This window comes from Neoarius graeffei, chromosome 11, assembly GCF_027579695.1.
Source record: "Neoarius graeffei isolate fNeoGra1 chromosome 11, fNeoGra1.pri, whole genome shotgun sequence".
Taxonomy (NCBI): domain Eukaryota; kingdom Metazoa; phylum Chordata; class Actinopteri; order Siluriformes; family Ariidae; genus Neoarius; species Neoarius graeffei.
In genome coordinates this window covers 72,338,115-72,410,203 of record NC_083579.1, presented here as the reverse complement: position 1 = coordinate 72,410,203, position 72,089 = coordinate 72,338,115, and the positions used below count along the sequence as shown (strand labels likewise).

General features: G+C 40.5%; 8 gene segments (V, D, J or C); all 8 read left to right on the top strand.

Moving 5' to 3' along the window:
* The first annotated feature begins 1,569 nt into the window (after positions 1 to 1,569).
* On the top strand, positions 1,570 to 2,059 carry LOC132893712 (T cell receptor alpha variable 10-like). The segment is given in 2 exon segments: positions 1,570 to 1,627; positions 1,752 to 2,059. Coding segments are annotated over 2 exon segments (357 nt in total).
* Positions 2,060 to 12,652: 10,593 nt separating this feature from the next.
* Positions 12,653 to 13,189, top strand: LOC132893711 (immunoglobulin kappa variable 4-1-like). The segment is given in 2 exon segments: positions 12,653 to 12,767; positions 12,882 to 13,189. Coding segments are annotated over 2 exon segments (351 nt in total).
* Positions 13,190 to 31,860: 18,671 nt separating this feature from the next.
* LOC132893992 (Ig kappa chain V region S211-like) lies at positions 31,861 to 32,551 on the top strand. The segment is given in 2 exon segments: positions 31,861 to 32,014; positions 32,152 to 32,551. Coding segments are annotated over 2 exon segments (438 nt in total).
* Positions 32,552 to 35,273: 2,722 nt separating this feature from the next.
* LOC132893710 (T cell receptor alpha variable 10-like) lies at positions 35,274 to 35,759 on the top strand. The segment is given in 2 exon segments: positions 35,274 to 35,342; positions 35,452 to 35,759. Coding segments are annotated over 2 exon segments (351 nt in total).
* Positions 35,760 to 37,088: 1,329 nt separating this feature from the next.
* On the top strand, positions 37,089 to 37,685 carry LOC132893709 (T cell receptor beta variable 24-1-like). The segment is given in 2 exon segments: positions 37,089 to 37,159; positions 37,318 to 37,685. Coding segments are annotated over 2 exon segments (414 nt in total).
* A 6,329-nt stretch (positions 37,686 to 44,014) lies between these two features.
* On the top strand, positions 44,015 to 44,487 carry LOC132893708 (immunoglobulin kappa variable 4-1-like). The segment is given in 2 exon segments: positions 44,015 to 44,070; positions 44,180 to 44,487. Coding segments are annotated over 2 exon segments (351 nt in total).
* A 4,208-nt stretch (positions 44,488 to 48,695) lies between these two features.
* Positions 48,696 to 49,265, top strand: LOC132893707 (T cell receptor alpha variable 1-2-like). The segment is given in 2 exon segments: positions 48,696 to 48,760; positions 48,898 to 49,265. Coding segments are annotated over 2 exon segments (414 nt in total).
* Positions 49,266 to 49,745: 480 nt separating this feature from the next.
* On the top strand, positions 49,746 to 50,241 carry LOC132893706 (T cell receptor beta variable 18-like). The segment is given in 2 exon segments: positions 49,746 to 49,822; positions 49,934 to 50,241. Coding segments are annotated over 2 exon segments (351 nt in total).
* The last annotated feature ends 21,848 nt before the right edge of the window (positions 50,242 to 72,089 follow it).

The following is a 72,089-nucleotide window of genomic DNA, read 5'->3' as shown; positions in this document are numbered from 1 at the left end:
CTACTACGTCAGTGCCTTGAACACGCCTCTACCCAGGGCCGTTGGAGATGCTCAAAGTTGATTGGCTCCCGATTTTTCGGGAGCTTGGAAGAGCTGTAGATAGCTTGCCTGGCCAGATTAAGCTCGCAACAGGCCCTCGTGTTGCATCATGCTTAGGATGGGCGGGCCCAGGCTAGCAAAATGGCTAGCGGTAAGCGAAAACCTGGCAGAGAGTGCAGAGTTTTTAAAGAACAGTGGACCACCGATTATTTTTTCGTTCAGTGTAAGGACCGTGCAGTTTGTCTTGTATGTAAAGAAAGTGTGTCGGTTTTCAAAGAATATAATCTGCGTCGTCACTACGAAACCCGCCACAAAGAGTATGCTAGTTTGCGAGGGCAAACAAGAGAAGACAGGATTTGGAGGATGAAATGCGGACTGGCTGCACAACAGAATGTATTCCTTCGCCAAAGCCAGATCAACCAGGCTGCTGTCCGAGCTAGCTATAAGGTCGCTCACCTACTAGCTACCCATGGAAAGCCGTTTACTGATGGGGACTTTGTTAAAGTATGCATGCTTGCTGTGGCCGAGGAGGTGTGTCCCGACAAGAAGGATGCGCTCAATGCGGTGAGTCTCTCCGCACCTACTACGACCAGGCGAACCGAAGATTTGGGGGACAACGTGTATGACCAGTTGAATGAGAAAGCGTCAGAATTCGAGTTTTTTGCTTTGGCCATGGATGAGAGCAATGACGTGCAGGACACAGCACAACTGCTGTGATCTATTGATCTATTGCTCATATTATAATTTCATTGTTTTTTTATGTATTTATTTTATAGGCCTATTTATTTGACCTTTATTAAGTGCTGCACACAATTATTATTATTATTATTATTATTATTATTATTATTATTATTATTATTATTATTATTATTAATATCAACAGGCCTACCTACAATTTATAATCTTCCACTCACCTTTGCCAGTGTCAATCACCTCAACTAGGCAGATGTTTCTTACCTTGACAGCTTTGATGTTATTTTTATTAGAAAATAAATAAATGGAATATCTGTGGTATTTCAAATTAAAACAGTGTGAAGACTCGATTACTACTTTTGCAAACCACTAGTAAAGATAAACAAATATGTGCCAGGAATCAAGTGTGGATATAGTAGTGGGGATATAGTAGTGGGGATACAGTAGTGGGGATATAGTAGTGGGGATACAGTAGTGGGGATGGCTGTGCCAGGCTAGTAATCTCTACTACACAATGAGGCCTGCTGGTGGTCATATTTGTCAGGGTCATACAATTCTATGTTATATAGCTGACCCGACCCCGGCCCCCCATCACAGTCAGGAACCTCAGAGAAAATGCGGCCCTCAGAGAAAAAAGTTTGGTGACCCCTGTTCTAGACTCTTAGTTTGTAAGTCTGAATCACTAAGTTCTCAAACACAAAAGTTTAAAGCATCTACTAGAGGGAGCCGTTTCATTAGAAATGGTAATGTAAGAAATAGATAACGGAGTACAGCGTCATGCCCGAGTCAAGAAGAAGAGAATGGATTGGATGACACGCTTCCACTCCCACAGCAGACAGACTCAACATGTATACTGTTCTCATCACTTTTACTGCGACACTATTATGCCTCCCAGGTAAATATCATGTAAAATATCATATTTTAATATAATATTTAATAGGAACTAACAATATAATTTAATATAATATTTTAATATATTCATTTCATACAACTGGATTTCTCTCTTTTTCTCTCCACAGGTTCTGGTGTTTGTTCTGTCATCCAGAATCCTCCTGATCTCATAAAAAAACAAGACGAGGTTGCTGAGATTGAATGTTCACACAGTGTAAAGAACTATGACCGCATTCTGTGGTACAAACACAGCCAGGACACAGGATTTACACTCATGGGGTACCTTTATGCTGCTTCTCCAAACCCGGAGGCAGAATTTGAAACGAAGATCAAACTGAGTGGTGATGGGAACAACAATGGCTCTTTGACCATAAACAGTCTTTCAGTGAGCGACAGTGCTGTGTATTTCTGTGCAGCTTATTACACAGTGCTGTAGATCAGCTCACTTAATGACAAAAACCTTCATCTGATCCACGTTACCCCCAAACCAGAACACCTGCAGCTGTGGGCTGGATTTTGTTTCGTACCAATAAACCACATAAACATGCAAAGTGTTCACATGACTCATTTCTAACATCATATTAGCAGTATTTTGTTTTGTATTTCATTTTATTAAAAGTGTAAATATAGTGCCTTATCACTATATTTACATATTTCTTTTTCAGAAAAGGTGCTCCAACAGGTGGCATGGTGGTGTAGTGGTTAGCACTGTCGCCTCACAGAAAGAAGGTTCTGGGTTTGAGCCCAGTGGTCGACGCAGGCCTGTCTGTCTCCTCCAGGTGCTCCAGTTTCCCCCACAGTCTAAAGACATGCAGGTTAGGTTAATTGGTGGCTCTAACTTGACCGAGAGTGTGAATTATTGTATGTGTCAGCCCTGTGATGATCTGGTGACTTGTCCAGGGTGTACCCCACCTCTCACCCATAGTCATCTGGGATAGGTTCCATTATGGATGGATGGATGGATGTGCTCCAACAAGCTGTTCAGGTTTGCCTCTTCTTTCTCTGTCACAAGTGGAGCTCATTCAAATTATTCCACCCCCACATCTGAGTATCTCCACTCATGGCTTGAGAATTCCATTATGAATGAATATTCACGAGGAAAGTGCTACATGATTGGCTGACAGAAGAGGTGGGGTGTAGTGAACAGGGGGTCATTATTATTTAAAAGAACAGGCACGCAAATCAGCCATTTTGAAGAGAGCTGTTTAGGCAGGGTGAGAAGGGAGCTGTGGGGTTTTATCCTTGTGGTATTTTGAGCAAAACATATCACAGACATTTCATTAAGACCTCAGTGAACTGTGTTAACGTGAGGAAAAGGGGTATAATATGTCACCTTTAAATCAAAGCAGAACAAGGGGTTGTGTAGTGGTTAGCACTGTCGCCTCACAGCAAGAAGGTTCTAGGTTCAAGCCCAGCAGCCGACGAGGGCCTTTCTGTGTGGAGTTTGCATGTTCTCCCCGTGTCTGCATGGGTTTCCTCTGGGTGCTCCGGTTTCCCCCACAGTCCAAAGACATGCAGGTTAGGCTAATTGGTGTCTCTAAATTGACCATAGGAGTGTATGTTTGGTTCCCAAGCCCATAAATGGGAGTGTTGCGGCAGGAAGGGCATCCGGCATAAAATTATCCTCCAAAAATATGACATTTCAAGGTTCACATGGCAGTGCCTATGAATGGTGTATTTTTACACCGTTTCTGAGGGTGGAGTTATGATGTCACTTCATACATCACTGACTAGAATCTGAATAATCTTCTACAGTCTTAGTTCAGTCTGTAGTCTCATTATCAAGAACCACAATGATCAGCATTTTAGTCTTTTTTCAGTCACTCTATTGGATTCAAGGTAATTAAAAATATCTGGGGAAAAATAATGATGATCTGTAATGATATAACTGCTACACATGTCTGTCAATCAAAATAGGGCAATAAACACCTGATACGTATTTGTGAAACGGAAACTTTTTTTGAAATAAACGTATTGTTTATTTACAGGAGTTGCAGGGATGAATGATGTCTTTCAGCCCAGTATACACTGGGCTAAACTGGGCCAATCAGCCACAATAAACTGCTCACACACCAAAGATGCATTTCATAATCAGATGTCCTGGTATCGTCAGTATCGAGGAGAGAGCATGGAGCTCATCGTCTTCACTACCAGCTATAAAGAGCCAGACTTTGGAACATTCAACCAAAGTAAATTTTCAGTCAATAAAACAGTTCCTGAGGAAGGATTCTTCACAGTGAAGGATGTGGATTATAATGACAGCGCTGTGTATTTCTGTGCTGTGAGTAAACACAGTGTTATAACCACAGGGCAGAGCTGTACAAAAACACACAGTGTGTCAGTCAGGAAGAAACAGAGACACCTAATGAGGGCTGAATAACATAAAAGCCATTGAGATAACAATGTCATGACATATAGAGCGGCGGCTACAATTATCGACAGTCCATAATTATCGACGCCTTTTCAGAGTTACCAATAAAAAACTATTTTACAAAGCTGAATTTCAGTTACAACAGTTATTATTGGTTAATTAATCAACTGGAAGACCCTCCTCACCATTTGATCTTTTCATCTGATGACGCAGCTCGTTACCTGAGATGGAATTTTTTTAGCACGATCAGCAATTTGAGGAAAACCCGGACGTTATCATCGCAGGTAAGCATGGTGGAAAGATCATGGACATGTTTTTAATGATCAAATTCACCAATATTTCATGATCTCCTTGACGAAACCTACTTTATTTCTTACTCTTTCATTTGACAGCCGCCATTTTGTATCTAAACACGCGTTTGAGAAGTCACGTGAGGTGTCGATTATAGTGATCACTTTCACCGTTGTCCACCATTATCGCCACCCTGTGGAATTAAGGGACATTTACAACTGTTATGGATCGATCTTTGTGTAACATTGTTGAAGTAGATGAAGTACTTTAAAAAAATAAAAGTGTTGTGATTTATAATATGTTTTTTTTTCTGATTCATAACAGAATGGAATGTTTATAGAGTATTTGGAATCCAATTGCAATAAATAGAATTAGACCAGAATTAAATTCCGAGCATATAAAAAAATTACATGCTTGAAATATTCAGATTTTTCTATTTTTTCAGAAAAAATATATATATACATATATGTTGCAGTTGGTTATATTACAATATCAGTAGACATTTTATATTTTGGTTCGAGGAATGACATGTGACCTTTGACCTGGGTTTCCATGTGGTTATAATGTCGATTCCCTGTTGATATTTATTGTTAAACTACAACACTAGAAATTAATACAAACAACAACGAATGATTAACAAAACATGATCTACGAAAAGACTTAGAAAGTGGGTAGAAAGTGGAACAAAAATATTTTCTGCCACAGGTTAAACATTATCAGTTCATTTCTTTAGAAACATTAGAATTACTTCCTCATTTACGTAAACACCAACATCCATATATTTATATAAAAGATATTTTGTACTAAATATAAGTCTATGTAAACAAATTTTAAATGAAAACTATGTTTTGTTAACTTAATACCATGTGCCAATTATTTTTTATAAATAATCATCTGGATGTCGATAATTGTGGAACAGTGTCGATAACTGTGGACAAAGGTGTCGATAATTATGGAATGGTGTCACGTGATCTGATACGCTAAGTAATCGGCAATCAACTCTTTTTTTTTTCCAGTGGAAGTTTGAGTAATTATTCATGCACAATTTACATATTGAAAGTCTTTTCTACTTTTGCAACGGAAAAAAGATTAAGGTGTCGATAATTGTAGCCGCTGCTCTATTATTATGACACATATCATGATCAAGACTAGCAATACTGTTTTATTACTCCATATGCATTTTTATGATAACTTGTGAACGTTTGACATCATTCATGACACGCTTATGATACAGTTATGTTTTTGTCATAACAGGTTTAAAGGAAAAAGATTATACATTTTTAGCATGTGAACTTTCTCATCTCATCTCATTATCTCTAGCCGCTTTATCCTTCTACAGGGTCGCAGGCAAGCTGGAGCCTATCCCAGCTGACTACGGGCGAAAGGCGGGGTACACCCTGGACAAGTCGCCAGGTCATCACAGGGCTGACACACAGACACAGACAACCATTCACACTCACATTCACACCTACGCTCAATTTAGAGTCACCAGTTAACCTAACCTGCATGTCTTTGGACTGTGGGGGAAACCGGAGCACCCGGAGAAAACCCACGCGGACACGGGGAGAACATGCAAACTCCACACAGAAAGGCCCTCGCCGGCCACGGGGCTCGAACCCAGACCTTCTTGCTGTGAAGCGACAGCACTAACCACTACACCACCATGCTGCCTCTATTCAATGTTTCTTGTAAATTACTTTATTTTACAAGCTCACGACCCATCATAATGCACACAATAGTTTAGTTGTTGTTGTTGTTGTTATTTTCAGCTAAACTATTTCATTGACATTTGTAAATACACATTCCGTTCTGTCCCTGATGATGGACCGTAGGTCCAAAAGCTCAGAATAAAACTTCATAAATTTATGTGGAAGATATGTTTTGATTGATTAAATCTGATTCTGTCATAGAAACAAACTTTGGATAAAGTAAAAATTGTTAACATATGCCATGTGAATTCTGATATCTCATCTCATCTCATTATCTCAAGCCGCTTTATCCTTCTACAGGGTCGCAGGCAAGCTGGAGCCTATCCCAGCTGACTACGGGCGAAAGGCGGGGTACACCCTGGACAAGTCGCCAGGTCATCACAGGGCTGACACATAGACACAGACAACCATTCACACTCACACCTACGGTCAATTTAGAGTCACCAGTTAACCTAACCTGCATGTCTTTGGACTGTGGGGGAAACCGGAGCACCCGGAGGAAACCCACGCAGACACGGGGAGAACATGCAAACTCCACACAGAAAGGCCCTCGCCGGCCCCGGGGCTCGAACCCAGGACCTTCTTGCTGTGAGGCGACAGCGCTAACCACTACACCACCGTGCCGCCCGAATTCTGATATAAAAATGATTAATAAATAATTTCTCCTGTTATTTAATCTGCTCAGAATATTACATTTGATAAAAATCTTATTCACACGAGTAACATTAAAATAACACTATATACTATACTATCTATTTACAGTCGTGTTATTTATCAACCATCACTCATAGCCCATGAACACATACCTCAGTGTTATTGCAAAAACAATATTTCTGGTTTAATTTTGCTTTTCTTTTTTTTTCTCCTTTTTTTTCAGGAAGTATCAGTAAAGGCCAGCTGTCAAAATTATTATAGATTTCACTTATTCTACTTTTACTCTCCGTCATGCAATCCACTAGAGGACACACTTTCATTAGAAATGGCAATGTATCAAATAGATAAGAGTACTGGCACACCCTATACAGGAAGTAGAGGATGGATGACATGCTTCTACTCTCTTTTATTTTAATTTAGATTACACACGCAACCCAGAGCATCAACATTTGTACTGTTCTCATCATACAGTGGTGCTTGAAAGTTTGTGAACCCTTTAGAATATTTCTGCATAAATATGACCCAAAACATCATCAGATTTTCACACAAGTCCTAAAAGTACTGTAGATAAAGAGAACCCAGTTAAACAAATGAGACAAAAATATTATACTTGGTCATTTATTTATTGAGGAAAATGATCCAATATCACATATTTGTGAGTGGCAAAAGTATGTGAACCTCTAGGATTAGCAGTTAATTTGAAGGTGGAATTAGAGTCAGGTGTTTTCAATCAATGGGATGACAATCAGGTGTGAGTGGGCACCCTGTTTTATTTAAAGAACAGGGATCTATCAAAGTCTGATCTTCACAACACATGTTTGTGGAAGTGTATCATGGCACGAACAAAGGAGATTTCTGAGGACCTCAGAAAAAGCGTTGTTGATGCTCATCAGGCTGGAAAAGGTTACAAAACCATCTCTAAAGAGTTTGGACTCCACCAATCCACAGTCAGACATATTGTGTACAAATGGAGGAAATTCAAGACCATTGTTACCCTCCCCAGGAGTGGTCAACCAACAAAGATCACTCCAAGAGCAAAGCATGTAACAGTCGGCGAGGTCACAAAGGACCCCAGGTTAACTTCTAAGCAACTGAAGGCCTCTCTCACATTGGTTAATGCTAATGTTCATGAGTCCACCATCAGGAGAATATTTTTGTCTCATTTGTTTAACTGGGTTCTCTTTATCTATTTTTAGGACTTGTGTAAAAATCTGATGATATTTAAGGTCATATCTATGCAGAAATATAAAAAATTCTAAAGGGTTCACAAACTATCAAGCACCACTGTAGGTGTGAATTCACACTCACATTCACACCTACGGTCAATTTAGAGTCACCAGTTAACCTAACCTGCATGTCTTTGGACTGTGGGGGAAACCGGAGGACCCGGAGGAAACCCAGACAGACACGGTGAGAACATACAAACTCCACAGAGAAAGGCCCCTGTCAACCACTGGTCTCGAACCCAGAACCTTCTTGCTGTGAGATGACAGTGCCACCCAATGGAGAATGAAATGGAGACGCCTTAATGGGGCACAATGACACAGAAATCACTCTTTTCAGGAGTCATGAACATTTACATTTCTAGAATCTAGACTCTTTGTTTGTAAGTCTGAATCACTAAGTTCTCAAACACTAAAGTTTAAAGCATCTGCTAGAGGGAGCCGTTTCATTAGAAATGGTAATGTAAGAAATAGATAACGGAGTGGAGCGTCATGCCCGAGTCAAGAAGAAGAGAATGGATTGGATGACACGCTTCCACTCCCACAGCAGACAGACTCAACATGTATACTGTTCTCATCACTTTTACTGCCACACTATTGTACCTCCCAGGTAAATATCATGTAAAATATCATACTTTAATATAATATTGTTTAATATGAAATAACAATATAATTTAATATAATATTTTAATATATTCATTTCATACAACTGGATTGCTCTCTTTTTCTCTCCACAGGTTCTGGTGTTTGTTCTGTCATCCAGAATCCTCCTGATCTCATAAAAAAACAGAATGAGGTTGCTGAGATCAAATGTTCACACAGTGTAAAGAACTATGACCGCATTCTGTGGTACAAACACAGCCAGGACACAGGATTTACACTCATGGGATACATTTTAAATACTTATCCAAACCTGGAAGCAGAATTTGAAACGAAGATGAAACTGAGTGGTGATGGGAACAACAACGGCTCTTTGACCTTCAGTGAGCGACAGTGCTGTGTATTTCTGTGCAGCTTATTACACAGTGCTGTAGATCAGCTCACTTAATGACAAAAACCTTCATCTGATCCACGTTACCCCCAAACCAGAACACCTGCAGCTGTGGGCTGGATTTGGTTTCGTACCAATAAACCATATTTATCATTTCGGTGAACATTTTTATTTATAGTTTACACACAGTGATGTCATTAAAAAAATTGCACTGGTGAGGCCATATGGATGAATTTTATTCGACTTCTTTCATATAAAATTATCAGAAAAAGTCCAACTCCTAATCTCAGGCCTAAACCTCACTGCTTTCCATATAAATTAGGAAATGAAATGTGATACAAACATCTGATCGTACAGTGATTACCCCATCCTCACACGATCATATATTCACTACTCTACAAGAAGGAGAGACGCCTAAAGAGAGCAGTATAACACAACAAATCTGCAACTTCTCGGTACAAAATCAAGCACATTTGAATATGGATACATTTATTTTTCAGTTCACATTTAATGTGTCTTTTTTTTTAATTAGTGGATTTATTAGCACTGAGAATCAGGACCCGACAGACAAGTACAGAAATACAGAATACCTTCAGCTAACTGATTATGAACAGTGGTGAAGCGTTATTATTAGAGTTGGGACTTGAGCTCAGCCAAAACTTAGCCAGACACCAAAAAAGCAACAGGTCAAAGGATTTTGTAAGGGATTAGCGGCAGGCTGCCAGGTCGCTCCGTTGTGTGTAGCTATCGATGTTGATTTTAAAAGTGACTCAGGAAATTACATCAGGAAATGAATACTTAAGTCTGAGTGAAAAATACTGTAGTGAGTGTGCCGTGTGGAAGAAGAGTCTGGAGACAGAAATCTTAGTTTCTCAGTTGTTAGCCTGTGCTACTTGCTCTCGACAGCACTGGCTTGACTGCTTTATTAGCATTCACGAACACTACTGATGAATGACTCACGGTTAAGCTAGTGTTGGCCTTCCAGAAGGCTGAGGGTGATACATTTTCGGTCCCTCCCACAATAAATCAAAATTTGATTGGTTAATTCATCTGTCACTTCCTACATAAACATACACTGCCATGGCCTTCTGTCACGGCAATGAAGTCCGAACCAATGAGTGAGCCAGCTCTAAACTTTTCTCAGCCTGGAGACAACAAACAAAACAATCTCATTGGATAACTCAATTTTAATGTTTTCAGGACAGTCACTCTTTAATTTCTGAAGCAAATTTGTTAGAATATGAGGCCAAATTAAAATTAGAAGAGAATAATCCATTCAAAGACATGCAGTTAGGTTAACGTAGGGCGGCCTTGGGCTGAAGTGCCCTTGAGCAAGGTACCTAACCCCTGACTGCTCCCCGGGCGCTCTGGTGTGGCTGCCCACTGCTCTGGGTGTGTGTGCGTGTGTTCACTGCTTCAGATGGGTTAAATGCAGAGGATGAATTTCACTGTGCTTGAAGTGTGCATGTGACAAATAAAGGTTTCTTCTTCTTCTTCTTTTAACCACTTATCCTGTGCAGGGTCATGGGCAAGCTGGAGCCTATCTCAACTGACTATGGGCGAGAGGCGGAGTACACCTCACCAAGTCACCAGATAATTACAGGGCTGATACATAGAGACCAGTGGCGGCTGGTAGTCTTTCAAACAGGGGAGGCTGGTCAGTTATGATATTTCAAGATTTTAAAAGAAAAAAGAAAAAACACATCAATTTTGCCCATACTCTTGCCTCTGATCTGGCTGATTGTTGGCAGGGTCACAAACTGTGAAATAACAGGTTCTCTTGGCCCTTTAGCCTACTGTCCAATATACATGATGGTGGTGTTGGGGGGGGGGGGGGTATATTTTAACATTTTATATTTTAAAATTGTGGCATGTTGTTTAAAAATTGATCATTATTGAAAGCAGCTCTTTGTCAGGACCCTCAGCAGTCACAGCAGAGTGTTCTGGAATAGGCACAAGCACTGACCTTGGGGAGCCAAACATAGAGCTGGGTGCCACACATTTCATTCAATGACACTTTCCCTATATTTTACTTATTTTGACTGAGAAATGTTTTATTGACAATTTTGATAACCCTTCACTTTTAATCCAGGTCTGTAGTGTGAAATGTTCTCGGCTGTGTTTTTGTTTAAAAATGTTTTCTAAATTGTAGCTGTGTTTAATTCATATCCAGAGAAATATATATTCCAGTATAATATACTCAGCATAAACATTTTAAATAGATTCTATATTTTTGGTCCATCCATGACATATTACTAAAGTAGCCTATTTACTGTTGTTGATGTGGGTCACTTGCTGTTAGCCAATTCACTTTCTCGTACCAGGAGAGCTGAAAGGAACAAGTATTATTCCCTACCTTTTTCACCAAGTCAATTTGAGGCGTTGGTCTACCCTGTTCTTTAATTTTTATTTTTTCCTCGAAAGGAAGACTGGCAAATGGCTTTGCCAAAATTAAATCAGCAATGCTTGGCATCCGTGCGCAGCTTTCTTGCTAGCTGACTAGCCCCCTCAAGTTCAAGTTCAGTCACTCAAATAAGCGAAATTTCTGGAACTAAGATAGCAAACTTGACAACACTATATTTACACTTTATTTACAGTGAAAATATATACAAACTAAAAAAGCTGGGAGAAACCGTATGTAATGAATGAAATCGAAATGTAAGCTGATCTCTTACAATACACCACAGCACTTGCGAATCCGCATGGGACTGAACTGAAATTCACCGCTGCCTGTCTATAGTTGAAACGAGCTGTCAATCAAAGAAAATATCCGGCCGCTTTCACCAATCACCAGTCTCCTCCCGGAAACTGCCATGTCCCTCCCGTGAAGCTGGCAGTCCGTGGGGCGGGCATTTTTGCACTATTTGTCCAATAACTGTCTTGCATTTTGAGATTGACAAGCGCATAGCTCCCAAATGCCATCGAAGTCCACTGAGGCTGGGAGTCCGTGGGGCGGACATTTTCACAGTATTTGTCCAATAATCGTCTTGCATTTTGATATTGAAAAGCGCATAGCTCCCAAATGCCATTGAAGTCCACTGAGGCTGGGCTGCATCGCGCTGTCACGAGGGGGAAAAACTCACACACACATTAGGCGAACTGTGGAAAGTTATAACGGAATGATTTCGCACTGTAGTTGGGTTGAGCACATATATTTCTGATTCTGGATCTGAAATAACAATGATATAAGGTCGGCTATAACATAAGCCTAGCGCAATTCATCCTACACGATGTTCGTCATTTTTAGAGGAGGCTGAGCCTCCCTCATTGGCTTAGAGCAATCACCCGTGATAGAGACAAACAACCATTCACACTCACATTCACACCTACGGTCAATTTAGAGCCACCAGTTAGCCTAACCTGCATGTCTTTGGACCGTGTGGGAAACCGGAGCACCCAGAGGAAACCCACACAGACACGGGGAGAACATGCAAACTCCACACAGAAAGGCCTTCGTCAGTCGCTGGGCTCCAACCCAGAACCTTCTTGCTGTGAGGCGACAGTGCTAACCACTACACCACCGTGCCGCCCAGTACAGGAGTGATGCTTGCACTCTCGCACTTATTTTATTTCACACAACACAGAGATAAAACATGTGATCTGTTCTCATCTTTTTTTCTGCCACACTATTGTGTCTCCAAAGAAAGTGGATATATATACATATAATATTTTATAAAATCCATATGCAAAATTGAATGGACTGACTTATTATTTATCCGCCATTTCACAGGAAGAAGAATGCTGTGACAGACTTGAGTTTTATCTTAGTTTCATTCAGAGCACACACACACACACACACACACACACACACACACACACACACACACACACACACACACAAAGCACAGTACAGAGAGGCGACATGGTTACTGCACTCGTTATCGCCATACTATTTTATTTCACAGGTGAATTTAACCGACATATAATATTTTACATAAACAATGATGTCTCTTGGTAGGTTACTTGTTTTTATTTCCTTTTTTTTATTTGTCTTGATTCCTCTCTTTTTCTCTCCACAGGTTCTGGTGTTTGTTCTGTCGTCCAGAATCCTCCTGATCTCATAAAAAAACCAGACGAGGTTGCTGAGATCAAATGTGCACACACTGTAAACGGCTATAATCGCATTCTGTGGTACAAACACAGCCAGGACACAGGATTTACACTCATGGGGTACCTTTCTGTTACTTCTCCAAACCTGGAGGCAGAATTTGAAACGAAGATCAAACTGAGTGGTGATGGGACCAAAGACGGCTCTTTGACCATAAACAGTCTTTCAGTGAGCGACAGTGCTGTGTATTTCTGTGCAGCTTATTACACAGTGCTGTAGATCAGCTCACTTAATGACAAAAACCTTCATCTGATCCACGTTACCCCCAAACCAGAACACCTGCAGCTGTGGGCTGGATTTGGTTTCGTACCAATAAACCATATTTATCATTTCGGTGAACATTTTTGTTTATAGTTTACACACAGTGATGTCATTAAAAAATTGCATAGGTGAGGGCATGTGGATGAATTTTACTTGACTTCTTTCATATAAAATTATCAGAAAAAAGTCCAACTCCTAATCTCAGGCCTAAACCTCACTGCTTTCCATATAAATTGGGAAATATAATGTCATACAAACATCTGATCGTACACTGATTACCCCATCCTCACACGATCATATATTCACTACTCTACAAGAAGGAGAGACGCCTAAAGAGGGCAGTATAACACAACAAATCTGCAGCCTCTCAGTACAAAATCAAGCACATTTGAATATGGATACATTTTTAGGTTCACATCTAATGTGTTGTTTTTTTTTTAAACTCCCTCAGACGACCTGAGGAAGAAACCTTGAGAGGAACCAGACTCAAAAGGGAACCCATCCTCATTTGGCAACAACAGACAACATGACTATAACATTAACAGTCCTGACATAAAGTCAGCTTCATCGATGCTATAAACCCCCCCACCGATGGAAACCTGAGCGCAAAACCTTTCACTACAACCGTAGTCCCAAAGTCAGCAAGTCAACTGCAGTCCTAAAGTCAGCAAGTCAACTGCAGTCCCCAGCCAAAAAAGCACCACTGCAAGAATCCAGAGCGTCCTCCAGGCGCAACCCCCAACTGTCCACATGGGGCTGCCCTCCACAGGAGCGATGCGATGAAACTCCAACCAGACACAGGGCACTAGGATGGATCAGGCAGGTCCGAGGAGCAGAAGAGGTCAGCATCTTGATCCCAGGACCGACATGTAACTCATAGGGAAAGATTTTTTTTTTTTTTGGGGGGGGGAAGAGAGAGAAAACACAGGTTGTTAGGTATGCCCAATGTCACCTGAATAAGTAGGAACAGTATACATATTGCACTGAGTACAAGCAGGGACTCCGGCAACTAACTATGACAGCATAACTAAAAGGGGAGAGCCAGAAGGTAACACAGGCATGAGGGAGCCCCGGGACATAAAGCAGGAGCCACTACACCGTCAACAATCTCGAGTGAGTGAGCGAGTGGGGACTGACAGCATCCATGCATCCTGTTTGGACTTTCTCACAAACAGACCCCAGGCTGTCAGAGTCGGTACCAGAATATCCAGTACCAAGACAGTGAGCACAGGGACCCGCCAAGGCTGCGTGCTCAGTCCACTCCTGTACACCCTCTTCACCTACGACTGCACCCCCACCCAGAACAACACTTCCATCATCAAGTTCGCTGACGACACCACTGTCATTGGGCTGATCACCGGCGGAGATGAGAGCGCCTACAGGGAGGAGGTGGCTCAGCTGGTCTCTTGGTGCCAGGAAAATAACCTCTCCTTGAATGCTGAGAAGACCAAGGAGATGATTATTGACCCGAGGAAGAGGAGGAGAGACCAGCACGCCTCGCTGCACATCAATGGGACACAGGTGGAGAGGGTGAAAACATTTAAATTCCTCGGAACTCACATCAGTGAGGATCTCACCTGGACACATGACACACAGCAGACCATCAAGAAGGCTCAACAGAGACTCTTCTTCCTGAGGAAGCTGAGGAAATTTGGACTGTCCACCAAACTCCTCAGCAACTTCTACAGGTGCACAGTGGAGAGCGTCCTGACAAATTCCATCACTGTGTGGTACGGGAACTGCACAACTCAGGACAGAAAGGCTCTCCAGCGTGTCATTAAAATGGCACAGTTCATCTGTGGAGCTGTCCTCCCCCCACTACAGGACATTTACAACACCCGGGTCACAAAAAGGGCACAGAGCATCATCAGGGACCAAACACACCCACAACACAGACTATTCACACTCCTACCATCTGGCAGACACTACGGGAGTGTGAAAGCAAGGACTACTAGACTGACAAACAGTTTTTACCCTCAGGCCATCAGGCTTTTGAATCATGGATTATAATCACCATCTACCTCTATATTTCCATCAGGCTTTGAACCACGGATTATAATCACCATCTACCTCTATATTTCCATCAGGCTTCGAACCATGGATTATATTAACAATTTTTGCACAAGACATTGCACAGTATATCTACCTCTATGTTTGCACATTGTTTGTTTGCCTCTCCTTTTTTTTTTAAAAGACATTGCACAGTATATCTACCTCTATATTTGCACACTGTTTTGTTTGCCTCTTTTTTTAATGTTATCTTCTTTTTTCACTCTACCTTTATATTTTGCATTGCATATGCACTTTATATTTCATATTTTATATATATATATATATATATATATATATATATATATATATATATATATATATATATATATATTTTTTTTTTTTTTATATTGGTAAGCATAGTTTGGTGGGCAGTTGCAAAATAAGAATTTCATTACCCAATAATAAACCGCTGTGTCTGTTATTGTGTATATGACAAATAAAAAATCTTGAATCTTGAATCTCAGTTTACCTCCAGAGCTACACCTTTACCTCATAAACACCATTAACACAAGGCTTGACTAAACAGATATGTTTTCAGCCTCGACTTAAGACCTTGATCTCACTTAGATCACTCAGCCTAGACTTAAGACCTTGATCTCTTCCGACCTAGACTTAAGAACGTTGAACTCATCAATGACAGAGTCAGCGGGGTGAGGTATTGGAATCAGTGTGGTTTGTTTGTTTGTCTGTCTGTCTGTTAACAATCTAGCGTCTAGACGGTTGCACCGATTGATTTCAAATTTCCAGCATAGGTGGGCAACGGTCTGTAGATTAGCTCATTAAATTGTGGAGGTAATCAGGTCACGGTCAATGTCAAGGTCACCGGAAAGGTCAAAATCATTTTTTAAATTTTTTTTGCGATAACTTTCTTCAAATTCATCATTTTGACTTCAAGCCAAAACCAAAATGAGCATCTTTCAGTTCTGCTTCCAAACATATGCTGCATGATGGGGTAGCTTGTACAGTCTCTGTAGCGGTTGGGGGTTAAAGGTCAGGTGTGTCAAGGTCATCGTTCAAAATAACATATTTTCCATTATAACTCAAAAATGGTTGCTGATAGACAGATGTTTACTGTTATAAGCATATTGGAGCTCCCATATGGGCTTTCACTTGGCACCATGATCTATGACCTTGAGTGACCCTGAAAGGTCAAACTCAAGGTCATATATATTCAGAGGGCTGTAACTTAAAAATGGTTGATGGTAGACAGATATTTACCATTATCAACTTATAGGAAGTGCCATATGGGCTTTCATTTGGCACCATGATCTTTGACCTTGAGTGACCCTGAAATGTCAAACTCAAGGTCATGGGTTTTCAAAGGGCTATAACTTTAAAACGGTTCATGATAGCCAGGTGTTTACCATTATCAACATATAAGAACTCCCATATGGGCTTTCAGTTGCCGCCATGACGTTTGACCTTGAATGACTTTGAAATGTCAAACTTAAGGTCACAGATTCACCTTGTAATTTGACTAGGCCAGACTTGTAAAATTGAGCCAGTATCAAAAGCACTAAATTCAGTGCTGCCGGGTGAGGTTTGTTTTGCCTGGCAACATTGCTACTCAGGAAAACACAACAGTAGATTTATTTGTAATTTGCTTTAAATTATTATATTGTATAAAATGTCGATATCTGTCCCCTGGTAATGTATGTTCCCATCAGGTGACATCATATCTAGTGTCATCACATGTCACAAAATTTTCTGAAGCATTTTCCTGCAATCCTTTAGAGGGAGCCATTTCATTAGAAAAGGTAATGTAACAAATAGATTAGAGTTCCATCATGCTTTAGACAGGAAGTAGTGGGTGGATGAGACTTTTCCACTCTCTTTTATTCTAATTATGAGCACAGAGAGAGAGAGAGAGAGAGAGAGAGAGACTCAAAATGTGTTCTGTTCTCATCATATTTTCTGCCATCCTATTGTGCCTTCCAGGTAAATACAATATTTTATAAAATGTGCTCCCAAATTTGAACAGACTACTTCATTTTGTTCACCTTGATGGTTCTCTTTTTCTCTCCACAGGTTCTGGTGTTTGTTCTGTAGCCCAGAATCCTCCTGATCTCATAAAAAAACAGAATGAGGTTGCTGAGATCAAATGTTCACATACTGTACAGGACTATAATCGCATTCTGTGGTACAAACACAGCCAGGACACAGGATTTACACTCATGGGGTTCATTTTAATTACTTCTCCAAACCTGGAGGCAGAATTTGAAACGAAGATCAAACTGAGTGGTGATGGGACCAAAGACGGCTCTTTGACCATAAACAGTCTTTCAGTGAGCGACAGTGCTGTGTATTTCTGTGCAGCTTATTACACAGTGCTGTAGATCAGCTCACTTAATGACAAAAACCTTCATCTGATCCACGTTACCCCAAAACCAGAACACCTGCAGCTGTGGGCTGGATTTGGTTTCGTACCAATGAACCATATTTATCATTTCGGTGAACATTTTTATTTATAGTTTACACACAGTGATGTCATTAAAAAAATTGCACAGGCGAGGGCATGTGGATGAATTTTATTTGACTTATTTCATATAAAATTATCAGAAAAAGTCCAACTCCTAATCTCAGGCCTAAACCTCACTGCTTTCCATATAAATTGGGAAATGTAATGTGATACAAACATCTGATCGTACAGTGATTACCCCATCCTCACACGATCATAATATATTCACTACTCTACAAGAAGGAGAGACGCCTAAAGAGGGCAGTATAAGACAACAAATCTGTAGCCTCTCGGTACAAAATCAAGCACATTTGAATATGGATACATTTATTTTTCAGTTCACATTTAACGTGTTGTTTTTTTTATTAGAAGATTTATTAGCACTGAGAATCAGGACGCTACAGATGAGTACAGAAATACAGAATACCTTCAGCTAACTGATTATGAACAGTGGTGAAGCGTTATTATTAGAGTTTGGACTTGAGCTCAGCCAAAACTTAGCCAGACACCAAAAAAGCAACAGGTCAAAGGATTTTGTAAGGGATTAGCGGCAGGCTGCCGGGTCACTCCGTTGTGTGTAGCTATCGATGTTGATTTTAAAAGTAACTCAGTAAATTATATCAGGAAATGAATACTTAAGTCTGAGTGAAAAATACTGTAGTGAGTGTGCCGTGTGGAAGAAGAGTCTGGAGACAGAAATCTTAATTTCTCAGTCGTTAGCCTGTGCTACTTGCTCTCGATAGCACTGGCTTTACCGCTTTATGAGCATTCGCAAACACTACTGATGAACGACACATGGTTTAGCTCGCGTTGGCCTTCCAGAAGGCCGAGGGTGAGAAATTTCTGGTCCCTCTCACTAGAACTCAATATCTGATTGGTTAATTCATCTGTCACTTCCTACATAAACATACACTGCCATGGCCTTCTGTCCCGGCAATGAAGTCCGAACCAAAGAGTGAGCAGCTCTTAACTCTTCTGAGCGTGGAGACAGCAAACAAAAAAGTCTCATTGGATAACTTGATTTTAATGTTTTCAGGACGGTAACTCTTTCACTCCTTAAGCAAATTTGATAGAAAATGAGGCCAAATTAAAATTAGAAGAGAATAATCCATCCATAACCGCTTATCCTGTGCAGGGTCGCGGGCTAGCTGGAGCCTGTCCCAAATGACTATGGGCAAGAGGCACGGTACACCCTGGACAAGTCGCCAGATCATCGCCGGGCTGATACATAGAGACAAACTAGGTGTGAATTCACACTCACATTCACACCTACAGTCAATTTAAAGCCACCAATTCACCTAACCGGCATGTCTGTGGATTGTGTGGGAAACTGGAGCACCCGGAGGAGACACGGGGAGAACATGCAAACTCTACACATAATGGCCCTCGTCGGCCACCGGGCTCGAACCCAGAACAGTCAGTGTTGTAGAAATATTAACAGTGTGCTTAAAATCTGCATGGACACTGACATGGAGACAACCATTGTATGAAACCGTGACGTGTATGCATGGGAAGGAGGACTCAGGAGACAGGTGACTCTTCACAAAGCTTCATGCTCCTTTTATTTTCATTTATTGTCTCAGGATCTACAAGAACTCTGACCCTGATAAAGAGCTGACTAACGATGAATGAATGCATGTGTTATTGCTTCGTTTAAGTGACTGACTGTATTTGTGTTTTGTTCCCAACGTGTTTGTTGGATGAAAATGGCTTTTGCACACAAGTGATGAAAGTTCAAAGTAAATTTCCTTCACCTCACAATCCCACATAGTCAGTCATTCTCTTATAAACTGTACTTCCTGACCATATGAGCCATATCAGCTTCTGTGGACTTGCATTCAATCACTTTTATCTCATCAACGACGGAGTCAGCGGGGTGAGGTATTGGAATCAGTGCGGTTTGTTTGTTTGTCTGTCTGTCTGTTAACAATCTAGCATCTAGACAGTTGGACTGATTGATTTCAAATTTCCAGCGTAGGTGGGCAACGGTCTCTAGATTACCTCTTTAAATTCTGGGTGTAATCAGGTCACGGTCAAGGTCACCAGAAAGTTCAAAATATTTTTTTGTGTGATAAGTTTCTTCAAATTCATCATTTTGACTTCAAACCAAAATGAGCATTTTTCAGTTCTGCTTCAAACCATATGCTGCATGATGGGGTAGCTTGTACAGTCTCTGTAGCAGTTGGGGGTTAAAGGTCAGGTGTGTCAAGGTCATCGGTCAAAATAACATATTTTCCATTGTAACTCAAAAACGGTTGCCGATAGACAGATGTTTACTGTTATGAGCATATTGGAGCTCCCATATGGCCTTTCACTTGGCACCATGATCTTTGACCTTGAGTGACCCTGAAATGTCAAACTCAAGATCATAGGTTTTCAGAGGGCAATAACTTTAAAACGGTTCATGATAGCCAGGTGTTTTAGTGGGCCTGTTAAGCATAACAATTGTGCACAAAATGAAAAAAGCATGAAACTTTCAGGGTTTGTTCTTGAAGGCATAAGCTTTAATTTGCGACGTGGAGGCATTCTCAGTTTGACCTCTGGGGTCAGCTAGAGGTCATTGACCTCCATGATATCACATTTCTATGCATGAAATTAGAAAAGGCTGTATCTTTACATCTAAATGTGATGTAAATGTAAAATAAATGTGTTTTTCCATGTGCCTGGACATGAAAAAATCACATATAATACTGATATTCCTCTTAGGTGTAACTTCAGGGGTCAGGTAGAGGTCATTGACCTTTGAAATTTGAAGTTTCTATGCATGAAATTCTAGACGGGTGTATCTTAGGATCTAAATGTGATAGAAATGTGAAGTTAATGTGTATTCCCTTGTTTCTGACCATGAGAAACCCATTTTTGATACTGATATTACTCTTACAGGTCATCTCTGGGGTCAGCTAGAGGTCACTGACCTCCAGCATAATGCATTTCTATGCATAAAATTAGAAACGGGTGTACCTCAGGTTCTAAATGTGATAGAAATGTAAACTAAATTTGTATTTCTATGATTCTGTACATGAGAAACCCATTTTTGATACTGATATCATTCTGAGAGGTCAACATCATGGAGAACAGGCAAGGTTGGGAAACATCCCACATTTTGATAAATCTATATAAAAATCTCATGTGTTTTGGATTGTAAGAAACAATTCCATATGAATATGAACATGACAGAAATATACTTCAACTTGTCAGAAATTATAAACTTTAACTAATCAAAAACTTGAACTACAATCAAAACTCTAAATGCAGTGTAAACAGTTGAACAGGTTCCATAAAGAACATTTTAAAATCACTTATAGTATCTACATTTATTCTAAGGGCCTTGACCTTTGGGGATTACAATGTTGGCCTACAAATTGTAACTACAGAACACTGATTTAGTCGCTGCAGTCACCAGAGCATGTGCACAGTGCTGTGCACTTTAAGGCTGCCTTTTTACATCTACAGTGCCCAGTACAACCCTTTTTGCACAGTGCACAAGTTCATAGCAAGCCTGTGAAGCTTCAGGGAGTGTTGTCCAAAGTGGCTGCCATCCAGCATCGGTGTCAATCCATCCCCAGTCTGATGGACTGGGCAAACATGGTTGAGAAACCAAAGCAAGGTTCCATATATTAGCCTGGTACATTGCTCTTTTTATGTGTTGCCTCAAAGCAAATTCCGTTGAATCTCTACCTCTGCTAGACTGACATATAGTTATTCCTGTGAATTTAGAATTGCCCTATCAATGTCCAACATTAAAATGACTGAAAATTAAACTACAATATACTGTATTCTTCAACTCTAGTGCAAATGAGAACAAATGCTCCAAAACATTACTCACTTTGAAATTATCAATGGAAATGGGGCAACTGTGTTCAGCTTCTGACATAGTTTGTGACCACTGGAGATGTTTTACTTATCAGAAATGAGTTGTGTCATGTCCAGAAACATGGAATCATATATTTACTTTACATTTACAGTATTTCACATTTTAATCCAAAGATAGATTGTTTCTAATTTCATGCTTAGAAATGCATTATCGTGGAGGTCAGTGACCTCTAGCTGACCTCAGAGGTGACTTATAAAAATGATATCAGTATTAGAAATTAGTTTATCATGGCCAGAAACATGGAAATACACATTTAGTTTACATTTCTATCACATTTAGAAACTAAGATACACCCGTTTCTAATTTCGTGCATAGATATGCATTATGCTGGAGGTCAGTGACCTCTAGCTGACCCCAGAGATGACCTGTAAGAGTAATACCAGTATTAAAAATGGGTTTCTCATGGTCAGAAACAAGGAAATACACATTAATTTCACATTTCTATCACATTTAGATCCTAAGATACACCCGTCTAGAATGTCATGCATAGAAACTTCAAATTTCAAAGGTCAATGACCTCTACCTGACCCCTGAAGTTACCCCTAAGAGGAATATCAGTATTATATATGATTTTTTCATGCCCAGTAACATGGAAAAACACATTTATTTTATATTTACATCACATTTAGGTGTTAAAATACAGCCTTTTCTAATTTCATGCATAGAAATGTGCCATCATGGAGGTCAATGACCTCTAGCTGACCCCAGAGGTCAAACTGAGAATGCCTCCACATCTCAAATTAAAGCTTATGCCTTCAAGAACAAACTCTGAAAGTTTCATGCTTTTTTCATTTTGTGCACAATTCTTCTGATAATAAGAGCTTAACAGCCCCACTATTTACCATTATCAACATATAAGAAGTCCCATATGGGCTTTCAGTTGCCGCCATGATCTTTGACCTTGAATGACTTTGAAATGTCAAACTTAAGGTCACAGATTCACCTTGTAATTTGACTAGGTCAGACTTGTAAAATTGAGCCAGTATCAAAAGCACTAAATTCAGTGCTGCCGGGTGAGGTTTGTTTTGCCTGGCAGCATTGTTACTCAGTAAAACACAACAGTAGATTTATTTGTAATTTTCTTTAAATTATTATATTGTATAAAATGTCGATGTCTGTTCCCTGGTAATGTATGTTGTCATCATGTGACATTATATCTAGTGTCATTTTCTGAGAGATACTGCCTCCTGGAGTCTTTAATATTAATCATCATTATTTTAAGTTTCGAAGCTGATATTAGTTCAATGATCTCACAAATACATTATTTGTGGCTTCATGGAGGTTTTTTTTCCCTCCAGCCAATATTAAATATGGCAATTTGTCCACATTGTTAGATTATTAACTTGTTTAACATTAGCATGACACAATAACAACATTTTCTGAAGCATTTTCCTGCAATCCTTTAGAGGGAGCCATTTCATTCGAAAAGGTAATGTAACCAATAGATTAGAGTTCCATCATGCTTTAGACAGGAAGTAGTGGGTGGATGAGACTTTTCCACTCTCTTTTATTCTAATTTTAAGCACACACACACAGAGAGAGAGAGAGAGAGAGAGAGAGAGAGAGAGAGAGAGAGAGAGAGAGAGACTCAACATGTGTTCTGTTCTCATCATATTTTCTGCCATACTATTGTGCCTTCCAGGTAAATACAATATTTTATAAAATGTGCTCCCAAATTGAACAGACTACTTCATTTTGTACACCTTGATGGTTCTCTTTTTCTCTCAACAGGTTCTGGTGTTTGTTCTGTCGTCCAGAATCCTCCTGATCTCATAAAAAAACAGAATGAGGTTGCTGAGATCAAATGTTCACACAGTGTAAAGAGCTATGACCGCATCCTGTGGTACAAACACAGCCAGGACACAGGATTTACACTCATGGGGTACCTTTCTCTTACGACTCCAAACCTGGAGGCAGAATTTGAAACAAAGATCAAACTGAGTGGTGATGGGAGAAACAATGGCTCTTTGACCATAAACAGTCTTTCAGTGAGCGACAGTGCTGTGTATTTCTGTGCAGCTTATTACACAGTGCTGTAGATCAGCTCACTTAATGACAAAAACCTTCATCTGATCCACGTTACCCCCAAACCAGAACACCTGCAGCTGTGGGCTGGATTTGGTTTCATACCAATAAACCACACAAACATGCAAAGTGTTTACGTGACTCATTTCTAACATCATATTAGCAGTGTTTTGTTTTGTATTTCATTTTATTAAAAGTGTAAATATAGTGCCATATCACTATATATATTTCTGTTTCAGAAAAGGTGCTCCAGCAGGTGACATGATGGTGTAGTGGTTAGCACTGTCACCTCACAGAAAGAAGGTTCTGGGTTTGAGCCCAGTGGTTGACGCAGGTCTTTCTGTGTAGAGTTTGCATGTTCTCCCCGTGTCTGCGTGGGTCCCCTCTGGGCGCTCTGGTTTCACCCACAGTCCAAAGGCATGCAGGTTAGGATAACTGGTTGCTCTAAATTGACTGTGAGTGTGAATTCACACCTAGTTTGTCTCTAGGTGTCAGCCCTGTGATGATCTGGTGACTTGTCTAGGGTGTCTCTTGCCCATAGTCAACATTAGATTACATAAAACTTTATTGATCCTTTTGGGAGGGTTCCCTCAGGGAAATTAAAATTCCAGCAGCATCATTACAGAATAAACAGAGAATAGAAAATAGAGAAAACTTATAGATAAATTAAATTAAATTAAGTATTTACAAATACAAATATAAAAAAGAACAAGATATGGGGTGAAAAAAAGTCCAGCAGGAGAGGTATTGCACATTTATATTGCACATTGTCCAGTGTTGCTTTTTGTCAGGCTCGGCTACTGCTCCTTCCCATCCTCTGTCCTCCTGTTACCGCTCCTCCCCCCCAGAGAGGAGTTGTACAGTCTGATGAAGTGAGGGACAAAGGAGTTTTTAAGTTTGTTAGTCCTGCACTTGGGAAGGAGCATTCTGTCACTGAACAGGCTCGTCTGGTTGCTGATGACGGTGTGCAGAGGGTGACTGGCATCATCCATGAGGTTCAGTAGTTTGTCCATAGTCCTCTTCTCTGCCACCATCACCAGAGAGTCCATGCCGACCACAGAGCCGGCCCGCCTGATCAGTTTGTCCAGCCTGGATGTGTCCTTCTTGGATGTGCTGCCCCCCCAGCACACCACGGTGTAAAACAGGACACTGGCGACCATGGACTGATAGAACATCCACAGGAGTTTCCTGCAGATGTTAAAGGACCGCAGCCTCCTCAGGAAGTATATCCTGCTCTGTCCCTTCCTGTACAAGTGGTTGGTGTTGCAAGTCCAGTCCAGCTTGCTGTCCAGCCACAGCCCGAGGTACTTGTAGGAATCCACAGCCTCCACCTCGACTCACTCGATTAGAACTGGTCGTGACCTTGGTCTAGGCCTCCCAAAGTCAATGACCATCTCCTTGGTCTTCGAGGTGATGAGCTGCAGATGGTTCCTGTTGCTCCAAATAGCAAAGTCTCTCACCAGGCTCCTATACTCCTCCTCTCTGTCGTCCCTGATACACCCCAGGATGGCTGTGTCATCGGCGAACTTCTGAATGTGACACAGCTCTGAGTTGTAACAGAAGTCTGCTGTGTACAGGGTGAAGAGAAGAGGGGCCAGCACCATGCCCTGGGATGCTCCGGTGCTGCTATTCACAGTGTCAGACGTGATGTCCTTCAGCCTGACGTACTGTGGCCTGTCGTTGAGGTAGCTGGAGATCCAGGTGACCAGGCAGGGGTCCACTCGCATCCTGTTCAGTTTGTCCTGAAGCATAAGGGGCTGGATGGTGTTGAAGGCACTCAAGAAGTCCAAGAAGAGGATCCTCACTGTGCCATTTCCCTTATCCAGATTCGAGTGGGCTCGGTGTAGCAGGTAGAGGATGGCATCTTCCACACCAACACCTGCCCAGTACGCAAACTGCAGACAGTCCTGGGCATGTTGCACCTGAGGTCTAAGGAGGCTGAGGAAGAGCCGCTCAAACGTCTTCATCATATGTGAAGTGAGTGCCACCAGTCAAGGTTCACATGTCAAGGTTCACATGGCAGTGCCTATGAATGGTGTATTTTTACACCGTTTCTGTGGGTGGAGTTATGATGTCACTGCATACATCACTGACCAGAATCTGAATAATCTTCTACAGTCTTTGTTCAGTCTGTAGTCTCATTATCAAGAACCACAATGATCAGTGTTTTAGTCTTTTTTCAGTCACTCTACTGGATTCAAGGTAATTAAAAATATCTGGGGAAAAATAATGATGATCTGTAATGATATAACTGCTACACATGCCTGTCAATCAAAATAGGGCAATAAACACCTGATACGTATTTGTGAAACGGAAACTTTTTTTGAAATAAACGTATTGTTTATTTACAGGAGTTGCAGGGATGAATGATGTCTTTCAGCCCAGTATACACTGGGTTAAACTGGGCCAATCAGCCACAATAAACTGCTCACACACCAAAGATGCATTTCATAATCAGATGTACTGGTATCGTCAGTATCGAGGAAAGAGCATGGAGCTCATCGTCTTCACTACCAGCTATAAAGATCCAGACTTTGGAACATTCAACCAAAGTAAATTTTCAGTCATTAAAACAGTTCCTGAGGAAGGATTCTTCACAGTGAAGGATGTGGATTATAATGACAGCGCTGTGTATTTCTGTGCTGTGAGTAAACACAGTGTTATAACCACAGGGCAGAGCTGTACAAAAACACACGGTGTGTCAGTCAGGAAGAAACAGAGACACCTAATGAGGGCTGAATAACATAAAAGCCATTGAGATAACAATGTCATGACATATAGAGCGGTGGCTACAATTATCGACAGTCCATAATTATCGACGCCTTTTCAGATTTACCAATAAAAAACTATTTTACAAAGCTGAATTTCAGTTACAACAGTTATTATTGGTTAATTAATCAACTGGAAGACCCTCCTCTCCCTTTGATCTTGTCATCTGATGACACAGCTCGTTACCTGAGATGGAATTTTTTTAGCACGATCAGCAATTTAAGGAAAACCCGGACGTTATCATCGCAGGTAAGCATGGTGGAAAGATCATGGACATGTTTTTACTGATCAGATTCACCGATATTTCATGATCTCCTTGACGAAACCTACTTTATTTCTTACTCTTTCATTTGACAGCCGCCATTTTGTATCTAAATGTGCGTTTGAGAAGTCACGTGAGGTGTCGATAAGAGTGACCACTTTCACCGGTGTCCACCATTATCGACACCCTGTGGAATTAAGTGACATTTACAACTGTTATGGATCGATCTTTGTGTAACATTGTTGAAGTACAGTAGATGAAGTACTTTAAAAAAATAAAAGTGTTGTGATTTATAATATGTTTTTTTCTGATTCATAACAGAACGACGGAATGTTTATAGAGTATTTGGAATCCGATTGCAATAAATAGAATTAGACCAGAATTAAATTCCAAGCATATAAAAAAAATTACATGCTTAAAATATTCAGATTTTTCTATTTTTTCAGAAAAAAAAAATATATATATATATGTTGCAGTTTGCTGTAAATATCTACCACATATTACAATATCAGTAGACATTTTCTATTTTGGTTCGAGGAAAGACCTGCGGCCTTTGACCTGGATTTCCATGTGGTTACAGTGTCGATTCCCTGTTGATATTTATTGTTAAACTACAAAACTAGAAATTAATACAAACAACAACGAACGATTAACAAAACATGATCTACGAAAAGACTTAGAAAGCGGGTAGAAAGTGGAACAAAAAGATTTTCTGGCGCAGGTTAAGGTGTCGATAATTATGGAACGATGTCACATGATCTGATACGCTAAGTAATCGGGAATCAATTCTTTTTTTCCCAGTGGAAGTTTGAGTAATTATTCATGCACAATTTACATATTGAAAGTCTTTTCTACTTTTGCAACGGAAAAAAGTTTAAGGTGTCGATTACTGTAGCCGCCGCTCTATTATTATGACACATATCATGATCAAGACTAGCAATACTGTTTTATTACTCCATATGCATTGTTATGATAACTTGTGAACGTTTGACATCATTCATGACACGCTTATGATACAGTTATGTTTTTGTCATAACAGGTTTAAAGGAAAAAGATGATACATTTTTAGCATGTGAACTTTATGGAAGGTAAATTTCTCATACATTTTAACTTTATTTAAGGTAAGTTTATCTCATAGTATTTATTTTTGTATGCATTTTTTTTATTTCTATTCAATGTTTCTTGTAAATTATTTTATTTTACAAGCTCACGACCCATCATAATGTACACAATAGTTTAGTTGTTGTTGTTGTTGTTGTTGTTTTCCGCTAAACTATTTCATTGACATTTGTAAATACACATTCCGTTCTGTCCCTGATGTCATGGACCGTGGGTCCAAAAGCTCAGAATAAAACTTCATAAATTTATGTGGAAACACGTTTTGATTGATTTCATCTGATTCTGTCATAGAAACAAACTTTGGATAAAGTATAAATTGTTAACATATGCCATGTGAATTCTGATATAAAAATGATTAATAAATCATTTCTCCTGTTATTTAATCTGCTCAGAATTTTACATTTGACAAAAATCTTATTCACATATGAGTAACATTAAAAAACACTATATACTATACTATCTATTTACAGTCGTGTTATTTATCAACCATCACTCATAGCCATGAACACATACCTCAGTGTTATTGCAAAAACAATATTTCTGGTTTAGTTTTGCTTTTCTTTTTTTTCTCCTTTTTTTTCAGGAAGTATCAGTAAAGGCCAGCTGTCAAAATTATTATAGATTTCACTTATTCTACTTTTACTCTCCATCATGCAATCCACTAGAGGACACACTTTCATTAGAAATGGCAATGTATCAAATAGATAAGAGTACTGGTACACCCCATACAGGAAGTAGAGGATGGATGACATGCTTCTACTCTCTTTTATTTTAATTTAGATTACACACGCAACCCAGAGCATCAACATGTGTACTGTTCTCATCATATTTCCTGCCACACTATTATTTCTAACAGGTGCATATCATACATGTCTTTCTATCGAACATCTTAGAAAATCTAATCCCCAAATGTTTTACTTTTTCATTTTAGCTACCTTGATTTCTCTCTTTTTCTCTCCACAGGTTCTGGTGTTTGTTCTGTCGTCCAGAATCCTCCTGATCTCATCAAAAAACAAGACGAGGTTGCTGAGATCAAATGTTCGCACACTGTCGCGAGCTATAATCAAATACTGTGGTACAAACACAGCAAGGAAACAGGATTTACACTCATGGGATCCATTTTCAATACTCTTCCAAAGCCAGAGGAAGAATTTGAAACCAAAATCAAGCTGAGTGGTGATGGGACCAAAGATGGCTCTTTGACCATAAACAGTCTTTCAGTGAATGACAGTGCTGTGTATTTCTGTGCAGCTTATTACACAGTGCTGTAGATCAGCTCACTTAATGACAAAAACCTTCATCTGATCCACGTTACCCCCAAACCAGAACACCTGCAGCTGTGGTTGTGGCCACAATAAACTGTTCAAACATCAAGGATGCAAACCGTAATCGGACTGGTATTGTCAACACCAAGGAGAGAGAATGGAGCTCAGAGTGCACACCATCACCGAGGACAATCCAGAATTCAACCAAGATCAACTTTCAGCCTTTCACAGTTAAAAATGTGGATTATAATGATGGCGCTGCGTATTTCTGTGTTATGAATAAAGACAATGTCATAATCACTCCCCCACATTTATTAATCTAGCGCAGAAAACAGTGCAGACTCGAATGTAGAAATCATTGCACTACAGGGTTCATGTGTGATTCTTGAAATGTTCATATCTCGCCAATCTCAGAGTAAGAACTTAAAACCATCATCATTTACATAATCACGCCCGTATATATTCTCAGTTTAGATGCCACGCCCCAAACTTTCAGATATGCAGAGGCGTAATACAGCCAAAAAGAGAAACTTCTCTACACTAGAAAAAGAATCTCTAACATCCATCCATCCATCCATCCATTATCCGAAACCGCTTATCCTGTACAGGGTCGCAGGCAAGCTGGAGCCTATCCCAGCTGACTATGGGCAAGAGGCGGGGTACACCCTGGACAAGCTGCCAGATCATCACAGGGCTGACACATAGAGACAAACGACAGTGGTGCCTGAAAGTTTGTGAACCCTTAAGAATTTTCTATATTTCCGCATAAATATAACCTAAAACATCATCAGATTTTCACACAAGTCCTAAAATTGGATAAGGAGAACCCAGTGAAACAAATGAGACAAAAATATTATACTTGGTCATTTATTTATTGAGGAAAATGATCCAATATTACATATCTGTGAGTGGCAAAAGTATGTGAACCTCTAGGATTAGCAGTTAATTTGAAGGTGAAATTAGAGTCAGGTGTTTTCAATCAATGGGATGACAATCAGGTGTGAGTGGGCACCCTGTTTTATTTAAAGAACAGGGAGCTATCAAAGTCTGATCTTCACAACACATGTTTGTGGAAGTGTATCATGGATGAACAAAGGAGATTTCTGAGGACCTCAGAAAAAGCGTTGTTGATGCTCATCAGGCTGGAAAAGGTTATACAACCATCTCTAAAGAGTTTGGACTCCACCAATCCACAGTCAGACAGATTGTGTACAAATGGAGGAAAATCAAGACCATTGTTACCCTCCCCAGGAGCGGTCGACCAACAAAGATCACTCCAAGAGCAAGGCATGTAACAGTCGGCGAGGTCACAAAGGACCCCAGGGTAACTTCTAAGCAACTGAAGGCCTCTCTCGCATTGGCTAATGCTAATGTTCATGAGTCCACCATCAGGAGAATATTTTTGTCTCATTTGTTTAACTGGGTTCTCTTTATCTATTTTTAGGACTTGTGTAAAAATCTGATGATGTTTTAGGTCATATTTATGCATAAATATAAATAATTCTAAAGGGTTCACAAACTTTCAAGCACCACTGTACATGAAGGTGTGAATTCACACTCACATTCACACCTACGGTCAATTTAGAGTCACCAGTTAACCTAACCTGCATGTCTTTGGACTGTGGGGGAAACCGGAGCTTCCAGAGGAAACCCATACAGACACGGTGAGAACATACAAACTCCACAGAGAAAGGCCCCTGTCAACCACTGGGCTCGAACCCAGAACCTTCTTGCTGTGAGGTGACAGTGCCACCCAATGGAGAATGAAATGGAGACGCCTAAATGGGGCACAATGACACAAAAATCACTCTTTTCAGGAGTCATGAACATTTACATTTCTAGAATCTAGACTCTTAGTTTGTAAGTCTGAATCACTAAGTTCTCAAATACAAAAGTTTAAAGCATCTACTAGAAGGAGCCGTTTCATTAGAAATGGTAATGTAAGAAATAGATAACGGAGTGGAGCGTCATGCAGGAGTCAAGAAGAAGAGAATGGATTGGATGACACGCTTCCACTCCCACAGCAGACAGACTCAACATGTATACTGTTCTCATCACTTTTACTGCCACACTATTGTACCTCCCAGGTAAATATCATGTAAAATATCATATTTTAATATAATATTGTTTAATAGGAACTAACAATATAATTTTATATAATATTTTAATATATTCATTTCATACAACTGGATTGCTCTCTTTTTCTCTCCACAGGTTCTGGTGTTTGTTCTGTCATCCAGAATCCTCCTGATCTCATAAAAAAACAAGACGAGGTTGCTGAGATTGAATGTTCACACAGTGTAAAGAACTATGACCGCATTCTGTGGTACAAACACAGCCAGGACACAGGATTTACATACATGGGATATCTAAATAATATTGTTCCAAAGCTCGAGGCAGAATTTGAAGCGAAGATGAAACTGAGTGGTGATGGCAGAAACAACGGCTCTTTGACCATAAACAGTCTTTCAGTGAGTGACAGTGCTGTGTATTTCTGTGCAGCTTATTACACAGTGCTGTAGATCAGTTCACTTAATGACAAAAACCTTCATCTGATCCACGTTACCCCCAAACCAGAACACCTGCAGCTGTGGGCTGGATTTGATTTAGTGCCAATAAACCACACAAACATGCACACACAGGCAGCACGGTTCCCGCTCTCATTATTTCACAAGTGAATTTAACCAGTGTGTAATTTTATATAATCTAGAAACCATTAGGTCAGGTTTTCTGAGTTTTAAACCATCGGAATCACAACTGCTCATTGGCAGTTTTTGTCACGTTGAATAATTTGAAGTGTTTTTTACACTGTCTGGGTGGGAGGAGTTATGATATCACATCAAAAATCATTGATGAGAATCTATATAACCTTACACGGTCTGAGTTCAGTCTGTCGTCTTAGCATTAAGAGAGATGATACGAATTATAATCGTGTTTCAGTCACTGTGCTGGATTCAAGGTAACTAACATCTTTTCAAAGCTTCTGGTTTCATCTGTAATACTATAACTGCTTTACATATCCATAAATCAAAATAAGACAATAAACGTCAACGTTATATTTATTACAGTGACATTGCATTTGCTGTTTATTCACAGGAGTTCAGGGAGCGAATGATGTCTCTCAGCCCAATGCACTTTGGGCTAAAAAGGGCCAATCAGCCACAATAACCTGCTCACACACCAAGGGTGCACTTTACAATCAAATGTACTGGTTCTGTCAGTATCGTGGAAAGAGCATGGAGCTTATAGTGCTCACGAACACCTTCAGCAATCCAGACTTTGGAAAATTCAACCAGAATAAATTTTCAGTGAATAAAACAGTTCCTGAGGAAGGATTCTTCACAGTGAAGGATGTGGATTATAATGACAGCGCTGTGTATTTCTGTGCTGTGAGAGAACACAGTGTTATAACCACAGGGCAGAGCTGTACAAAAACACACGGTGTGTCAGTCAGGAAGAAACAGAGACACCTACAGGGGGCAGTATAACACAACAAATCCTCGGGATGACAATGTCATCAAAACCTTGCACTGTTTACAATGTTTACAGTGCATTCTTGTAGTCACGCAAAATGTTATAGTAAAAATATTACTGTACATTTTGTATACAAAATCCAAGTGGTGTATTTCCCAGGAAAACACTTCTCTCTCTCTCTCTCTCTCTCTCTCATAGTCAGCTTTCCATTGCTAGCGGTGATGACTGCTTCATTAGGAAGTGCAGAAACACAGAAGGGCTGCAAGGCCCACACCAGAGCGACAGAGTCGTCCGCAACGGTGGCACAAACAGCCCGGCCAAGCCACCACAGAATGTCTGGCCTCGTGAACTCTCACATACTATTCCCCTACCCAAAAGAAGTGCCTTGCACAGTAAGATAAGACAAACGATGTCATGCCCCCATCATGTTGTCTCTCTCGACCTCCAGACCTGATGCCAAGTGGTGCACAAAAGTGCCACAGATCTGACGGGTATAGAAGTTGCCCCACAGTGATAACTGACTTGCCAGATGATGCCATGCGTTGGCCATTTGAGTGGCTCTTCCACATGCCATCTGGTGGAGTGCCATTGACCCTGTTGGGTTCATCTGCCACACTGCACCGAAAAGTGCCTTGCTGCCAGAGCCTTATTGGTGATGTACTATTTAACCCATAGCTGGAACCCAGGCAGGTACTACCACTCCAGGCCAGAGTGGACGTGGGAGCAATGGTGATTAAGGGGTAAGTCCAGTTTCCCCAATACTCAAGTCCTCCTGGATCTGAGACTCACCACCAGTTGCAGTTTAAAGTCATACCCAGGACTAAGAATGATCAACTAGTCTGGACACTTAGTCAATTATATCAATGTATTTTTCCACTGTCTCTGTGGGTGGAGTTGTGATGTCACATTATACATGATTAACAGGAATGTGTGTGATCTTACACACTGTTAGTTCAGTCTGCAGCCTCGACATCAAGAGAAATGATCAGGATTATACTCGTGTTTCAGTCACTTTACTGGATTCAAGGTAACTACCAAAACGACTGGACATCTCTGTAAGAATAAGCAGTTACATGATTCTCATAGTAATGCTACAAATTTTGTATACACCTCTGCATCAAAACATAAAATTAACAGCTAGCTTACATACATAAACTTAACACTTTATGTCCTGTTTATTCACAGGAGTTGCAGATGCAAATGATGTCTCTCAGCCCAGTATACTCAGGGTTAAACTGGGCCAATCAGCCACAATAAAATGCTCACAGACAAAGGGTTCAACTTACATAGAAATGTACTGGTATCGTCAATATCAAGGAGAGAGCATGGAGCTCATAGTGTACACTACCAGCTTTAAAGATCCAGACTTTGGAAAATCCAACCAAAGTAAATTTTCAGCGAATAAAACAGTTCCCGAGGAAGGATTCTTCACAGTGAAAGCTGTGGATTATAATGACAGCGCTGTGTATTTCTGTGCTGTGAGAGAACACAGTGTTTTAACCACAGGGCAGAGCTGTACAAAAACACACTGTGTGGAAGGCAGGAAGAAATAGAAACACCTACAGGGGGCAGTATAACACTACACATCTATAAAACTTTCTGTCATGGTTACAGACAAATTCTTTGATTATACAGACAAAAACATTTTATGCTAATGTTTCGGAAGGTTATAAAGATTTGCTTTTTCAAATATCCAGAGGTGAAAATTTTGCTTGAGTTTGAGTCTCTGAATAATTTACCAGGTTACAAGATGATACTGTAATATCTGAATAATGCAAAATATATGAATTAATGGGATCAGTTTTTTTAAGTGAACCACCGGTGAGTGGCCTAGTGGCGAGCGTGTCTGCCTTTCGATCGGGAAATCGTGAGTTCTACTCACGGTTGGGTCAGACCAAAGATCATCATATAAATGGTGCCTACTGCCATCTGGCAAGGCACGCTGCAATAAAGATGCAAGTGGGGAGTCAAACTCTTGTGGTTACCAGAGGACTAGCCCCCCACTGTAACCCTAGCTATGTAATATAGGTGAGATGCCGAGCACTACGAAATGGAGATTGGCGCTGCCAAATGCACCATGAATAGTGCGGGAATGACTTTGACTTGTTTATTGAAAGTGAACGCAAAGAGATTCAATTTACCTTGATGCTAGCATTTATCATGAGGCAAGTTAATGATGCACATGATGTAATCTGCTAGAGGGAGCCCTTTCATTAGAAATGCCATCCATCCATCCATTATCCATAGCCACTTATCCTGTGCAGGGTCGTGGGCAAGCTGGAGCCTATCCCAGCTGACTATGGGCGAGAGGTGGGGTACACCCTGGACAAGTCACCAGGTCATCACAGGGCTGACACATAGAGACAAACAGCCATTCACACACACATTCACACCTACGGTCAATTTAGAGATACCAATTAGCCTAACCTGCATGTCTTTGGACTGTGGGGGAAACCGGAGCACCCGGAGGAAACCCACGCGGACACAGGGAGAACATGCAAACTCCACACAGAAAGACTCTACCATTCAGCCACTGGGCTCAACCCAGAACCTTCTTGCTGTGACACAACAGTGCTAACCACTACACCACCGTGCCGCCTGAAAAAAAATGAGGTACATTTCTAAAAACAATGGTAACACACATGTCTGTTTTGTCTTAGTTTCATTAAAAGCAGCACCCTTGCCCACCACACACACACACACAGCGAAAGAGAGAGAGAGAGAGAGAGAGAGAGAGAGAGAGAGAGAGAGAGAGAGAGAGAGACTCAGCATGGTTCCTGCTCTCATCATCACCATACTTTTGTATTTTGCAGGTGAATTTATCCAATGTATAATATATCATCTACAAACAATTATTACATTTTCTTTTTTGTTTCTTTTTCCTCCAAATTTGTCTTGAATTCTTTCTTTTTCTCTCCACAGGTTCTGGTGTTTGTTCTGTCGTCCAGAATCCTCCTGATCTCATAAAAAAACAAGACGAGGTTGCTGAGATTGAATGTTCACACAGTGTAAAGAACTATGACCGCATTCTGTGGTACAAACACAGCCAGGACACAGGATTTACACTCATGGGATACATTCTCTATACTTCTCCAAACCTGGAGGCAGAATTTGAGACGAAGATCAAGCTGAGTGGTGATGGGAACAACAACGGTTCTTTGACCATAAACAGTCTTTCAGTGAACGACAGTGCTGTGTATTTCTGTGCAGCTTATTACACAGTGCTGTAGATCAGCTCACTTAATGACAAAAACCATCATCTGATCCACGTTACTCTCAAACCAGAACACCTGCAGCTGTGGGCTAGATTTGGTTTAGTGCCAATAAATAGTGTCATGATGTCTTCAAGCCAATGTGTGATTTTCTTATGATATAGACACAGTCACAAACAAAAAGTACCCACATTTATCAAAACAATTCATCGATTTCCTCAAGAGTGAGGATATTGGAAATTATGTTCCTGAAGTCCCGAATTTAGTTTGCATGAAAAATCCAAGTGACGTATTTCCCAGTAAAACACTTGTGTGTGTATCTCTCTCTCGCTTACTCTCTCTCTCTCTCTCTCTCTCTCTCTCTCTCTCTCTCTCTCTCTATATATATATATATATATATATATATATATATATATATATATAAAAGGATGCGCAGAAACACAGAAGGGCCGCGAGGCCCACACCAGAGCGACAGCGTCGCCCGCAGCGGTGGCACGAACGGCCCGGCCAAGCCGCCACGGAATGTCTGGCCTCGTGAACTCTCGCATACTATTCTCCTCTCCTAACGAAGTGCCTTGCACGGTAAGGTAAGACAAACTATGTCATGCCCCACATCATATTGTCTCTCTGGACCTCCAGACCTGATGCCAAGTGGTGCACAAAAGTGCCACAGATCTGATGGGTATAGAAGTTGCCCCACAGTGATAACTGACTTGCCAGATGATGCCATGCGTTGGCCATTTGAGTGGCTCTTCCACATGCCATCTGGTGGTGTGCCATTGACCCTGTTGGTTCATCTGCCACACTGCACCGAAAAGTGCCCTGCTGCCAGAGCCTTATTGGTGATGTACTATTTAACCCATAGCTGGAACCCAGGCAGGTGCTACCACTCCAGGCCTGAGTGGACGTAGGAGCAATGGTGATTAAGGGGTAAGTCCAGTTTCCCCAATACTCAAGTCCTCCTGGATCTGAGACTCACCACCGGTTGCAATTTAAAGTCATACCCAGGACATTTTATACATGTAATAAATAATAGCTCAACATTATTACATTATGATTTTGAGAATATTGCTATTATATTCCAATATCATTTTGCCTTAATCTATAACTAGCTGATTAAGAGTAGTTATTTTATGTGTACAAATTGCTTACTGCTCAGTATAATAATTTCTGTTTCTAAAATGAACTCATCCTGTTCCATCAACTGTGTACTCATGATCAAACATTGACAATATTCAATAGTCAATTATATCAACATATTTTTCCACTGTCTCTGTGGGTGGAGTTGTGACGTCACATCATACATGATTAACAGGAATGTGTGTAATCTTACACACGCTTAGTTCACTCTGCAGCCTCGACATCAAGAGACATGATCAGGATTATACTCGTGTTTCAGTCACTTTACTGGATTCAAGGTAACTACAAAAAACACTGGACGTCTCTGTAAGAATAAGCAGTTACATGATTCTCATAGGAAAACTACAAATTTTGTATACACCTCTGCATCAAAACATAAAATTAACAGCTAGCTTACATACGTAAACTTAACACTTTATGTCCTGTTTATTCACAGGAGTTGCAGATGCAAATGATGTCTCTCAGCCCAGTATACTCAGGGTTAAACTGGGCCAATCAGCCACAATAAAATGCTCACAGACAAAGGGTGCAGCTTACAGAGAAATGTACTGGTATCGTCAATATCAAGGAGAGAGCATGGAGCTCATAGTGTACACTACCAACTTTAAAGATCCAGACTTTGGAAAATCCAACCAAAGTAAATTTTCAGCGAATAAAACAGTTCCTGAGGAAGGATTCTTCACAGTGAAAGCTGTGGATTATAATGACAGCGCTGTGTATTTCTGTGCTGTGAGAGAACACAGTGTTTTAACCACAGGGCAGAGCTGTACAAAAACACACTGTGTGGAAGGCAGGAAGAAATAGAGACACCTACAGGGGGCAGTATAACACAACACATCTATAAAACTTTGAGTCATGGTTGCAGACAAATTTTTTTGATTATACAGACAAACATTTTATGCTAATGTTTCGGAAGGTTATAAAGAGTTGCTTTTTCAACAATCCAGAGGAGAAAATTTTGCTTGAGTTTGAGTGTCTGAACAATTTACCAGGTTACAAGATGATACTGTAATATCTGAATAATGCAACATATACTAATTAATGGGATCAGTTTATTGAAGTGAACCACTGGCGAGTGGCCTAGTGGTTAGCGTGTCCACCTCTTGATCGGGAGATCGTGAGTTCTACTCACGGTTGGGTCATACCAAAGATCAAATGGTGCCTACTGCCATCTGGCAAGGCACGCTACAATACACATGCGAGTGGGGAGTCAAACTCTCGTAGTTACCAGAGGACCAGCCGCCCACTCTAACCCTAGCTATGTAATATACGTGAGATGCCGAGCACTACGAAATGGAGATCGGCGGCGCCAAATGTGCCATGAGTAGTGCGGGAAGGACTTTGACTTGTTTATTGAAGGTGAACACAAAGAGATTAAATTTACATTGACGCTAGAATTTACAATGAGGCAAGATAATGATGCACATTATGCAATCTGCTAGAGGGAGCCCTTTCATTAGAAATGCCATCCATCTATCCAGCCATTATCTGTAGCCATTTATCCTGTGCAGGGTCATGGGCAAGCTGGAGCCTATCTCAGCTGACTATGGGCAAGAGGCGGAGTACACCCTGGACAAGTCGCCAGGTCATCACAGGGGTGACACATAGAGACAAATGACAATTCACGCTCACATTCATACCTACGGTCAATTTAGAGCCACCAATTAACCTTATCTTTGGACTGTGGGGGAAACCGGAGCACCCGGAGGAAACCCACACAGACACGGCGAGAACATGCAAACTCCACTTTGCTTTTTCAACAATTCAAAGGAGAAAATTTTGCTTGAGTTTGAGTCTCTAATGCTGTCACATCAGTGCGCTCAGTGTACTGTTGTTTGCGTCCACGTGGATCTGTGCGCTGTGCGTGCCACAAATACTAATTACATGCAGTTGTCCTGGATTAGAGTGCAATTAGCACATACCAATAAGGATGCAAATAATTCAAGGACTTTGCAAAGTGTCTCTGCCATACCATGTGTCTTTGAATACTAAGCTTTGTGCCTCTGCATTTACTCTGGTTTTGATTTTGCTTTGTTTATTGCAGGCCTTTTGTCTTGCCTCCAGTGTTCTGTTCGTGCCTTGTATGACCCATGCCTCTTATCAACTCTGCTGTTTGCTTAACGTTTCTGATCTGTATGCTTCCTTGTTATTTAATAAATAAATATGCTTTCTGCACTTATATTGATTGATTGATTGATTACTTTATTCTGAACAATAAAGAAGAAAGATATAAAAATAAAAATTTTAAATAAAAAATGCAATAATCAAAACATCATCATAAACAAACAGAATAGCGTAGCCACAAGGCAATAACATAATGTTCAGAAAGGATTAGGAAGAAGTAATAATTTATCCAATCCTAATCCTCCATACCACCACTAATCAAATGTCACTTTCCACCATAATAAACTATATATACAAAATAAAACAAAAGCAATAATACGTCCATAGCCAACATTACTGTCAGAATACTTCACCCAAAAATGGATGCAGCGGAAGAGAGATTGCAGGCTGAGCAGCGCCATGATATGGCAAATACAAAGAGGGAACAATCCCTACATTTTTTGGGGGGGCTGATACCTGGAAGGCTAACACAGAGGCAGACAGGGAGACCTTAATGCCGGGCTCCAGTGAAGATGAGATCGTCATTCCACCACCTAGCTCCAGGGAGGATGAGACTGTCTTTTGCACCTTGCCACTTCAAATTCCCGCTCACTGCCTGGCTCACCTCAGGTATGTTCCGGCATGTCCCAGAGACCGGGTTATCGCATGGGCACACACCTCACCATTCACTGGCTACCTGGGCATTAGGGGCACGTACCAGCTCCTCAGGGCCAAATACTGGTGGCCTCACATACTCACTGGCATGCACAACCATGTCTCATCCTGTGTCAAATGTGCCTGTGTTAGAACACCAGAGCCCATGCCCAATGCAAAGCCTATGCTTGTCTCAAAGCCCAAGACCAAGCCTCAATCCAAGTCCATGTCCAAGTTAATTCTCATGCTAATGCCAGAGCCCAGGCCAAGGCCAAAGTCCAAGCCCATGTCCAAACTCATGTCTATGCCAAGGTCAGAGTCTAAGCCAGAGTACACACCCATGGCCATATTCGAATCCATGCCCATGCCGACAACTGAGTCCATGCCCATGTTCGAGTTCATGCCCATGCTGACACCATGGTCAAGCCCAGGTCCATGCCTGAGTCCATGTCTATGCCAATGCCTGAGTCCATGCCCATGTTCAAGTCCATGCCTGTGTTCAAATCCATGTCTATGCCTGAACCCATGTCTATGTCTGAACGCATGTCCATGCCTGAGTCTATGCCAGAGCCCATGCCCGATTCTATGCCTGAGCCCATATTATGCCCACTCTCAATCCCATGCCAATGACTGAGACCATGACCATGTTTGAGTCCATGCCTGTGTTCAATTCCATGTCTATTCCTGAACCCATGTCTATGCCTGAACCCATGTCCATGCCTGATTCTATGTCTGAACCCATGTCCATGCCTGATTCTATGTCTGAGCCCATGTCCATGCCTGATTCTATGCCTGAGCCCATGTGAGCTCAATCCCATGTCTATGCCAGAGTCCACGCTCATGTCTATGCCTGAGCCCCTGACCCTCCTCATGTCCATGGCCGAGTCCAAGCCTAAACCAAAGCCCCCACCTGCGTTTATTCTCCCATTCAAGACCCAACCAGAACCCAAGCCTCCACCTAAGGTTCCAGTGCCATTTCCTGCCCGATCCAGAGTAGAACTCTGAGGGGACTTTGTCCAGCGCCAGGTCCTAATGAGCTATTTATAGATTATGAGTTGTTATTTTATGTGTAAAAATTGCTTACTGCTCAGTATAATAATTTATGTTTGTAAAATGAACTCATCCTGTTCCATCAACTGTGTACTCATGTTCAAACATTGGCAATATTCAATAGTCAATTATATCAACGTATTTTTTCACTGTCTCTGTGGGTGGAGTTGTGATGTCACATCATACATGATTAACAGGAATGTGTGTAATCTTACACACTCTTAGTTCACTCTGCAGCCTTGACATCAAGAGACATGATCAGGATTATACTCGTGTTTCAGTCACTTTACTGGATTCAAGGTAACTACAAAAACGACTGGACGTCTCTGTAAGAATAAGCAGCAACATGATTCTCATAGTAACATGACAAATTTTGTATACACCTCTGCATCAAAACATAAAATTAACAGCTAGCTTACATACGTAAACTTAACACTTTATGTCCTGTTTATTCACAGGAGTTGCAGATGCAAATGATGTCTCTCAGCCCAGTATACTCAGGGTTAAACTGGGCCAATCAGCCACAATAAAATGCTCACAGACAAAGGGTTCAGCTTACAGAGAAATGTACTGGTATCGTCAATATCAAGGAGAGAGCATGGAGCTCATAGTGTACACTACCAGCTATAAAGATCCAGACTTTGGAAAATTCAACCCAAGTAAATTTTCAGTGAATAAAACAGTTCCTGAGGAAGGATTCTTCACAGTGAAAGCTGTGGATTATAATGACAGCGCTGTGTATTTCTGTGCTGTGAGAGAACACAGTGTTTTAACCACAGGGCAGAGCTGTACAAAAACACACTGTGTAGAAGGCAGGAAGAAATAGAGACACCTACAGGGGGCAGTATAACACAACAAATCTATAAAACTTTGAGTTATTGTTACACACGTACTTTATACAGACGAAAACATTTTATGCTAATGTTTTTGGAAGTTTATAAAAATTTACTTTTTCAACAATTCAGAGGAGAAAATTTTGCTTGAGTTTGAGTCTGAACAGTTTACCAGGTTAAAGATTATCCTGTAATATACGAATAATGCAACATATACAAATTAATGGGATCAGTTTATTGAAGCTGAACGCAAAGAGATTCAATTTACATTGATGTTAGCATTTATAATGAGGCAAGATAATGATGTATATGATGCAATCAGTTAGAGGGCGCCCTTTTATTAGAAATGCCATCCGTCCATCCATCCATTATCCGTAGCCACTTATTCTGTGCAGGGTCACTGGCGAGCTGGAGCCTATCCCAGCTGACTATGGGCGAGAGGCGGGGTACACCCTAGAAAGTCGCCAGGTCATCACAGGGCTGACACACAGAGACAAACAACCATTCACACTCACATTCACACCTACGCTCAATTTAGAGCCACCAATTAGCCTAACCTGCATGTCTTAGATTAGATTAGATTAGATTAGATTAGATTAGATTAGATTAGATTAGATTAGATTAGATTAGATTAGATAGAACTTTATTGATCCCTTTGGGAGGGTTCCCTCAGGGAAATTAAAATTCCAGCGGCATCATTACAGGATAAACAGAGAATAGAAAATAGAGAAAAACTTCTAGATAAATTAAATCAGTTTGATCAGTATGTTCAGCCTGGATGTGTCCTTCTTGGATGTGCTGACCCCCCAGCACACCACAGTGTAAAACAGGACACTGGCGACCACAGACTGATAGAACATCCACAGGAATTTCTTGCAGATGTTAAAGGACCGCAGCCTCCAAAGGAAGTATAGCCTGCTCTGTCCCTTCCTGTACAAGTGGTTGGTGTTGCAAGTCCAGTCCAGCTTGCTGTCCAGCCACAGCCTGAGGTATTTGTAGGAATCCACAGCCTCCACCTCGACTCCCTCAATCAGAACTGGTCGTGACCTTGGTCTGGACCTCCCAATGTCAATGACCAGCTCCTTGGTCTTCAAGGTGTTGAGCTGCAGATGGTTCCTGTTGCACCAAATGGCAAAGTCCCTCACCAGGCTCCTATACTCCTCCTTTCTGTCATCCCTGATACAATCCAGGATGGCTGTGTCATCGGCGAACTTCTGAATGTGACACAGCTCCGAGTTGTAGCAGAAGTCCACGGTGTACAGGGTGAAGAGAAAAGGGGCCAGCACCGTGCCCTGGGGTGCTTTGGTGCTGCTAATCACAGTGTCAGACGTGATGTCCTTCAGCCTGACATACTGAGGCCTGTCGGTGAGGTAGCTGGGGATCCAGGTGACCAGGCAGGGGTCCACTCGCATACTGTTCAGTTTGTCCTGAAGCATAAGGGGCTGGATGGTGTTGAAGGCACTCGAGAAGTCCAAGAAGAGGATCCTCACTGTGCCATTTCCCTTATCCAGGTGCAAGTGGGCTCGGTGTAGCAGGTAGAGGATGGCATCTTGCACACCAACACCTGCCCGGTACGCAAACTGCAGACAGTCCTGGGCGTGTTGCACCTGGGGTCTGTGGAGGCTGAGGAAGAGCCGCTCCAACATCTTCATCAGATGTGAAGTGAGTGCCACCGGTTGGAAGTCCTTCAGCTCGCTGGGCCGGTTCTTCTTGGGAACTGGAACGATGCATGATGTCTTCCAGAGGGTAGTCACTCTCCCCAGCTGCAGGCTGAGGTTGAAGATGCATTGGAGTGGTTCACCCAGTTCAGCAGCACAGGTCTTCAGTAGTCGAGGACACACCTTGTCCAGGCCTGCTGCTTTCCTGGGATGAAGCTTCCTCAGTTGACCTCTGACCTGGTCTGCAGTAATACATGGAGGAGTCTGTGTTGAAGTGGGGGAGGAGGGGGAGGAGGGGCTGCTGCGATGACGGGGGGAGGTGTGTTGAGGGAAGAAGGAGAGATGGCTGCAGTGAGGGGGAGGGGGGAGGACATGGGCTGGTTGAACCAGTTGAAGAAGTCATTCAACTTGTTCGCCCCCTCCATTGTCCCCTCAATGACTCAAGTCTTTGTGTTGTGGCCTGTGATGGTTTTCACACTGTGATGACCCCACAGTCTTTGGACTATGGGGGAAACCAGAGCACCCAGAGGAAACCCACACAGACACGGGAAGAACATGCAAACTCAACACAGAAAGGTTGAGTTTGAAAGGTCGGCCACTGGGCTCAAACCAAGAACCTTCTTGTTGTGACACAACAGTACCAACCACTACACCACCTGAAGAAGAAGAAAAGAGGTACATTTCTAAAACCAATGGTAACACACATGTCCGTTTTGTCTTAGTTTCATTCAGAGCAGCACCCCTGCCCACTGTGCGTGAACACACACACACACACACACACACACACACACACACACACACACACACACACACACACACACACACACACACAGAGAGAGAGACTCAGCATGGTTCCTGCTCTCATCATCACCATACTTTTGTATTTAGCAGGTGAATTTATCCAATGTATAATATATCATCTACAAACAATTAATACATTTTCTTTTTCATTTCTTTTTTCCCCCAATTTGTCTTGAATTCTTTCTTTTTCTCTCCACAGGTTCTGGTGTTTGTTCTGTCGTCCAGAATCCTCCTGATCTCATAAAAAAAACAGACGAGGTTGCTGAGATCAAATGTTCACACAGTGTAAAGAGCTATGACCGCATTCTGTGGTACAAACACAGCCAGGACACAGGATTTACACTCATAGGATACATTTTTAGCACTTCTCCAAACCTGGAGGCAGAATTTAAAACAAACATCCAACTGAGTGGTGATGGGACCAACAACGGCTCTTTGACCATAAACAGTCTTTCAGTGAGCGACAGTGCTGTGTATTTCTGTGCAGCTTATTACACAGTGCTGTAGATCAGCTCATTTAATGACAAAAACCTTCATCTGATCCACGTTACCCCCAAACCAGAACACCTGCAGCTGTGGGCTGGATTTGGTTTCATAATAAACCACACAAACATGCACACACACAGGCAGCACGGTTAAACCATTAGGTCAGGTTTTCTTGAGTTTTCCACCATCTGAATCACCATAAGCGCTCATTGACAGTTTTTGCTAGCCTCAACACCAGGCATTGCCCGAATGCCTGATTTACCCACCCAAGACATTCTGGCAGAAACATTTTAGCGAGTTAGGCCTGTTCGGGCTCACCTATGGTCAGCTTCTTTTAGTACAAAAATTATTTTCGAGTGAGTACATTACAAAAAACAAGACGTATTATCCAGCATCCACGCCTCCCCTGTGATCATCGTTTTGTTTTTTTCTTCCCGATTTGTAATGGTGATTCTGATTGGCTCGCTTCAGGTGCATGTGCGCATTTGTGTGTGTTTCAAGATATTTTCACTTGCTAAGATATAAATTTTTGCAGTGTAGTTTGAGATGTCGGGGAACTCAACGGATGGATAATTTTCCAACTCGTAATGAATGAATAACTTTATTTAAACATGATAAGTTGATCAGCAGAGCTGGTGGGCTCGCGCATGTACAGATACAAATAATTACAAATACAAAAGTCTAAAATATACACAGTCTTTTGAAAAAAAAAAAAACCTAGATTTTAAATCTGTTGATTATCTGTTAACCCTTTGATGCAAAACATATGCACACCCCTTCTAATGCACAACATGGGTAAAAAATGACCCGCATTCATTTTCCAGGTTATTTCATGCTGACTGAGTTTTTCTTTGCTCTATCTTTTGAAATCAATTTATTTTATGATTGAATATTCCAAGTATTCTTTAAATATCTTGTTTTTAATTACCACAAATCATTAATTTAATTTTTTCTTTCCTACTTTATGAACAAAAATACTTTTTATATTACTACACATGGGCCATCCAAGTGTGATTTAAAATAGTCTCATCTCATCTCATTATCTCTAGCCGCTTTATCCTTCTACAGGGTCGCAGGCAAGCTGGAGCCTATCCCAGCTGACTATGGGTGAAAGGCGGGGTACACCCTGGACAAGTCGCCAGGTCATCACAGGGCTGACACATAGACACAGACAACCATTCACACTCACATTCACACCTACGCTCAATTTAGAGTCACCAGTTAACCTAACCTGCATGTCGTTGGACTGTGGGGGAAACCGGAGCACCCGGAGGAAACCCACGTGGACACGGGGAGAACATGCAAACTCCACACAGAAAGGCCCTCGCTGGCCACGGGGCTCGAACCCGGACCTTCTTGCTGTGAGGCGACAGCGCTAACCACTAAACCACCGTGCCACCCTGTCTTAATAGTGTAATAATAATTTGTTTCAAGTAGTTACTTTAGCAGTGAATGGGGCCAGTTATTTATTTATTAGCTATGTAGTTAGCTAAGCCAACTACAATAAAATTAGCTAACTAAAGTAGAATATGTCAACAGCTAGGTAGCTAATAGTAATTACTTGTAACTTTCTGACAAGTAATCTACTCAATCTCAAGGTAACCTCATCTCATCTCATTATCTCTAGCCGCTTTATCCTGTTCTACAGGGTCGCAGGCAAGCTGGAGCCTATCCCAGCTGACTACGGGCGAAAGGCGGGGTACACCCTGGACAAGTCGCCAGGTCATCACAGGGCTGACACATAGACACAGACCATTCACACTCACACTCACGGTCAATTTAGAGTCACCAGTTAACCTAACCTGCATGTCTTTGGACTGTGGAGGAAACCGGAGCACCTGGAGGAAACCCACGCGGATACGGGGAGAACATGCAAACTCCACACAGAAAGGCCCTCGCCGGCCACGGGGCTCAAACCCGGACCCTCTTACTGTGAGGCGACAGCGCTAACCACTACACCACCGTGCCGCCCCTCAAGGTAACCTAAACATAATCAATTTCTTCTAAGGTAATGTTAGAACAATTGAAAAACATTACTTCCATGTATTAGATGGGCAAAGGGCGCTGTGCTGAGCTGTGAAATGTCTGACACAAGCACAATTCACAGTTCCCACCAAACGCTGGAGTAAATGCATGCGGATCGGTTCTGACCCATGTGTGTAAACTTGATGTAGAATTACAAAAGCTGTGCTTGTTCATAACTTAAGAAAGGAAAAATAAAAATGATGATTTGTGCCAAACAAAAACAAGATATTTACTGCATATTTGGAAAAGTAAATGACAAAATGAATTTATTTCAAAAGTATATCATAGAAACATTCAGCCATACATGAAATAACCTGGAAAATGAATGCAGGTTGTTTTTGACCCATGTTGTGCATTAGAAGGGTAGTGATACAAAAAGAGTTTTTATTCAAAAAGTAAGAAAGGAAAAAAATTAAATAAGGATGTATGATGATCAAAAACAAGTTAATTGAGGAATACCTTGAATACTGAATGATGGAATTAATTTATTGCAAAGATATAGAAGATAAAAACTCAGCCGGGTCACTTTTGACCCATGTTTTGCATCAAAGAGTTTATCTTCACATTAATTTAATTAACAGTATGCATAACTATTGTCTTTGTATTTGGTTCCGCCGACAATATAATCAAATTTTATTTTACTAATGTCAAATTTAGGTGGGGGCGGCACGGTGGTGTAGTGGTTAGCGCTGTCGCCTCACAGCAAGAAGGTCCTGGGTTCGAGCCCCGGGGCCGGCAAGGGCCTTTCTGTGTGGAGTTTGCATGTTCTCCCCGTGTCCGCGTGGGTTTCCTCCGGGTGCTCCGGTTTCCCCCACAGTCCAAAGACATGCAGGTTAGGTTAACTGGTGACTCTAAATTGACCGTAGGTGTGAATGTGAGTGTGAATGGTTGTCTGTGTCTATGTGTCAGCCCTGTGATGACCTGGCAACTTGTCCAGGGTGTACCCCGCCTTTCGCCCGTAGTCAGCTGGGATAGGCTCCAGCTTGCCTGCAACCCTGTAGAAGGATAAAGCGGCTAGAGATAATGAGATGAGATGAGAAATTTAGGTGGTAAATTTTTCTTTCATAGGAAAAATCCTTCTTTGTTAGCGTGTAAGGACCTAATCCCATTGAGTGGTTTCTATATCCACTTCTTTTGAGTGGATTTCTTGGTTTTAATAACTTGCTTGTTTGCTGAACACAAACGTAGCAATAAGTTCTTGTGTTAATGAACCAGACTCCACTTTTGGATCATTAACCCCTTTAGACTGAGAATGACCTGCACACATCGTTTGGCTTCCTACACATCCATACAGTTTTAAATACAATACCTACAATCTAAAAATGTGTTTTTATTGCATTTATTTAAATTTCCATCTGTAACAGGGAGTGATGTTGCATCCCATTAATACACTTTACAATATATTATGAAATTTGAATAGAATAGATGAGCCAAAATAATTGGGGATCTTTTTTTTAATGGGCCCAACTCATTACAAGTTTGAATAGGTTGGCCTTAAAGCAGAAAAGATTGAGAACCCCAGCTCTACAGGGCCCGGATCTTGATGCATATAATGCTGAGAGGGCAGTCCACCTATGGCGGATGGAGGGACAGCGTGAATGGCACCCACAATTTGCAGAGGCTGTACAGGAAGCTGATGTAGGTGAGGAGGGCAGGTTGTTTAATTTCCTCCTAAATGCAATGGCAAACTGAATGATAAGACAGTACTGCAGTACAGACTCCTGTTTTATAATGTGTTTAGCTTTATAATTCATCTATACAATATTGCTAATCATTGTTATAGGCAAAACAAAGCGTGTTTTGTGTCCTAAACTCTCTATAAAAAGACATATTATGTACTCATACCGTATGTAAGTCTTTATATATGATATTGATTTATGTTTCATGTTTTCAGGACTTGTCTTATTCTTCCGTTGCAGAAATCAATGTTGTTTTTAAAAATATATATATTTTTTTCTTTTTAAACATGTACTTTTTCCTAAATAACTCAATTATACTCCTACAAAACATAGCAGTATTGTCTTTAAGGGGAGCAAAAAATTTTTGAGGCCATAAGGTGTCAAAAGTTAACGCTGAGGCCTGTTTTGTCACGTTGAATAATTTGAAGTATTTTTTACACTGTCTGGGTGGGTGGCGTTATGACGTCACATCAAACATCATTGATGATAATGTATACAGCCTTACACACACTTAGTTCAGTCTGTCGTCTTAGCGTTAAAAGAGATGATAAGAATTATAATCGTGTTTCAGTCACTGTACTGGATTCAAGGTAACTAACATCTTTTCAAAGCTTCTGGTTTCATCTGTAATACTATAACTGCTTTACATATCCATAAATCAAAATAAGACAATAAACGTCAACGTTATATTTATTACAGTGACATTGCATTTGCTGTTTATTCACAGGAGTTCAGGGAGCGAATGATGTCTCTCAGCCCAATGCACTTTGGGCTAAAAAGGGCCAATCAGCCACAATAACCTGCTCACACACCAAGGGTGCACTTTACAATCAAATGTACTGGTTCTGTCAGTATCATGGAGAGAGCATGGAGCTCATAGTGTTCACTAACAGCTATGGCACGCAGGAATTTGGAAAATTCAACCAGAGTAAATTTTCAGTGAATAAAACAGTTCCTGAGGAAGGATTCTTCACAGTGAAAGATGTGGATTATAATGACAGCGCTGTGTATTTCTGTGCTGTGAGAGAACACAGTGTTTTAACCACAGGGCAGAGCTGTACAAAAACACACTGTGTGGAAGGCAGGAAGAAATAGAGACACCTACAGGGGGCAGTATAACACAACAAATCTATAAAACTTTGCGTTATTGGTACACACATGTACTTTGATTATACAGACAAAAACATTTTATGATAATGTTTTTGGAAGGTTATGAAGATTTTCTTTTTCAAATATCCAGAGGAGAAAATTTTGCTTGAGTTTGAGTCTCTGAACAGTTTACCAGGTTACAAGATGGTACTGTAATATACGAATAATGCAACATATACAAATTAATGGCATCAGTTTATTGAAGCTGAATGCAAAGAGATTCAATTTACATTAACGCTGGAATTTATAATGAAGCAAGATGATGTATATATGATGCAACCCGCGAGAGGGAGCCCTTTCATTTGAAATGCCATCCATCCATCCATCCATCCATCCATAAAAAAGAGGTAAATTTCTAAAAACAAAGGTAACACACGTCTGGTTTGTCTTAGTTTCATTCAGAGCAGCACCCCTGCCCACCACACACACACACGCACAGAAAAAGAAAAAGAGACTCAGCATGGTTCCTGCTCTCATCATCACCATACTTTTGTATTTCGCAGGTGAATTTATCCAATGTATATGTTATGTAATCTACAAACAATTGTGACATTTTCTTTTTCATTTCTTTTTCCCCCCAATTTGTCTTGATTTCTTTCTTTTTCTCTCCACAGGTTCTGGTGTTTGTTCTGTCATCCAGAATCCTCCTGATCTCATAAAAAAACCAGACGAGGTTGCTGAGATCAAATGTTCACACAGTGTAAAGAACTATGAACGCATTCTGTGGTACAAACACAGCCAGGACACAGGATTCACATACATGGGGTACATTTTCAATACTTCTCCAATGCTCGAGGCAGAATTTGAAACGAAGATCAAACTGAGTGGTGATGGGAGAAACAACGGCTCTTTGACCATAAACAGTCTTTCAGTGAGCGACAGTGCTGTGTATTTCTGTGCAGCTTATTACACAGTGCTGTAGATCAGCTCACTTAATGACAAAAACCTTCATCTGATCCACGTTACCCCCAAACCAGAACACCTGCAGCTGTGCGCTGGATTTGATTTAGTGTCAATAAATAGATGCACACATAGATGCTCAGTGTTTAGGTGAATATATATATATTTTTTTTACTTACAATTGATACAGTGTGATCTCATTGGATATACATGAATATCCTAAACACGTGCTCTCACATATCTGTAATTCACCACAGTCCAGTTTTCATCATCACTGAATAATCTTATACAGATTTCTCGACTGCAGAGACTTACAGTTTAAATCACAACTCCAAAGGAGAAACGCAGAACCTTTATTTTTAAATACATTTCTGAGTGAATAGGAACTCCATCCTTGACTCTTGTATGCTGCGTAATTGGGATTCATCATTATCATCTCTAGCCGCTTTATCCTTCTATAGGGTCGCAGGCAAGCTGGAGCCTATCCCAGCTGACTATGGGCGAAAGGCGGGGTACACCCTGGACAAGTCGCCAGGTCATCACAGGGCTGCGTAATTGGGAATAAAAAAAATATATGTTTGAGAGTTAAAATCGACTGCAAAGTTGGCATTCAAGCTGCCCCGCTGAGCCAGCCAGCCCTGAGTGCGTGATATCCCAGTGGGAACCGGTGCTATAGACCAGGGGTTTTCAAAGTGTGGGAGAGTCAGCCCCCCCTCAGAGAGCAAATAAACAATAGCACCCCCTACAATTTTTGTTGTTGCTATACTTAATGCTCCATTCGTATTTTTAAAAAATGGTTGTTGTACACATTTTTATTTTTTTCTTTTACACATTTTAAACATCTGTGCTTTTTTAAAACATCTTTTTTACACATTTAAAACATATGAGCTTTTTTAAAACCTCTTCTTTTTTACACATTTTAAACATCTGTGCTTTTTTAAAACATCATTTTTTTTTTACACATTTTAAACATCTGTGCTTTTTTTTAAAAACATCTTGTTTTACACATTTTAAACATCTCATAGCATCGTTAGCTAGCACCTCTTGGCAGACAACACACTGTGGCAGTGGAGCATCTTCAGATCCAGTCCATGAAAATCCAAACTTTAAATAATCATGGTCATACTTCCTTCTTTTTTTGCTTGGCCCAGACTCTGTCTCCTCACTCACTGTAGCTTTAGGTACTAAAAATTGATCCATTTTGTCTCTGGCAAAAGCTAGCTGAAGTTCGCTAAATGTCCGCAATAGTAACTTATTCTGGTTTATTTTTCCTCACGTTGCGGCCCCCTGAAGAACTCTGGCGCCCCCTAGGGGAGGCGCGCCCCACACTTTGAAAAGCCCTGCTATAGACCAAAGCCAGACTCGGCAGGCAAGAATGGTTGCTCTGGCCTCTTCGTTTGGATTTATTGGAGATTCTTCGGATTCCTCAGATAGTAATGCATCAGACTGTGATAGTCCTGAAATTGGAGTGTGTGTACATGCTACTGCTATACAAGTAGAACCATGTCAGTTTGAACCATCGGAAAGTGAATCTGATAGTAACACGTCAGCCACAGAGGCCCCCACCTTAGGAAATAAAGCCATAGAACAATTGGATGGAATTGAACTGACAGTCTCATGTAACTCTCATTAAAACAGGATGGGTGTTATAACTTATGCAACATACATGTACATGCATGCATTTTCACTGATAAAACGTAAAAGGCTAATTAAATAATCAGATGAACTGAGACAATCACATTCTGAAGCAAATTAAATAATCTTATGCCGGTAACTTAAATACATAATACAAGTTACATGTATTAATCTAAATGCAGGTAAACAACAAGTGTTGTTTTTTTGTTATGTAACCAAATGAGAGAGTCGTGTCTTGCCTGTCTGTGTTCTCACTTTTGAAGGCCGACCTTGTGGCCAATTGTTTTGAAACAATCTGACTTTCAGTTCTTCATTCATTCGCTTCTTCCATGTAAAGACAAGATATTGCTGCTGAGGCAAGCATATCCAGCGGAGTACAGTACTCCACCATTACTGCTCGGCTCACACTCCGGGAGAACTGGTGCAACTGAACTTACTTTCTTTTTCTTGTAGTCTTCTTTTCCTTTAATTGTTGATACTGGGCCCTCTTTCAATACGGGCTTATAGCCAACACTCCTCAACAGATCAGAGGTTTCATACGAGTCCTCAGTAAAATGTGCCGAGCAGAGGAGAGACCACTTCATAGGTGCCTATTCCGTGAATTTCTCGCTAAACACGTCCAAATCTTTGCAGTTTGAACATTCTTGGGCCATAAATGCAACATAAATCCACCTTCTGTCATGTGTCTGCACCCGCCAGCAACACATCTACGTGGCATGGTGATAAATTAGCTCAAAATGGAGGATCGGAGTTGCAGTCAGCTCTGTGTTTTTGCATAGCAGAAATGGGGATGAGACCGATAGACTTCCTGCTGTGATGTCACAGACATCAAGGTCATTCGCTCAGACTGCTACCTATATGAATCATTTTAATCATGTAAATTACTATTAAAATAGCTTAAAACTATTCCTGTGCCATTCTTGAGGTCTCAAGGCATTTATAAACAAAAAGTGAGGCCATGGTTCTGCGTATATGCTTTAAGGTAGAAAGGAAATATTTTATTAAAGAATAAAAATTACGGTATGACTAGTGTAGGAGAAGTAATGCTATCAGAAGCCCTCATAAAAAAGCACGAGCGGTGATGGATCAGTTCTCAGGCTGACGCGTGCCATATTTTATTGCTTCTTGTAATTTGATAAATCACAGTGGTTTCGTATCATATTTAAATAATATTGCCTGGCGTTGAGTGGTATATCAGATATATTCCATTCATCTTCAACTCATTCAATATCATGCTTGCTGAATGGAATATATCTGATATACGATGAAAAAAAGTCAGCCATTATTATTATTATTATTATTATTATTATTATTATTATTATTATTATACACACTCTCTTCATATCAGCATTCTCGAAGGTCAATGTGAGCTTAACCATGAGTTGGCGCCGTCAGTGCAGCAGTGCAGTCACCTTCCAGCCAGTGTAGCGTTCATCAGTAGTGTTAGCGAATCCTAATAAAGTGGTCAAGCCAGTGCTATCAAGAGCAAGTAGCACAGGCTAACAACTGAGAAACTAATCCAGTTTTTTGATGTCCGTTGGTCTGTTTTTCTCTTGTAAATATGTGTGAAGAATATGTAATGAAGTTTTGGTAGCCTTTCAGGTGTTCAGCACGTCTTTAATTTCAGTTTATTTATTTAGTGCTTAATCCAAGCACTAGATTAGCCTTGTCTTCTCTGTCTTCCGGCCGACAAAGAAATGATTGTGCGCATGTGCAGCAGAAGTTTTGCCACTGGATCTTCGCATGAGCTCCGAAATGTGACGTTGTGTTGTCTTGACAACATGCAATATTATAACAATATTGCACGCTCATTCTACATTGGGGAGAGTGGCATAATACATGGAGAATAAGCGATATGAGAACAATATTGCATGTCATCAATAAACCCATTAGAAGGGAATAGAATACATGTTGTTATTCCATGGAAAAAAGTGTCCTGTATGTATAATAATAGCTCATATTGCATCTTTCAAACTGATCTCAGCACAAAATAACTGGGCAGATTTACTCTCTTTGCCATCATCCATTCTTTTATTTGGTCAGCAGGGAAATGAGTAAATTTCCAATAGTAGACTTTGAAGAGTCCAATAGTAGACTATGGGTGAGAGGCGGGGTACACCCTGGACAAGTCACCAGATGCAGTATGATCCAATACTCTCATTTTGCTCCAGTGAGTGACAGTGAGACTGACTAGAGATCAGACTGAACATATGATATCTACTCTTACACACCAACTCACAACAATGCTCGGTGTTTTCTTCAAACTAATCAGCCTCATGGTTTTGTTCACAGGTAACAGCATTTTCACTGTGAAAAATAAGACTTTCATTTTTGTTCCAACTTTTTAATAAAAACATCTTTGTCCACAGGTCTAACAAACGGGACGGTTGTTCAGCAAACACCTCGTGACCTCATCAAGAATCCAGGAGAAACTGTGCAGATTAAATGCTCCCATAAAATCGAAACGTATGATTGTATAATGTGGTACAAAGAAACCAAGAACAAAGAATTTATCTTCATGGGGTATCTGATATCCAACAATCCAAACCTGGAGAAAGATTTCAAAGACAAAATCAGAATTGGCGGGGACGCATTTGATGGTTATGGCTCTCTAGAAATCATCAGTCTTTCACTAAAGAGTGAAGGAGTTTATTTTTGTGCAGCATATTACACAGCAGTGTGAGGCCCCTCTCTTTATTACAAAAACAAATCATCAATTCTCACCATTCTCTTTTCTGAGCGCCGTACAAACCACTACACCTGATGCTATCTGTTTCCAAACACAGCTGTCTTTTGCTCAAGAACAACATTTGACTTGTTTTTCAGAATGCGCTTGATATCACAGCCCTGTTGAATGCTCAAATCTGATTGGTCAGAAGGTGTTGATTGATTTTCTATTGCAGTAATAGCCCCCCCAAGGGGGTGGCACGGTGGTGTAGTGGTTAGCGCTGTCGCCTCACAATAAGAAGGTCCGGGTTCGAGCTCCGTGGCCAGTGAGGGCCTTTCTGTGCGGAGTTTGCATGTTCTCCCCGTGTCCGCATGGGTTTCCTCCAGGTGCTCCGGTTTCCCCCACAGTCCAAAGACATGCAGGTTAGGTTAACTGGTGACTCTAAACTGAGCGTAGGTGTGAATGTGAGTGTGAATGGTTGTCTGTGTCTATGTGTCAGCCCTGTGATGACCTGGCGACTTGTCCAGGGTGTACCCCGCCTTTCGCCCATAGTCAGCTGGGATAGGCTCCAGCTTGCCTGCGACCCTGTAGAAGGATAAAGCGGCTAGAGATAATGAGATGAGAATGAGCCCCCAAGTGTAACTACATCATCACTTGTTTATCGCAATGCATTATGGGAGATAGCTGGGGTTGGTAACTGTGCAATATAGCGCAAGTTAGATTAATTTTATGTGAGAGTGATGTGAGAGGAGTGATTTTGCCGTGCTCTGTTGTGGAAGACAATTAAATTGATGATTTAAAGAGGTGGATAACATGTTGAGGGTTTACAGCAGGAAAATCTGAATACAAATCAAGCTTGGTGAGAAGGTAAGATGGAAGTAACAAGAATTCATACAACCTAGAGATTGACTGAGTCTACAACACTGTACAACAACAACATCATCAAATCTCAGAATGTCTTATCAAAACATTTATAAATGAGTGATTCATTAAATAAAACTTGATATCAGGAAACATTACAAAAAAAAAATCTTTGGAAACCCACTGATCTGCCGTGTCATGTTCAGTATAAATGCATTTTCTTCAATAAATGGCGCTAGTGAGGTACACTGAACATTATACACACCCGAAAGAGAACCCTTCATGGTTTGGGAGTTTTATCTATCTGACAGGCTCGTTCGGCTGCCGAGTGCTTCGGTACGTCGAGAGGCAAAGGCCGAAGAATGCTTATTTGTTTTACGGGCTTTGGAATATCTCTAGTTTCAGATGATGAACAGTGTCGATTGTTATAATCTTCTATAACTGAAGGCCGTTTCGCAGACCATGGAAATATTGCTGGGTCACAGTTTAAGTACGTCTTTTTCCCACCAGAGAAATGTAAGCTACAAACACTTGTCCATTTCGATTCAGTCTGAAGATTTTCATTGCGGATTAAACTTATCCATTTCTTTCTTCTCTTCTTCTCGACTGGCAGCTGATAAAAGCTCAAATTAGGTGCTCTCTTTGTTGTGGAGACACAGTAAGGCACACAGCAATTCACTTTAGGCAGCATGGTTAAAACCAGTTAGACAGAACAATGCAGCGTTTAACAAAGGCGAAAGTAAACAATACGAAAGAGCTGACCCCGAGTATCACCCATAATGCATTGCAGTAAACAAGTGATGATGCAGTCAGGGCTTAGGGTTATTCTCTGAGCAGTGCTGACTTCAAGACAAGTCACAGGCTTATGTCAAAGTCTTCATTTAATGTAGTATGTTATCATTCTCTGGTAAGACTAAACAGATAATAATAATAATAATAATAATAATAAACAGATTGAAAATGTGCCGTTATTTACAAAGAAAAATGTTTAATTGTTGATATGATGAAATTTTGGGGGGCACGGTGGTGTAGTGGTTAGCGCTGTCGCCTCACAGCAAGAAGATCCGGGTTCGAGCCCCGTGGCTGGCGAGGGCCTTTCTGTGCAGAGTTTGCATGTTCTCCCCGTGTCCGCGTGGGTTTCCTCCGGGTGCTCCGGTTTCCCCCACAGTCCAAAGACATGCAGGTTAGGTTAACTGGTGACTCTAAATTGACCGTAGGTGTGAATGCGAGTGTGAATGGTTGTCTGTGTCTGTGTGTCAGCCCTGTGATGACCTGGCGACTTGTCCAGGGTGTACCCCGCCTTTCGCCCGTAGTCAGCTGGGATAGGCTCCAGCTTGCCTGCAACCCTGTAGAACAGGATAAAGTGGCTAGAGATAATGAGATGAGATGATGAAATTTTACTTAGCGTGATTATTTATTTAGCAGTTTTGGAAAGAGTCTCCAGTGTTAGTCCAGAGCTTTGTAATATTCAGAGCTAAAGCTATAATTGTATCTTTACCAACATATGAAATAGATGGTTTTAGTTATGGGAGGCTTTGAAGGTTCTCACTATCATGGCAAGCTGCATTTTCTCTCATATTAACTTGAAGAAAGAGAAGAAAGACAGATCATGTGCAGAGTTTTCAATCCGTGGATCTGGGAGACAGTTGGTTGGGGTGGTGGGGGTGTTGGGGTTGGACTGATGGTCACAAGAGGGAGCTCATTTTCCATCTTAAACGTTTCCCAATGAAGAAATACAGTGGGACAGTAAAGCACTGACCGCTTTATAATTTTTCCATTCCTTCTCACAACACGTAAAAGATGTTTAGGGACTGAAGATACCAAGTGATGAAGTGTTCCAGATGTTATTTTGTACCTTTCTTCCTAGAAGGCCTTAAGGTTTGCAACAGCATGGCATCGTCATTGTCATGATCTTCATTTCAAAATTCACCACACGTTGAATATCTCTATTGGATACCGATGGGACACACCCTCTTCTTCCACAGCCATGCCTTTGTAATGTGTGCAGAATGTGGTTTTGCATTTTCTTGTTGAAATCTCCCTCACGCTTCCTTTTTACACAGTAAAATTTTAACTGTCATTTGTGGATGTACTGTAACTCTGTTTTGTTATGCTTGACAAAAGGTCTGCCAAAGTAATCCCGACCCGAGCCCATGTAGTTATATCAGCTATAGATGAATGACGGTTCTTGATGCAGTGCCGTCTGAGGGATCAGAGATCATGGGTGTTCAGCTTAGGCTTGCGCTCTTGCCCTTTACACACTGAAATTCCTCTAGATTCCTTGAATTGTTTAATGATATTATGCACCATAGAGGGTGAAATATCCAAATCCCTTCCTATCTTTCTTTAAGGAACATTGTTTTTAAGGATTTCAATTACTTTATCATACATTTGTTGACAAACTGGAGATCCTCTGCCCATCTTTCCTCCTCAAACACTAGGTCTTTCCTGGAAGCTGATTTTGTCCCAAATACAATCATCTGTTGACATCACCTGTTTCAAATCACATCATTATTTAATTGTTTTACCTCATTACTAGCCATAAATTGCCCTGTAACAACTTTGTTTGGAATGTGTTGCAGGCCTGAAATGCAGGAATGGATGCATACTAAGAAATAAAAGGAAGTTGATCAGAAAGAACATGAAATATATTGGGTTTATACTGTCTGCAATGAACTATAAGTCAAAGTAAATTTAGAAATCACTGCTTTTTTTCATTTGCATTTTCATACCAGTCAGCTTTTTTTTTTTAATTTGGGGTTGTAGAAACATTTGCTGCAATATACCATCCAGTCTGCTAGAGGGAGCTCTTTCACTTCAGTAATGTAAACCATTTCTGTTACTAACACACACCACAGTAACAAAATGTATGTGCATTTACTAAGGCGATTTGCACAAGAAAGCTATCTGGTGTTCAAATCCGTGAGTAGTTCATTGCACATTTCCCTCCTGTCTCTGAAAGTGGGAGGTATTTAAAACCCTGCGATTGTGAGCATTGATTTATCATGTCATATCCTGTGTCGACAGCTATGAATCATCTCACTGGAGCTCATTCGACACATTATCAACAACAATATGATCTGGATTTTAATACTGGTACATTTACTAAACTGTATCCAAGGTAACCAAAACATGTCCAATGGTATATGTGTATCAATCGCTTCAACAATCTAATTGTCAAAGCTTATGTTTCTTATTATTCTACTGTAGGTACTATTTATGTTTTTGAGCCAGATTTGCATCTACGGCTTACTTATTCAATTTATTTTCATTCACAGGAGTTGCAGGGGAAAATGATGTCTCTCAGCCAAATGTACTCTGGGTTACAATGGGCCAATCAGCCACAATAAACTGCTCACACACCAAGGGTTTGGATTACAATCAGATGTACTGGTTCCGTCAGCATCCAGGAGAGAGCATGGAGCTCATAGTGTACACTACCAGCTTTGGCACTCTGGACTTTGGAAAATTCAACAAAAATAAATTTTCAGCCATTAAACCCAATCCTGAGAGTGGCTTCTTCACAGTGAAGGATGTGGATTATAATGATGGCACTGTGTATTTCTGTGCTGTGAGTAAACACAGTGTTATAACCACAGGGCAGAGCTGTACAAAAACTGTTTGTGTGAATAAGTAATAGACAACACCAAAAGGGGGCAGTGTAGTGCAGTAAATATGCACTCTTTTGAAAATATACTAGTGCATCTCAAAAAATTAGAATATTGTGAAAAAGTTCAATATTTTCCATCAGTTATTTAAGAAAGTGAAAATGTTATATATTATAAACTCATTACACATAAACTAAAATGTTTCAAGCATTTTTCTATTTTAATTTGAATCAGTATGGCATACAGTACAAAAACATAAAAAACAACCCCATCTCAAAATATTAGAATATTTCATTTCGAGTTTGAATAAAACAGTATGAACACAGTGTATCTCTCGGTCTAATTCAGTACACACAACCACAATCATGGGGAAGACTGCTGACTTGACTGTTGTCCAGAAGATGACCACTGATGCCCTCCACAAGGAGGGTAAGCCACAAAAGGTCATTGCTGAAAAGGGTGGCTGGAAAAGGTGCACAAGCAACAGGGATGGCTGCAGTCTTGAGAGGATTGTCAAGAAAAGTTGATTCAAGAACTTGGGAGAGCTTCACAAGGAGTGGACTGAGGCTGGTGTCAGTGTATCAAGACCCATCACGAACAGACATCTTCAAGAAAGGGGATACAACTTTCACATTCCTAGCATCAAGCTACTCCTGAGCCAGAGACAATGTCAGAAGTGTCTTATCTGGGCTAAGGAGAGAAAGAAATGGACTGTTGCTCAGTGGTCCAAAGTTCTCTTTTCAGATGAAAGTACATTTTGCATTTAATTTGGAAATCACGGTTCTAGAGTCTGGAGGAAGAGTGGAGAGGCACAGAATCCAAGGTGTTTGAAGCCCAGTGTGAAGTTTCCACAGCCTGTGATGATTTGGGGTGCCATGTCATCTGCTGGTGTTGGTCCACTGTATTTTATCAAGTCCAAAGTCAACACAGCCATCTACCAGGAGACTTTAGAGCACTTCATGCTTCCATCTGCTGATGAGCTTTTTGGAGATGCTGATTTCCTTTTCCAGCAGGACTTAGCACCTACCCACAGTGCCAAAACTACTACTAAATGGTTTGCTGACCATGATATTACTGTGTTTGATTGGCCAGCCAACTTGCCTGACCTGAACCCCATAGAGAATCTATGGGGTATTGTCAAGAGGAAGATGAGAAACACCTGACCCAAAAATACAGATACGCTGAAGGCCACTATCAAAGCAACCTGGGCTTCAATAACACCTCAGCAGTGCCACAGACTGATCACCTCCATGCCACACCACACTGATACAGTAATTCATGGTAAAGGATCCCCAACCAAGTATTGAGTGTATAAATGAATATACTTTTCAGAAGTTGGACATTTCTGTATTGTAAATCCTTTTTTTGATTGATCTTAGGGAATATTCTAATAATTTGAGATACTGGATTTCTGATTTTCATGAGCTATAAGCCATAATCATCAAAATTAAAACAAAAAAGGCTTTAAATATTTCACTTTACATGTAATGAATATAGAATATATGAAAGTTTACCTTTTTGAATTAAATTATGAAAAAAGGAACTTTTTCATGGTATTCTAATTTTTTGAGATGCACTAGTATATGGTGAATATGTATGTCTCATGTTATTCAGTAGAATTTGCAGCTGTCTCTCTATTTGCTCTACAGTTTTCTGATACCTGTCCAAATTTTTGGCTTGTAAAACATTATTATTTAACTATTTTCATAATTTAAGTGCAAATTATTATTGGAAGAGTTCAAAGAGATAAAATAAACAATACTAAAATTGTCAGTTAATTTGTTGCACTCTGATGCAGACGGAAGTGCAAGAATCTTCAGAATTTCATGGTATAAAATTTGGACATGAGCGATGGGACACAAATCTTTAATGTTTTCCTAACCTTTTAAATATACAGTTGTGGTCAGAAGTTTACATACAGTGTCATGAATGGCAATATTTGTGCTTTCAGTAATTTCTCTGAACTGTTTTTTTTTTCCTGTGGCAGAATGATTATATAGCATACATCTTTAAAAAAAAAAAACACTAAAAATTGCTGTACAAGTTTTAATTCTATTCAGGTTTTCTGAAATCAACACAGGGTCAAAATGATACATACAGGGTCAAAAATTAACATACGCTCACTTAGATTATTAATTCAGAGGAGCTGAAACTTCCAAAATGTCTCTTATCTTGCCAAGGCCGAGTTCCTTTAACTTTTTTATTAGTGACCATGATTGACTACAGCTGGTAGCTTCTCTGTGCCTTCATAAAAAGGGTTTGTTTACAGCATTCATTGGATTGACAACACACAGTAAAATGGGAAAGTCCAAGGAGCTCAGTGCAGATCTGAGAAAGAGGATCACAGATATACACAACTCCGGAATGTCTCTTGGAGCCATTTCTAAACAACTGCAAATTCCAAGATCAGTTCAAACAATTGTATGCAAGTTATTGTTAGGTGTAGTCACTTTGCCAAGCCACTTTGCTTCAAGAAAACCCAAACTGTCACCCTCAGCTGAAAGGAAATTGGTTTGGATGGTCAGGAACAACCTGGGAACCACCATGGCACAGCCCTGCCATGAACTGGAAGCTGATGGATCACTGTCTACACTCCAGATCACCATGGACTAAGAAGCTGCTAAGAAATAACCCCCTGCTCCAAAATTGACACCTTCAAGCTTAACTTACAGTAATTTGTCAGCCCTGCAATAACCTGGCAACTTGTCCAGGGTGTGCCTCACCTCTCACCCATAGTCAGCTGGGATAGGCTCCAGCTTGCTTGCGACCCTGTAGAACAGGATAAGCATCTACAGATAATGGATGGATGGATGAAGCTTAACTATAGTTTGAAGCTGACCACACAGACAAAGAAAAAGCCTTCTGATGGAAAGCTGTATGGTCAGGTGAGACAAAGACTGAGTTGTTTGGCCACAATGACCACTATGTACAGAGGGACACTGTACCAGCTGGTGGTGGTGGTAGGATCATCATGCTCTGGGGCTGTTTTGCTGCCAGTGGAACTGGTTCATTGCTCAAAGTGGATGGAATAAAGAAGAAGGAGGACTACCTCAGAATTCTTCAGCATAAACCATCAGAAACTTGAACATGACTTGGGACTTACAACAGGACAATGAACCCAAACACGCATCAGAGCTGGTTGTGGAGGATAAAGCAGGCTAACATTAAGCTTAAAACAAGTCCTGACTTCAACCCGATTGAAAATATATGGACCGTGCTTATAAGTCATGTCCATGCCAAGAAAAAAATAATAATAATTGAACTCTACCAATTCTACCATGAAGAGTCATGAGATATCCAACCAGAATTCTGCCAGAAGCTTGTTCATGGTAAATAAAAATGTTTGGTCAAGGTGAATCTTGCGAAGAGACATTTTACCCAAATATTAGGTGTGCTGTATGTATATTTATGACCGTGTATGTATAATTTTGACCCTGGGTTGATTTCAGAAAACCCAAAGAAAATTAAAACCAAATTATAGTGTTTTTTTTTATTAAAGATGTATGCTGTACAATCATTCTGCCACAGAAACAGAACAGTTCAAAGAAATTACTGAAAGCCCAAATATTGCCATGACATTCATATCCAAGATGACAGTCATGTCACTACAGTGACATGTAAACTTCTGACCACACTGTAAACAATGTACAATTTTGAACTTTATTCACAATATAAATTATACATGAATATAAATACACCTTTTTCGAATTGGAAGTTTGAGGTAAAAAAAAAAGGCCATTCAGCGACAGACACTGTTTTCATATAACTGTCTGTCCAAGTGCAGTGATCGTGAACAGTTTTCAGATATGACGAAAACTCTCACGTAACCTTGACAGACGCTGCTGTATCTGTCCTCGTTAGCATTTTTTTTTTAAATTCCAGATCAAGGAGGTTTTTCCAGCTGAAGTTAAATTATACATGAATATAAATACACATGGTGGTCATTGTGGCCAAACAACTCAGTCTTTGTCTCACCTGACCATACAGCTCTCCTCCAGAAGGCTTTTTCTTTGTCTGTGTGGTCAGCTTCAAACTATGGTTAAGCTTCATCCATCCATCCATTATCTGTAGTTGCTTATCCTGTTCTACAGGGTCGCAAGCAACCTGGAGAAAACTTCTACTGGACTGTACGAGTGGCCAACACATCCTGACATATCGATAGAATCCATTATCAGCATCACCAAAAGACTATCAATGCCTGTTCTGGATGAAAAGAAAAGTTCAACCAGACCACAGTTTTTCAAGTTTTTGTAAAAGTGATGAATTGCTGTGTGTCACACTTCCTAATGTTATTATGCTTGTAAGAGCTGTGTCATTTTTGAACAATCATTTTTCATTACACAATTCTTTTTCCTAGTTCCAGACTACATGGCCTACTTAAATAGTAGTTGAAGTATCTCATCTCATTATCTGTAGCCGCTTTATCCTGTTCTACAGGGTCGCAGGCAAGCTGGAGCCTATCCCAGCTGACTACGGGCGAAAGGCGGGGTACACCCTGGACAAGTCGCCAGATCATCACAGGGCTGACACATAGACACAGACAACCATTCACACTCACATTCACACCTACAGTCAAATTAGAGTCACCAGTTAACCTAACCTGCATGTCTTTGGAATGTGGGGGAAACCGGAGCACCCGGAGGAAACCCACGTGGACAAGGGGAGAAAATGCAAACTCCGCACAGAAAGGCCCTCGCTGGCCACGGGGCTCGAACCTGGACCTTAGCTGTGAGGCAACAGCGCTAACCACTACACCACCATGCCGCCCCTTCTCTATTTTCTATTCTCTGTTTATCCTGTAATAATGCTGGAATTTTAATTTCCTTGAGGGAATCCTCCCAAAGGGATCAGTAAAGTTCTCTCTAATCTAATCTAATCTAATCTAATCTAATCTAATCTAATCTAATCTAATCTAATCTAATCTAATCAGTTTTTGAAATGAAAATTAGCACCAACAGACTTTAATTTGTAAATCTATTTACAATCATTTAATTCCCTAACAAAGAAACATTGTTTGGATAACTTGTGTTGTCTGTCCTGTTATGTGAGAAGAGTTGCAGCTTAATAATGAATCTGTCATGTATGTAGCATGTTCCAAATCTTGAAAATAAATATATTATTAATAAATGGTATAAATTAAATAAAATAATGTCTTAAAAATATATTAAAATCTATTTTTTTGATCAGTAAGTAACGTTATTTTCATAGTGAAGACAGTGGCGCATTTTCAGATTTGAAGGACTCTATATTAAAAGAAAAAATGTCTTTCAAAAATGTATCATGATGGGTTAGTTTTTGATAAATGTCCAAGTTTTGGCTTGTCCAGGGCGAGAGCACCCGGGGGAAACCCACACAGACACGGGGAGAACATGCAAACTCCACACAGAAAGGCCCTCGTCGGCCACTGGGCTTGAACCCAGAACCTTCTTGCTGTGAGGTGACAGTGCTAAACACTGCACAACTGTGCCACCCCATTTTATGTGTTTATTTTAAGTTATCATTTCTGTAGTAACGGTTCATTCAGAGGTACTTATATAATGGATGTGCCCATAACCTAAGATTAATAACAAACAAATTATTTATTTTTAAAAATGATTTTACAAAGCTGCCTGGTACTCTAGTCCATGTTATGGTCTGTCCTCGCAAATCTATGGTCTGTAGATGGTGCTGTTGATTCGTTTGTTTAAGTGAAAGGAGACTGGAGCATTTGTATTTCTTTTGCCTCATAAGGGTCCCACAAAACAATTAGGTAGGTTTTAGCAGATTCTTCTTCTTCTTATTATTATTATTATTATTATTATTATTATTATTATTATTTGTTCTACTAAAATGGCTTCCTGGTGTCTATTGGGTTTGGTTGTTCTCTATTTTTTTTTAAAAGGACAAAAATATATAAAAAAAATAAATAGACAAATAAACGTGTACTAAGTAGTTGCTGTTTTTTCAGGATTGTTGTTCTCTGACAGTTTTCTGAGGTTAACTGCATTATTATTTTTTCTTCACTCTGATAAAAAATAAATGCCATAAAGTTGATTGTTTTATTTGTTAAACATATAATATACTTTGATTTCATTATTTAAAAAAAAAATTACTGTTATAGTGAACCATGTACTCAAGTATTTTAATGAGACTACACATTGTCTGTTCTGTTCCACCCCTGGTTATACTATATCTGTACGGGTGCACCTTGGCCCCGTGTAATACACGATGTATTTACAGTCTATCTATCTATCATCCATACATCTGTCCATTTAAAAAAAAACCCCTGCACATGAAGCTTAAAGCAAGATGGCCTTTCGATTTCATAAAATCGGTGAAATTTATTTCCCTCTGAAACTTGATCATTGTGATATATGTTTATTTCTGTAATATCTCACAAAATATCAGGCCATTCTATGGCTGGAAAGTTATTCCACCCCTGGTTATACTCAGGGTACGATTTGTCAAAAAACCAGAAGGGGGGATGGGTTTTTTTTAATCATGAAACGTCACAAAATTAAGGTAACAATAGGCTAACAGCTCAATAACATCTGATGATATCAAATGAATAACACTAAATGAAAACGAACACTAAACCAGAGATAGTAAATTCATCTTCCTATCTCTCTGACTAAATACACGAACACTAACACAACAAAGTTCGCATTGCTTGTCGCGTTGCTGTGATGTTTCTCTCCCTTCGGATTAAATGGACAAATGGACAGTGACTCGAAAATCACTAAAATACATGAATACTAAATGAACAGTTTGCTCTGATGGCACAGTTCACATTGTGCGCAGCTTTCCGATTTAAACTGTTTTTTTTTCTCATCCTTATACTTCCTGTTTCATGGACTGTAACGGATTTGCTTATTTAGTAATTTTAATACAGAATTTACTTTGAAATTATAATCAGACACTCCAACGTCCCCCCCAAAAAAAATCAGCCGTGAAAAAGGCGGCATCCGCCAAAAGGCGCGCTGTTTGCATCCCTGCATAGAACGCAAAGATATTGTTATTATCTACAATGTATCTATTTGCTGGGGACGTTCGTGAACATCAAAGCTGCCACTTCGGGTCATTTTGAAAGTGAGTGCAATGTAGACCATAGAAAACTGTGTCACAACATGCCTGTCATGTCAACTTTTTTTTGGTTTGTTTGTTTTATTGACGGGGTTGTCCCAGAGGATTTTTTTTCAGCAGAGATAAAAACCAGAGGGGGGGGGGATGATCCCCCCCAGCAAATCGCACCCAGGTTATACTATATCTGTACGGGTGCACCTTGGCCCCGTGTAATACACGATGTATTTAGTCTATCTATCTATCATCCATACATCTGTCCATTTAAAAAAAAAAAACCTGCACATGAAGCTTAAAGCTAGATGGCCTTTCGATTTCATAAAATCGGTGAAATTTATTTCCCTCTGAAACTTGATCATTGTGATGTATGTTTATTTCTGTAATATCTCACAAAATATCAGGCCATTCTGTGGCTGGGAAGTTATTTAATGTGATGGGATTAAAGCAAATAATGTGCATGAAATCACCCGTTTCATGCAGTCAAGCAGACAGAGGAAGTCCATGTGTGCATGCACAGGTTTACCTCCTCCTTTTTCTTCTTCTTTTGGGTTTTACAGTAGCTGGTATCCACAGTGCTGCAATACTGCCATCTACAGGTTTACCGTTGACCGTGCACTGAGAGTTCCATCATTCTGTCGCTAAACGAACAGCTGATCACACCGAGATGCTCGCTGACCGCCGATATTTATTAGTTTGGTCCTGCGTTTCCTTTCCTTCGCATATAACATAACGTCTTTTCTTCTCGCGTTCCGTTACTGTAGTCGGGCTTTCAGGTTTCATTCGTACACTCACGATCTCCATTTTTCTCTCCTGTTTCAAATTTGTATCCCACAATGCCTTGCGTGAACGGGGAAAGCCCACCACCACCATGATGCATGACATAGTATCTGGACTTGGGTCATGGTGAAGCAGGAAAAAATATCAGAGAATTTAGGGCCACGTGGAGATAAATTCCTTAATTGTTCAGTTAAAAAAATAATAAAATTGGAAATCTGTGATTCGAATTTAGTCGCTTTTGGTCCACTAAACAAAAATAATTAGGTGTCGGGGAAAATTCTTTTTATGACCTACACTTGAAAAATCTGAAAGGCAATATAACTTGAAAGTAATAATTGATTAAATTATTCAAATGTATGCATAACATCTAACTCCACACTCTAACACACACACACACACACACACTAACCCAATTTTATTGGAAAAAAATTAAAACACAGTTAATACATACTGTCTGACTGTGTTACTGTGATCATATGCGCATGCGTATTAACACTGATCTGGGTGGAACCTCTTAATGCGTCCACTCCGTGCATGTTTCTGTAACAGACTGGAGTTCCTGTTCATGAGCTCATCTCAGGCAGAATCATACTATGAGTTTGTGGTTTTGAATGAAAATCCATTCTATTCATTTACATCTCAGAAACCCTTCAGGATGAGGACACACATTCTCCTTCTGGCTGTCTTACATTCAGTACAGGGTGAGTTAATACCACGATATGGCACACACACAGCACAAAATTAAAATTCTACACTAAAAATAAATTTTGACTTTATTTTCCAGGACAGCAGGAAAACTATGACATTCATCAAAGTCCTTCTGACATGCTGAGTTTTCAAGGAGAAAACATTGAAATTTTCTGCAAACACAGCAGTTCATCACTTTATATGATCTCATGGTATCAACAGTCTGTTAACGATACGTCACTGAAACTTATAGCACATGTACGTTACAAGAATAGAAATGTTGAACCTTCTTTCTCAAGTCACTTTAATGTATCTGGAGATGGTCAAAAACAGTCAAAACTCCATCTTGTTGAACTGACAGCAGCTGAGCACACTGCTTTGTATTACTGTGCAGCAAGTACAGCACAGTGCTCCAAGTCATCTCACTCTGCTACAAAAACCTCCCATGCACTCCATATATGCTGCACACACACACACACACACACACACACACACACACACACACACACACACACACACACCATACTGTATCAAGAGCAGTTGTATTCTTTGGAACCTTATTCCACAGGGCTGCTGAATTCTTGACTATCGTTTTAGCTGTCATTCAAATCACAGGTTTATATTAATACGCTTCTTCTAATCTGCTAGCTTTTTAATAGGAACAGCTAATTCAGAGGGACTTGTATGGTGGATGCTCCTCATAGTCCATAACAAATACTAATAAACATATTTTTAAATATTTCTTGAACGAGATATTTATGGAAGGAGTCTCAGGTGTCAGCACTTTGTAACCTTCTATTATAAAGCCTTGAGAACAGCTGAATTCCATTCCAAGATAACGGCTGTTTGTCGTTGGTATAATAGAAGTGATAAGAGAAAGTAACTAGCATATATTATATAGTCATGAGTGTTTTATTAGGAAATATTATACATTCGGGCCACTTTATCCATGGAATAAAAATGTGTTCTATTCCCTTCTAGCGGGTCTATCGATAGCATGCAATATCGTTATCATATCGCTTATCCTGCATGTATTACGCCACTCTACCCAATGGAGAATGAGCGTGCAATATTGTTATAATATTGCATGTTGTCAAGACAACATGACATCACACGCCAGAGCTCATGTGAACATCTAATGACAAACCTTTTCTGCTGCACATGTGCACAATCATTTCTTTGTCGGCCAGGAAAGAGAGAAGACGAGGCTAATCCAGTGCTTGGTTTAAGTACTAAATAAATAAACTGAAATCTGAAACTAAAGATGAGATGAACACCCGAAAGGCTACCAAAACTTCATTATATATTCTTCATGCATATTTACAAGGGAAAAACATACCAACAGACATAGAAAAACTGGAAAAGAGACATGTCGGAGATGTAAAATTTCTGCGCTAGTGAGTGGCTGACAGTTTGTAAACAAACATGGCCATGAGGTTTGCTTCATTAAAAGCGGAAGATTTTGAGAGAATTTTGGCTGCCAGGTTGCTCTGGTGTATGTAGCTGTCAATGTTGATTTTAAAAGTAACTAAGTAAATTACACAGGGAAAATAATAATAATAATAATAATAATAACAACAACAACAACAACAACAGCAATAAGCTTGACTACGCTAGCATTGGCCTTCACTAACACTACACAACCTAAACGGTAACTAGATTGCCGCGCTAACAGCACCAAGTCATGGGTAAGCTAGCATTGGCCTTCGCTAATGCTACACCACCTAGAAGGTAACTGGATTGCCATGCTAACAGTACCAAGTTGCGGGTAAGCTGGCATTGGCCTTCTCTAACGCTACTGCTATGCCGGCTGGAAGCTAACTGGATTGCCCCGCTAACAGCACTGAGTCGCAGGTAAGCTCACATTTGCCTTCGAGAAAGCTGATATGAAGAGAGTGTGTATGTATAATAATAATAATAATAATAATATTGGGCGGCACGGTGGTGTAGTGGTTAGCGCTGTCGCCTCACAGCAAGAAGGTCCTGGGTTCGAGCCCCGGGGCCGGCGAGGGCCTTTCTGTGCGGAGTTTGCATGTTCTCCCCGTGTCCGCGTGGGTTTCCTCCGGGTGCTCCGGTTTCCCCCACAGTCCAAAGACATGCAGGTTAGGTTAACTGGTGACTCTAAATTGACCGTAGGTGTGAATGTGAGTGTGAATGGTTGTCTGTGTCTATGTGTCAGCCCTGTGATGACCTGGCGACTTGTCCAGGGTGTACCCCGCCTTTCGCCCATAGTCAGCTGGGATAGGCTCCAGCTTGCCTGCGACCCTGTAGAAGGATAAAGCGGCTAGAGATAATGAGATGAGATGAGATAATAATATTGGCTGGCTTTTTTCGTGCTCTATCAGATATATTCCATTCAGCTACTCGTCTTTGACTTGTTCAGGATCATGCTAGCTGAACGGAATATATCTGATAGACCACTTAACGGCAGCCAATATTATTTAAATACATTACTTGTATTTTTAATACGAGCTACATCTTGGACATGGAGATCCAAAACCGTGACTTAATTCTCTACATGCCACTCATGAGGATATCGATGAACGGTTTTGATAAATTTGGGTACTTTTTGTTTTGTGAATGTGTCGATATAATAAAAAGAAAATCATATGTTGTCTTGAAGATATGAAATTTATCTTCTGGTGTTGAAAAAAACACATTTTTCATATAAAATACATTGTGGATCTGAGTGACATATTTAAATAATATTGGCTGGCTTTGACTGGTATATCAGATATATTCCATTCAGCTAGCATGATACTGAACGAGTTGAAGACAAGTAGCTGAATGGAATATATTGGATATACCGCGAGAAAATCATTATTATTATTATTATTATAATACACTCTCTTCATATCAACATATCAGCATTCTCGAAGGCCAACACTAGCTTACCCGCAACTTGGTGCTGTCAGTGCAGCAGTGAAGTCACCTTCCAGCCAGTGTAGCATTCATCAGTAGTGTTAGCGAACGCTAATAAAGCAGTCAAGCCGGTGCTATGGAGAGCAAGTAGCACAGGCTTACTGGAAATTATGGGAATGCCACCTAAAGTGAATTGCTGTGTGCCTTACTGTGTCTCCACAACAAAGAGAGCACCTAATTTGAGCTTTTATCAGCTGCCAGTCGAGAAGAGAAGAAAGAAATGGATAAGTTTAATCCACATTGAAAACCTTCCAACTGAATCGAAATGGACAAGTGTTTGTAGCTTACGTTTCTCTGGTAGGAAAAAGACGTACTTAAACTGTGACACAGCAATATTTCCATGGTCTGTGGAACGGCCTTCGGTTATAGAAGATTATAACAATCGACACTGTTCATCGTCTGAAACCAGCGATATTCCAAAGCCTGTAAAACACAGAAGCATTCTTCGGCCTTTGCCTCTCGACGTACCGAAGCACTCAGCAGTCAAACGAGCCTATCGGACCGATAAAACTCCCAAATCACGGAGAGTTCTCTTTCGGGTGTGTATAATGTTCAGTGTACCTCACTAGTGGCATTTATTGAAGAAAATGCATTTATACTGAACATGACACGGCAGATCAGCGGGTTTCCAAAGATTTTTTTATAAGGTTTCCTGATATCAAGTTTTATTTAATGAATCACTCATTTATAAATGTTTTGATAAGACATTCTGAGATTTGATGATGTTGTTGTTGTACAGTGTTGTAGACTCAGTCAATCTCTAGGTTGTATGAATTCTTGTCACTTATATCTTACCTTCTCACCAAGCTTGATTTGGATTCAGATTTTCCTGCTGTAAACCCTTGACATGTTATCCACCTCTTAAAATCACCAATTTCAATTGTCTTCCATGACAGAGCACAGCAAAATCACTCCTCTCACATCACTCTCACGTAAAATTAATCTAACATCCACTATATTGCCCAACTACTGACCCCGGCTATCCCCCATAATGCATTACGATAAACAAGTGATGTAGTTACGCTTGGAGGCTATTCCACACACACTGAACTACCTACTTATTTGCACCGTCACTTTTCACTTTGCTACATCTTTTTATCCTATTTTATATCCTTGTTTTTAAATTATTTTTTATTCACATTTAGGTAATGTTTCTGGAAGACTCACAGAATAAGAATGTTATTGTACTGTGTGACACTGTCTCTATGACAAAGTTGAATTGAAATAATATTTTCAGCACAATAGCATTGTCTTATGGTCTCTAGATGGCGCTGTTGCTTCATTCATTTGTTGAAGTGGTGAAGGGAAATTTTGCATTTCTCTTGCCTCACAGGTGTCCCTCAAAAAACTTTGGTTTTTCGGAGATAAGCAAGAACATTTTTAGCAGCATTATTTTTTTCTTGTTCTGAAATGACTTCCTGTATTCTGTTGGGTTTAGTTATTTCATATTCCAATAAAGAACATCAAAAAATAAATAATCCAGAATTTTGATTCTATGAGTAATATTGTTACATTGATTTTTTTTTTTTTGGTCATATTATTAGTAGCCCAGCAGCCTACTGGAGCCTTTCTGGGGGGAGTTTGCATGTCCTCCGCATGTCTGCATGGGTTTCCTCCAGGTGCTTTGGTTTCCTCCCACAGTCCAAAGACATG